The following is a 72089-nucleotide window of genomic DNA, read 5'->3' as shown; positions in this document are numbered from 1 at the left end:
AAGTATCATCGGGATAGTTGGTGATTTCGGAGCTCTCAAATTCATCAAAATTCGATGATATGAGATTTTCTTGCACAATACTCCTCAGATCAACAGGTGTGTAGTCTGATAGAGCTTTAGCTTGCCGGTTTACAAACTCTCTCATTTGTTCATTCTGAGCATTGAGTTCTTCGAGTTTGATTTTCATATTGTCTAATAAATTTTCAGACACGTAATTTTCCTCGTCTACTGGTTGTTGAGTTTGGAAATATTCTTGGGAATAATCCCAATTTAAATTGTATTCTTCGTAATCATTCCATTCAGGTTCCGTGGGTGCGTAATTTTCCATAGGAACGTAATAGTAACATTCCCATGTTGAGTGATAATCTCCACAGATTTCACAACCAGTTATTGTTTCGTCGTTCGTGATCCAAGATTGACTGATCGAATTGTCATCAACACTCGGTTGAGAGTATTGATTTTGTATTTCATAAAGAGTTTCCAAAATATCTTCGAGACTTTTCATAATGCGCTTATTACCAAATTTTAATTATCCTATTAGTTATAAAAATAGAAAAACTTATATAAGTTGTCCAATTAATAGACTTTTCTGCTTTTGCCCACGTTTCGAATAGCCAATAGATGCAGCAGGGAGCCAGAACCCTTTAAATCGGAAGCTCACAACTCAGCCACTAACAAATCCAACTATTACTACGAAGCAGAAAATTTGGATGTCTATCAATTTAACCGCTTAAAATAATTTTTCGTTTTGAAATTTTAGAGAACAAATAGAGAAAATTTCTAAGTCCTAAAAACTAGCGTGTCGAGAAATAAGAAAGAAAAAGAATGCGCGTCGAAAAACGTCGAAAAATAAAAATAAGAAAATAGCGCGTCGTAACTTAAAAGTCTAAAAATTAAATCTAAAAAGTTACGCCTAAGGTATTAAAGCTTAAAGGAATTCTATATCCAAAACGGCAATAACTTAATTAGGCACTAAAATCTAAAAACGGCGTCGCAAAATTCTAAAGCGCCTAAATCTTAATCTAAAGAAAAAGCAATTAAGGGATTTTACGGCAAAGCCTAAAAATCTAGAAATAAAAATAAGCTACGGCAAAAACTATGTCTTAAAACTAAATACGAGCGAAAAATACAAATATTACGCTAAAAACAAATAAAAATAAACAAAAAATAAACTTAAAGTTGTAAAAAGTACAATTTTTATAAAAATATTATTTTTATATTATTTATTTTATAAAACTATTAATTTTACAATTTAAATAAAACTAATTAAAATTAATTATTACAAATTAATTAAAACTTAAACTAAATAATAAATTAATTAACCCTAAATACTAAATAATTAATAATAATAATTAAAACTCCGTAATAAATGCAAATTTAGGGTTTCTGCAGGCGCGTCAGGGTGGCTCCGCGAGTCGTGGAGTTTTAAGCCTGCAAACTCCGCGAGACGTGGAGTTTGAAAAACGTTTTTTTTTTAATTTTATATTGTTTTTCTATAACTTACGGATGTAGGGCTCAGTAGGATACGGCACAAGCCGCTTTCGGGCGGTAATCCTACGACGCCGACCATGAGTGTCAACGAATGGTCGACCTCCATTAATCCCTGGAATGACGGTACCATCGAAACGGTACCGCTTCTTCGGCGAGGTGGAGGGTGGCTGTACAGGTGCATCATCAGGGTCCTCATCTGAATCCTCGTCACTAGAGTCATCAAAGGATGAGTCGTCGGATGAAGAATCGGCGGATGATGGGTCGTCTAAATCGACTGGGGTGGCTGCACGGGTGGCTCTCCTAGGGCGGCCATCATCTATCGGTATCTGTTGGGTCCGATCAGCACGAGACGTCCATCAGGAAGGCGTCGGCACCAATGGTTATGCTCATTATGGACCGGACCTTCCCCAAGTTCCGCGGGAATCACAGCACCACTGGGATGGTGCTGTGGCTCTGGAGGTCCTGGGGCAAGTGGAGCTGGAATCTCCGGTGGGTCCTCGGCTCCGTCTGAGGTAATCACTGGGCTGGGTGCATGGCTACTAGCTCCGGAGGATGAAGCGCCTGAGTCACTGGAGGGTGTCGACGATGACATCTGAGAATCGGCAACAATGGTCGGTGAGGTGGCTGATGAGTCTGTGTCGCTATCCAAAATGATGACAGGTGGAATATCCGACATCTAAACAAGGAAAAATAACTTTTTCCATGTCAGTAAGTCATAAAGCAAGCACGTATTAGGCAAAGTAACTACGACAGTCTAGATCATGTATAGCGGTAAGTAGCATGGCAATAACGACAAGTATCATGCAATCGAAAACTGATAATAGCATGCAGTAGTGAAGTTATGTAGTAGCATACGGCATATAGCAGTAAAAGTAAGCAGCAGCATGCAGTAAGTTTCGCAGAAACAAGTAAACTAGCAAGTTGTAGATTAGTCCTATTAGTGAATCCTACTCGGTCGGGTCTTGACTCACTAATGCAACCTAATTCCCTACAACCAATGCTCTGATACCAAATGTGATGCCCCATACAAAACCATCGTGTACGAATCATCAACAACAGGATCATTACAAGGTCAAATACTATATGTGGTTTCAAAAGAAGTTTGCATTCATGAATAAAAGTGATGTCTTAACCAACGTCAGTTGTCTTACAACAAAAGTGTGCTTCAATGAACAGAAGCAATTAGTAATAGTACGTGACCCAATGGTTGTTACAAATCATTGTTTCAAAAGTTAACATAGTTTGAATGCAAATAAAAACGTTTCATGCGGTGACAACTCTAGTAAGCACAGCGGAAGTCTACAAGGCATGACTAGTACAGCGGAAGCAAGCAAACCTTAAGCACCTGAGAAAAACATGCTTAAAAACATCAACACAAAGGTTGGTGAGCTATAGTTTAAGTATAACAGTAATGTAATGTAGGCCACGAGATTTCAGTGCTGCAAACAGCGTTTCAAAACAGTATGATAAAGTATATGTTTAACCGTGGGAACTTGGTAACTAACTTAACGTTTATCACCCCCTAAAAGTACACTTGGCGAGTGCGTATGTTTACGAAGTATTAAACACCCGTTAAATGCTAGCGCTACTAGCCCGAGTGGGGATGTCAAACTCTATGGATCCATATTTAAGATTCGCGTTCACCGGTTGAAAGAGCGATGACTAAACGTTACCGAGCTAAGGGGAAAGTTTATGCCGTTGTATAACCCACACATATATAAAGTTTAAGTACTCGTGCCTAGTATGTAAAACATAAAATGCACATGTATTCTCAGTTCCCAAAATAGTTAAAATAAAAAGGGATGCTATAACTCACAGTGGAAAAGTAGTAGTAAAGTTGACTCGGGAAAAGTAAGCAAGTACGTTTGTCCAAAAGGTCCTCAACCTAAGTCAAAAGTTACTAAGTCAGTAAATCGTCCCAATAGGTTTAAATGTATGTAAATTAGGTCTTAAGTATCATCATCATTCATCATCGAACAAAAAGTATAAAGTAAGTTTCATTCTAGAAAAGAGTTTTAAACAAAGGCTGACTTCGATCAGTCGCCATGGCCTCTATACAAACACAATTAAGGTGGGACCAGTGGCCATGGCTCCGTATATGAGTCCTATAATTGCGGTAAAAATTCCAGAACCAAACTCATCTTTATTTGACCGTGGCGATGGTTTAAGTGCGAGTAGGTCAGAATTTTCAGCACAACGTTAAAAGGACATAGTGACGTTCGGAGGGCCATAGATCCTAAACTGTAACTCGGATTAAGACGAGTCTTAAACAAAAAATTATCTACTCGAACAGAGATAACTGAAAATCAACTTTACAGTAGCCCAGGTATTATGATCAGACCTGAAAAACAGTAGGTTTAGTGTTCCAGTAGGTTCTTGGTGCTCGATGCTCATCAAGGTTCTCATCCTTGATGCATATAACTTCAAGTGTACAAATCGTTGATGTGTTTGCATCATCTTTACCAAGTTTTGACCATCATAACACAAGTGTAAGTCTAAGATAAGTAGTCCAACTCAATTAAGTATTCCAGGCAATTCTTCAGGAAATACATCGGAAAACTCGTTCACAATTCGTACGTCGTTCACACTCTTCACCTCGGTTTCTAATGTCTTCACGTGTGTGATGTGGTAGCGTGGGGGTACGTGATAGTACTATATTTTACAACGAAATACGTTACATATTACACAAGTTTTAATTATTTATTTACAAATGGGATATACCTAAACCTTGCTACAACACTATAGGCAGTGTACCTAATCGTAGAGTAGTATAGTTTTTAGTAAGTTCGGTTCGTTCCACAGGGAGCGGGCTTATTGCACACTATATTTTTAAACAACTATATTTGTACAAAATATATATAATTATATATAATAATATATAAAAGGGGGTTTACCGTTTAATGACCGGTTTGTCGATTTATATTTTAAGCGAAGCGTATAGTATATGACGATATTTAAATAACAATATAAAATAAATAACAATAATTAAAATGACAATAAATAAAAGTACGAGGAAAAATGAAATAAAATATATTATGCTTATTTAAACTTCCGTAACCATGATGTTTGACGTGTTGATTTTAGTTTTATGCCCATGGGTTAATTGTCCTTTGTCCTGGATTATTTAATATGTCCATACAGATTTGTCCATAATAGTCCATCAGTCATAAATATAAAGAGCGAAAGCCTTCGTCAAATTATTCTTATTCCCGAAGTCAAATATTCCAACTAATTGGGGATTCGAATTGTAACAAGATTTTAATACTTTGTTTAATGAATACACCAGGTTATCGAATGCGTGTAAACCAAGGTTTTACTACTTTGTTAACAATTACACCAATTACCCTTGAATGTAATTCACCCCTGTTTCAACAAGTCTATTAACTATTAATCCAGTTCCGTGTCCGGTAAAATGAATAATTATTGGTATTTATAGATATCCCGCCCACCGTACCCAGTCAAGCGTATGTGGTTATATATAAATACGTCAAATTATAAGTTTGTATATTAAATTAACAAGGTATTGTTTAGTTAATATAAAACCTATTAATAGCCCATAGTCTAATTTCCACAAGTGTCGTTCTTTTATCCAAACCCCAATTATGGTACAAAGCCCAATTACCCAATTTTAATATTTTTAGCCCAACATCATGATTACTTCGGTATTAAATAAGCATAATAATAACTTAAGTACGAGACATTAATTTAAAAAGGAGAACATAACTTACATTGAGTATTTATCGCGTAGTGTTACACGGACAGAATTTCGACTTCAAAAACCCGTAAAATAACCTTTACATAACCCGAACTAATCTAATATAAAACTACCCTATACTATATATATTATATATATATATATATTTATTTATTTATTACAGAGTATTATTATTTTTATTTATTATATTTTTACTCGGCAGAATGCATGGCCTTTTATAGGCGTTTTGATTTCTAACAGCTCCGCGACTCGTGGAGTTTTAAGCCTGCAAACTCCGCGAGTCGTGGAGTTTGAAAATCCAGCTCACATAATTTTAGAACCTTGCTTGTCAACATAATTTATATATAAATATAAAATATAAATAATTAATATAATTATTTATATATTATATTATAATCTTGTGCATAGTAGACTTGTAATTTTAAGTCCGTTGCGTCGGGCGTTGATAGTTGACTCATGTCCCGATTCCGGATTTTCGAACGTCCTTGCGTACAATTTTATATATCTTGTACTTTGCGTTTTGTAACTTGTACTCTTGTCTTTTTTTAGACGTTCTTCATCAATAATTTGAACCACTTGGATTGTATCTTGTACATTTGAGCTTTTTGAACGTTTGCGTCTTCAAATCTTCGTTTTCGCCTTTTGTCTTCGCACTTATTTAATATAAACGATTACAACTTAAAATAGTACAATTATAACTAAATAATTTACATATTGGGAGGATATTGCTACTAAATATATGTTCATTTGGAGCACTATCAAATATCCCCACACTTGAACGTTGCTTGTCCTCAAGCAATACATAACTTGAAATAATATAATACATCACACGAATCACTTCTTTATTCTTCACACTTTGTACATCAGTGATTTTGATATGGCGGTATAAATAATGATAGTAACGATAGAACCATGGTTAAAGGTGGGTGTGTCATCCACAGTTGCCTCGAGTTTAGGTCAACGACACTTGCAATCAAATAGCCGATTTACTTTCGGTTTCTAAAGCAAAGTGCACATTTGAAAGGCGGTTTACAGTCCCACATGACTATGAAAATGTAGATCCTTAAGGAAATTGGATCTTTATGAAAACATTTGATCTTTGAAAAGTCAATCTAGCTTTTACCCTAGATAAGTTTTCCGAAATAACCCTTCACCGGTGTTGCAAAATATTTTTGTGGGTTTTGTGGGTTTCAGATTTGAAAATTTTAGCTCAAAACTTATGGTTTTGTGTCACCCACTTGCTAACCTTGTAGGAAAGCAACACGTCCAGTTTACTTGTCCCGTATATTACCTTTCGGTAAACTACCGTCCGGTTGTAAAGGAAAGCGATGAACAAGCAACTGTTAAGGCAATGTCCCGTGACTTGCTTTTGATTATGGTCTATAAACGTGTCGGATGCTAGTACTATCCATTGTAGGAGCAATAGTAAGATCATCCTATAATTTTTTCGGTCTGGCACAAGGTCCTGTCTCCGACCATGCTATGCAACCACCGTTCTTACGGTTGACACCCGATTTGGTTCAGGTGACCTAATGAATTCTAGGTGAATTCCTAGGATTTTACGTTCAATGGTAATGAACGCATTGAAAATAGGTTTTCAGAAAACAAATCGGTTTTAATTTTGATCAAAATATTTTCTCGTTCAAGCTCGAGTTTAGATATCATTGAATTCCATGAGTTTGTAATTATCAATCTTTAAGGTCAATCTCAAGGATTGAGTAATATCAGGCTTAAAAGCTGATTTTTAATCTTTAAGGAGATTATCCTTTCTGGAGATCTGATTCATTAGTCTTATCAAGCTAATTTGCACGGTGCCCCCCCATTGTACGAGATAAATCCTTCTCATGGTTTGGATAAATCTGACCACTTGGCGACCCTGTTTGATGCTGAGGTCCGTGGATTTCCTGCTGATTTTAGAGATGACTTTTCTAGATTTTTCGTCAACCTACAGCTGGTCTGGACGACAACTTCTTGACCTAAATCAAGAAGCGCGTGTCTTTTTCGGAAGACTTTACTTCCTTTTAATGATGGAATTGATTCAACGTGTAGATCCATCTTTTCTTTTCTTTCATCGGGTAAAATAGTTAATTTAGTCCAAAACAAAAGCACCTGCAATAAACTTTACAGAAACATGTGCTAGATAGTTTTTAATTGAATAACTAGGTACATTCTCCCCACACTTAGTTTCTTTCTTTGCCTTTTTATTCTCCTTTATTCCATTTTAAATGAATTCAAGCGTTTTAGGGTGTTTCTCAATTTATGTCCTTTCTGAGGTAATGATAATTTCGGTATTAACACCTAGTTTTCATCGTTCATAAATATGTATAAACATGATTTTGAATTCATTTAGTTGAAAATTTTTCAAATTTTCACAAAATTTGGCAAATAAAACCAAGTGTAAACCCGAGAGAATTTATAACCCTTCCCCACACTTGAGATCATGCAATGCCCTCATTTGCATGAAATCAGACTCTAATTATAAATTCATGAGGGTGATTAGTGTAGAAAAGTGATTGAAAATACCCAGTTTGTAATTACAAAGCTCGTCAAATGATAGATGGCGCGCCTCATCGTTCATTCCTTCTTGTTTTATCACACATGCTTTTTTTCAAAAACGGCTGCTTTTTTGAACTGTTTACTAATATTTGAAAAAGCGTCTTTTACCCTAATCATGCATTTTTATTAACGAGTTATGCACTAACCCGAACCCCTAATTTAACGTTAAGTGGGGTTAGACTTCCCCATACTTAGCTGACGACATGTGAAGTCGGTAGAATAAGTTCCACGAATTAGAATAGTGAGCTAGTTATTTACATCTCGGGTGGTGTATAATATATCAATGGGTTTAAAGTTTAGACTCACCCGATCGTCACTACTTAATTCTTTTTTTAGTGTAGCTTTTAGTAAATGGATATGTCTCTTTTCTGGTTCTTGGTCAAATGGATCGATATACACCGACATACATATTATAGGGTGGACAATTCCTAACATTTCCTTCCTTTTATTCTCGGGATTAAAGGTTTCACCTCTATTACCCAATTGGGTAAAATCTGAGGTGTCATTATCTATTATAGCTCGTAGTTCATCTTCGATAGATGACTCATCTATTGAGAATATTGGGTTGGAAGATTGTGGAATGGTGAATTTCGGGATCAAAGTAGATTCTTCTTCATTAACGGTACTTATCGGTCCCACCACTTTGGTATTGGGGGTAAAATTTTCAACGTTATCGTTTTCCCAAGAGTACAAATTTGTCTTCCTTATTTCTTCTTCATCCATAGATGGATCGATGATTTCGTCGGTAGAGGTTAATGTGTCGATATGTTGTGAAATTGGTAAGACTGAATAAAAAGTATCATCGGGATAGTTGGTGATTTCGGAGCTCTCGAATTCATCAAAATTCGATGATATGAGATTTTCTTGCACAATACTCCTCAGATCAACAGGTGTGTAGTCTGATAGAGTTTCAGCTTGCCGGTTTACAAACTCTCTCATTTGTTCATTCTGAGCATTGAGTTCTTCGAGTTTGATTTTCATATTGTCTAATAAATTTTCAGACACGTAATTTTCCTCGTCTACTGGTTGTTGAGTTTGGAAATATTCTTGGGAATAATCCCAATTTAAATTGTATTCTTCGTAATCATTCCATTCAGGTTCCGTAGGTGCGTAATTTTCCATAGGAACGTAATAGTAACATTCCCATGTTGAGTGATAATCTCCACAGATTTCACAACCAGTTATTGTTTCGTCGTTCGTGATCCAAGATTGACTGATCGAATTGTCATCAACACTCGGTTGAGAGTATTGATTTTGTATTTCATAAAGAGTTTCCAAAATATCTTCGAGACTTTTCATAATGCGCTTATTACCAAATTTTAATTATCCTATTAGTTATAAAAATAGAAAAACTTATATAAGTTGTCCAATTAATAGACTTTTCTGCTTTTGCCCACGTTTCGAATAGCCAATAGATGCTGCAGGGAGCCAGAACCCTTTAAATCGGAAGCTCACAACTCAGCCACTAACAAATCCAACTATTACTACGAAGCAGAAAATTTGGATGTCTATCAATTTAACCGCTTAAAATAATTTTTCGTTTTGAAATTTTAGAGAACAAATAGAGAAAATTTCTAAGTCCTAAAAACTAGCGTGTCGAGAAATAAGAAAGAAAAAGAGTGCGCGTCGAAAAACGTCGAAAAATAAAAATAAGAAAATAGCGCGTCGTAACTTAAAAGTCTAAAAATTAAATCTAAAAAGTTACGCCTAAGGTATTAAAGCTTAAAGGAATTCTATATCCAAAACGGCAATAACTTAATTAGGCACTAAAATCTAAAAACGGCGTCGCAAAATTCTAAAGCGCCTAAATCTTAATCTAAAGAAAAAGCACTTAAGGGATTTTACGGCAAAGCCTAAAAATCTAGAAATAAAAATAAGCTACGGCAAAAACTATGTCTTAAAACTAAATACGAGCGAAAAATATAAATATTACGCTAAAAACAAATAAAAATAAACAAAAAATAAAAATAAACTTAAAGTTGTAAAAAGTACAATTTTTATAAAAATATTATTTTTATATTATTTATTTTATAAAACTATTAATTTTACAATTTAAATAAAACTAATTAAAATTAATTATTACAAATTAATTAAAACTTAAACTAAATAATAAATTAATTAACCCTAAATACTAAATAATTAATAATAATAATTAAAACTCCGTAATAAATGCAAATTTAGGGTTTCTGCAGGCGCGTCAGGGTGGCTCCGCGAGTCGTGGAGTTTTAAGCCTGCAAACTCCGCGAGACGTGGAGTTTGAAAAACGTTTTTTTTTTAAATTTTATATTGTTTTTCTAAAAATATATATAAATATATTTATACAAAAATAAATTAAAAATATAGCGTTTCGCCGAGTTCCCGGCAGCGGCGCCAAAAACTTGATGTGGTAGCATGGGGGTACGTGATAGTACTATATTTTACTACAAAATACGTTACAAATTACACAAGTTTTAATTATTTATTTACAAATGGGATATACCTAAACCTTGCTACAACACTATAGGCAGTGTACCTAATCGTAGAGTAGTATAGTTTTTAGTAAGTCCGGTTCATTCCACAGGGAGCGGGCTTATTGCACACTATATTTTTAAACAACTATATTTGTACAAAATATATATAATTATATATAATAATATATAAAAGGGGGTTTACCGTTTAATGACCGGTTTGTCGATTTATATTTTAAGCGAAGCGTATAGTAAATGACGATATTTAAATAACAATATAAAATAAATAACAATAATTGAAAGGACCCGTTCATATATATTATAAACGATTCACAATAGTTGATTACATCGCGGGGTATTTGACCTCTATATGATACATTTTACAAACATTGCATTCGTTTTTAAACGACAAACTTTCTTTACAACGAAAGTTGACGGCATGCACACCATTTGATAATACATCCAACTATAATTGACATAATAATAATCTTGATGAACTCAATGACTCGAATGCAACGTCTTTCAAAATATGCCACGAATGACTCCAAGTAATATCCTTAAAATGAGCTAATGCACAGCGGAAGATTTCTTTAATACCTGAGAATAAACATGCTTTAAAGTGTCAACCAAAAGGTTGGTGAGTTCATAGGTTTATCATAACAATCATTTCAATATATTAATAGACCACAAGATTTTCTTTTATAAATATATGTACACTCGCAAGTGTATAAATGTATTCTATAAGTTGTAGGCACCCGGTAACAAGCCTTAACGTTCATGTTTTACCCTCTGAAGTACACCAGACCAGGTGTGTTTAATATAACTTCGAAGTACTAAAGCATCCCATAGCCAGGATGGGGTTTGTCAGGCCCAATAGATCTATCTTTAGGATTCGCGCCTATCGTACATAGACAAGTAGTTTAATGTTACCAAGCTAAGGGTATATTTCTGGTTAAAACCCACATAGAATTTGTTTTAGTACTTGTGCCTATTTCGTAAAACATTTATAAAACAGCGCATGTATTCTCAGCCCAAAAATATATATTGCAAAAGCAATTAAAAAGGGAGCAAATGAAACTCACCATACTGTATTTCGTAGTAAAAATACATATAACGTCATTTAACAAGTGCAAGGTTGGCCTCGGATTCACGAACCTATATTAATTATATATATTTATATGTTGGTCAATATTTGTCTAACAATTTTTGGTCAAGTCATAGTGTACCACAATCCTAATGCTCGAGACTAATATGCAAAAGTCAACAAAAGTCAACTTGACCTAAAATGACTTCTAAAATTTATACGTGTTTATTATATAACTTAACTATAGTCGTTTTATATATTTAAATATATTTATTAGATTTTATAATAATAAAAGTCATTTATTAATAAAAATTTATATTAACGTTTATATATAATAAAATATACTTTTATATATCTTAAGTAGTAAAATTTATAAAGTTCACTTAATATCGTAAAACTATAGTGGTAAGTATTATTAATGTAATTATATTACGCGTGGTGAAAAATATCTTTGTATCCCCTATTTATTTGATAAAATAATATTGATCATAATAAGTAAAAGTTGTATTATTTTGTAATAATTATTATTATTATTCTATAACAATATTTATATTTACTAAAAATGGTATTATGATAAAATGATAATACTAACATAATAGTAATAATGATATTTTATAATAACAATGATATTTTTATTAAAATAATAACGACGATAGTAATAATAATCATTTTAACAATAATACTAAAATTCAGTTGACTATAACTTCTAATCCGTTCATCGAAACCATTCGATATCTAAATGAAAAGTTCTTAATTTTTCACTAGCTTTCCAATGACATGCATATCATATACCCTATCTCAGTAGCATATGTATCTAATTCAGGATTCAACAAACCTATCTAAGGACAAAATCGAATGTACAAGCATGCATAATCCTATATACTCGAGCACTAGTCAGGGATACACTATTGATATATAAAGTTAAGTTATGAGTGCTCACGTATCAATATTGAGATTCAATATTGCAGGAAAGTACGTAGACGCAACGGAGATGATAAACACTAGATTGACCTCACGAGCATACCCATGAACCATACCCATCACCTCCATAGCTATAACCCATAATTTCCTTAGCTTCGACTCATTCAAAAAAACTATTTTGAAATCACTCGGACATCACTCCGTCGTAATATTTTATGTATACTAATAATATCTTGAAATAATATAGAGCAAATATATATATATATATATATATATATATATATATATATATATATATATATATATATATATATGTGTGTGTAAATCGATTGAGAGAGTTTAGAGAAATATATTTTTAAATTTCTATGAAATAATGAAACCTATTGAATTCTATTTATAATAGATTTTTGAATTATTAAAGTGAATTATTAAAGTATGAATTATTAAAGTGAATTATTAAAGTATGAATTATTAAAGTGAATTATTAAAGTATGAATTATTAAAGTGAATTATTAAAGTATGAATTATTAAAGTGAATTATTAAAGTATGAATTATTAAAGTGAATATTAAAGTATGAATTATTAAAGTTAAAGTAAAGTAAAAGTAAAGTAAAGGTAAAGTTAAAGTATAGTAAAAGTATAAAAACTATGTATGTATAATACGCATATAAATATATATATTATTAATTTAAATCGTTATATATATTTAATGAAATAAAATATAAATATCGTTATATTTATTATACTGGTTAAGTAATGAGTTATCAAAAGTGATTCTAGATATTTATAAAAGTTATATACGTTTTAATAATAAAGTTCTTTTTAAACTGAAAATGTTTTTGTACGTTTGAAAATAGATTAATAGAATATTATGGAAACCAATTTTCTACTAGCTTTTGTCTAACTTTCGTAAATGACACTTTTTATTTTTATTTATAAATAGCTTTACAAATTATTTCGAATATCGTTAAGAGGAATAGATTTTCTCAAATCATAGTGGACCTCTCAACAGAGACTTGTAATCATAATTCAATGTTTCTGATAATTCAATCATTTAATATATATTTTTTTAATTTCGTCGATAATCATATTGAAACAAATACGTTCATATAAAGCATTATACATTTAAATACTTTGTTGACATTTTCAATTTATAACATATACACATATACATACATATTCATATATGTTCATTTAATGGTTCGTGAATCATTGGAATTTGGTCGAGGTTTAAATGAATGTATAAACATAGTTTAAAATCCTTGAGGTTTAACTTAACAAACATTGCTTATCGTGTCAAAATAATATAAAGATAAAGTTTAAATTTAGTCGAAAATTTCCGGGTCGTCACAATAATTAAAATGACAATAAATAAAAGTACGAGGAAAAATGAAATAAAATATATTATGCTTATTTAAACTTCCGTAACCATGATGTTTGACGTGTTGATTTTAGTTTTATGCCCATGGGTTAATTGTCCTTTGTCCTGGATTATTTAATAAGTCCATACGGATTTATCCATAATAGTCCATCAGTCATAAATATAAAGAGCGAAAGCCTTCATCAAATTATTCTTATTCCCGAAGTCAAATATTCCAACTAATTGGGGATTCGAATTGTAACAAGGTTTTAATTCTTTGTTTAATGAATACACCAGGTTATCGACTGCGTGTAAACCAAGGTTTTACTACTTTGTTAACAATTACACCAATTACCCTTGAATGTAATTCACCCCTGTTTCAACAAGTCTATTAACTATTAATCCAGTTCCGTGTCCGGTAAAATGAATAATTATTGGTATTTATAGATATCCCGCCCACCGTACCCAGTCAAGCGTATGTGGTTATATATAAATACGTCAAATTATAAGTTTGTATATTAAATTAACAAGGTATTGTTTAGTTAATATAAAACCCATTAATAGCCCATAGTCTAATTTCCACAAGTGTCGTTCTTTTATCCAAACCCCAATTATGGTACAAAGCCCAATTACCCAATTTTAATATTTTTAGCCCAACATCATGATTACTTTGGTATTAAATAAGCATAATAATAACTTAAGTACGAGACATTAATTTAAAAAGGAGAACATAACTTACATTGAGTATTTATCGCGTAGTGTTACACGGACAAAATTTCGACATCAAAAACCCGTTAAATAACCTTTACATAACCCGAACTAATCTAATATAAAACTACCCTATACTATATATATTATATATATATTTATTTATTTATTTATTACAGAGTATTATTATTATTATTTATTATATTTTTACTCGGCAGAATGCATGGCCTTTTATAGGTATTTTGATTTCTGACAGCTCCGCGAGTCGTGGAGTTTTAAGCCTGCAAACTCCGCGAGTCGTGGAGTTTGAAAATCCAGCTCACATAATTTTGGAACCTTGCTTGTCGACATAATTTATATATAAATATAAAATATAAATAATTAATATAATTATTCATATATTATATTATATTCTTGTGCATAGTAGACTTGTAATTTTTAGTCCGTTGCGTCGGGCATTGATAGTTGACTCATGTCCCGATTCCGGATTTTCGAACGTCCTTGCGTACAATTTAATATCTTGTACTTTGCGTTTTGTAACTTGTACTCTTGTCTTTTTTAGACGTTCTTCATCAATAATTTAAACCACTTAGATTGTATCTTGTACATTTGAGCTTTTTGGACGTTTGCGTCTTCAAATCTTCGTTTTCGCCTTTTGTCTTCGCACTTATTTAATATAAACGATTACAACTTAAAATAGGACAATTACAACTAAATAATTTACATATTGGGAGGATATTGCTACTAAATATATGTTCATTTGGAGCACTATTAGTGTGCTAGAACAGCAAGACGCCCCTTCTTCATAATCTTTTGCGCTTTCACGCAACTAATAAGATTCAGTTTCGAGCTACATCTCTCTCCATAAATAATCAGCGGCTCACCATTTCTGTGTGGTATACGAAGAGCTTTATCTCCATAGATAATGTCGGCCCTTATCTTGGCCAACCAGTCCATACCGACAATAACATCAAAGTTTCCCAACTTAATGGGTATCAAGTCAATCTCAAAATCCACACCAGCTATGTTGATAATGGCTCCTCGGCTAATATGGTCAACTTTTTCAAGTTTTCCATTGGCTACCTCTACAAGCATACTCTCTTTTAAAGGAACTAACGACCAATTTATCTTATCGCAAAAGTGTCTACATACATAACTTCTATCGGCACCAGTATCAAATAGGACAGAAGCTAATAGATTGTTGATAGTGAATATACCTATCACCAAGTCGGGGTTCTCACGAGCATCCCTTGCATTTACATTGAAAGCTCATCCACGCGGTGGTCCGCCATCCTTTCGCTTGTTGGGACACTCATTTCTGAAGTAGCCCGTCTGTCCGCATTCATAACACTTTCTCGGTCCATTGGGGTTCGGCTTCCCAGTCATTGTGGTGATCTTGCAGTCCCTGCCAATATGCCCGGTCTTTTTGAATTTTTCACAAACAACGTTACAGTACCCGGTATGGTGCTTGTAGCACCTCTTGCACTGTGGTAGAGTACCCTTGTAGTTGGGGTTTGAGCCAGTGTTCTGGTTGGGGTTCCCACCGTTGTTGTTTCCTTTGAAAACCTCATGTCGCTTCACCAGGTTTTGATCATAGGCTCTACCCTTGTTGTTATCCCACTTTCGCTTATCACTACCACCCGCTTCGAATTTTGCCTTTTCCGGTTCATCGATGATGATTTGGTTCATTAAGGTATGCTCCATGCGCATTGCTTCCGGGACATTGGGTGGCTTAGACGAGGTAACATTTCCCTTAATGGACTTAGGAAGTCCCCACAAGTACCTTTCCATGCGCTTAAACTCCGGGGTAACCATGGTAGGACACATCAGGGCTAATTCCAGATATCTATGGTTGTAACCATCAAGATCGTTTCCCACAAACTTCAACTGTATAAACTCAATCTCCATCTTCTAGATCTCTATCTTAGGGCAATATTCCTCAATCAGGGCCCCTTTGAATTCCTCCCATGGGGTAGCAAATGCCTCATCAATACCCTTTGATTGAGCCAATGTGTTCCACCAAGTTAGTGCGCCGTCAGACAGTGTACATGAAGCAAACTTGGTTTTGTTCACCTCTGAGCAGTTACTAACTCGAAACACAGATTCTAATTTCTCAAACCACCTCGTGAGACCAACTGGCCCCTCAGTTCCACTAAAGTTGTGGGGCTTGCAGCTTTGAAACTCTTTGTATGTGCACCCATTACGAATGGACTGGATAACCGGTGGCGGTGGAGCTTGGGGGTTCATTTCTGCTAAAGCTGCGGAGACTCGTTCATTGATCATTTCCTCGATTTGGGCTGTGGTGGGTGTTGATCTTCCGTTGGCCATTGATGTTCTAAACAAAATTTTTGACTTAAGTCAAAATCTAGTATTCAAAGAGTAATAATACAGCATATGGTAACCAACATGGAATCAACACATCACATGTTTATTAAGTAATGCAACCAGGTACAAATACCACAAAATCATCATACAGTAACGTAAATTGAACACCATGCAAGAATTAAATAACGCAAAGTTCCATCCATTAATAAAAAGTTGCATACATCCGCATAGGTTCGTACAATACATAAGTAAAACATAAAACTACAAATGAGATTACATAATGAAATCTACTACAAAAGTCCTAAGGTGATGGTGGGTGTAGGATGTCCATTACGTGAGACATCTGCTCCTCGAGCTCAGTGACCCGAGCACGGAGGATCTCCACTTCCCTTGTCAGTTCCTCGACAGAGGAAGATGGTGGGGCAGGCGGTGCAGTCAGTACAGGTGATGCTGGTGGTGCAGATGGTCCGGCTCCAGAAGTGGATGGTGCACAGCGGTAAGGCTTACGGATGAAGGGATCAGTAGGATACGGCACAAGCCGCTTTCGGGCGGTAATCCTACGACGCCGACCATGAGTGTCAACGGATGGTCGACCTCCATTAATCCCTGGAATGACGGTACCATCGAAACGGTACCGCTTCTTCGGCGAGGTGGAGGGTGGCTTTACAGGTGCATCATCAGGGTCCTCATCTGAATCCTCGTCACTAGAGTCATCAAAGGATGAGTCGTCGGATGAAGAATCGGCGGATGATGGGTCGTCTAAATCGACTGGGGTGGCTGCACGGGTGGCTCTCCTAGGGCGGCCATCATCTATCAGTATCTGTTGGGTCCGATCAGCACGAGACGTCCATCAGGAAGGCGTCGGCACCAATGGTTATGCTCATTACGGACCGGACCTTCCCCAAGTTCCGCGGGAATCACAGCACCACTGGGATGGTGCTGTGGCTCTGGAGGTCCTGGGGCAAGTGGAGCTGGAATCTCCGGTGGGTCCTCGGCTCCGTCTGAGGTAATCACTGGGCTGGGTGCATGGCTACTAGCTCCGGAGGACGAAGCGCCTGAGTCACTGGAGGGTGTCGACGATGACATCTGAGAATCGACAACAATGGTCGGTGAGGTGGCTGATGAGTCTGTGTCGCTATCCAAAATGATGACAGGTGGAATATCCGACATCTGAACAAGGAAAAATAACTTTTTCCATGTCAGTAAGTCATAAAGCAAGCACGTATTAGGCAAAGTAACTACGACAGTCTAGATCATGTATAGCGGTAAGTAGCATGGCAATAACGACAAGTATCATGCAATCGAAAACTGATAATAGCATGCAGTAGTGAAGTTATGTAGTAGCATACGGCATATAGCAGTAAAAGTAAGCAGCAGCATGCAGTAAGTTTCGCAGAAACAAGTAAACTAGCAAGTTGTAGATTAGTCCTATTAGTGAATCCTACTCGGTCGGGTCTTGACTCACTAATGCAACCTAATTCCCTACAACCAATGCTCTGATACCAAATGTGATGCCCCATACAAAACCATCGTGTACGAATCATCAACAACAGGATCATTACAAGGTCAAATACTATATGTGGTTTCAAAAGAAGTTTGCATTCATGAATAAAGGTGATGTCTTAACCAACGTCAGTTGTCTTACAACAAAAGTGTGCTTCAATGAACAGAAGCAATTAGTAATAGTACGTGACCCAATGGTTGTTACAAATCATTGTTTCAAAAGTTAACATAGTTTGAATGCAAATAAAAACGTTTCATGCGGTGACAACTCTAGTAAGCACAGCGGAAGTCTACAAGGCATGACTAGTACAGCGGAAGCAAGCAAACCTTAAGCACCTGAGAAAAACATGCTTAAAAACGTCAACACAAAGGTTGGTGAGCTATAGTTTAAGTATAACAGTAATGTAATGTAGGCCACGAGATTTCAGTGCTGCAAACAGCGTTTCAAAACAGTATGATAAAGTATATGTTTAACCGTGGGAACTTGGTAACTAACTTAACGTTTATCACCCCCTAAAAGTACACTTGGCGAGTGCGTATGTTTACGAAGTATTAACACCCGTTAAATGCTAGCGCTACTAGCCCGAGTGGGGATGTCAAACTCTATGGATCCATATTTAAGATTCGCGTTCACCGGTTGAAAGAGCGATGACTAAACGTTACCGAGCTAAGGGGAAAGTTTATGCCGTTGTATAACCCACACATATATAAAGTTTAAGTACTCGTGCCTAGTATGTAAAACATAAAATGCGCATGTATTCTCAGTTTCCAAAATAGTTAAAGTAAAAAGGGATGCTATAACTCACAGTGGAAAAGTAGTAGTAAAGTTGACTCGGGAAAAGTAAGCAAGTACGTTTGTCCAAAAGGTCCTCAACCTAAGTCAAAAGTTACTAAGTCAGTAAATCATCCCAATAGGTTTAAATGTATGTAAATTAGGTCTTAAGTATCATCATCATTCATCATCGAACAAAAAGTATAAAGTAAGTTTCATTCTAGAAAAGAGTTTAAAACAAAGGCTGACTTCGATCAGTCGCCATGGCCTCTATACAAACTCAATTAAGATGGGATCAGTGGCCATGGCTCCGTATATGAGTCCTCTAATTGCGGTAAAAATTCCAGAACAAAACTCATCTTTGTTTGACCGTGGCGACGGTTTAAGTGCGAGTAGGTCAGAATTTTCAGCACAACGTTAAAAGGACATAGTGACGTTCGGAGGGCCATAGATCCTAAACTGTAACTCGGATTAAGACGAGTCTTAAACAAAAAATTATCTACTCGAACAGAGATAACTGAAAATAAACTTTACAGTAGCCCAGGTATTATGATCAGACCTGAAAAACAGTAGGTTTAGTGTTCCAGTAGGTTCTTGGTGCTCGATGCTCATCACGGTTCTCATCCTTGATGCATATAACTTCAAGTGTACAAATCGTTGATGTGTTTGCATCATCTTTACCAAGTTTTGAACATCATAACACAAGTGTAACTCTAAGATAAGTAGTCCAACTCAATTAAGTATTGCAAGTAGTTTGATGAACCAAAGTTACATCAAGATCTTAGATCCGACACATACATGAACTCTAAAAGTAATATTAAGCTACCAACTTGAAAGTAAACTAAATAATCAAGATATTAAGTTGTAGAACATAGTTCTTAGTTAGATCTTGAAGATCCAAGACCCAAAAGTCTAGATCTAAAGTTACTAAGTTAAATCCTAAGTCATAACACTTGAATCTTTACTTTAATGAAACCATAAGTTATGAAACTTAGATTTTCAACTAGTAAAGTGTATGTAAGCTTGTAAGCTCTTGTTTATAACAAAATAAGTAGACCATAAGTTATATAAACTTAGATCCAACATAATTATATAAAGTTATAACTAGAAAGTTATACTTCTATGTTCTTGAACTTATAAAGTTAACTTTTAGTTTCAAGAAATATGAGATCAAGATTAACTAGTAATACTTGACCAAACTGACAACATCACAACTTTAAAGTACATAAAATGAAGAAATAAGTTAAATCTACAAGTAACAAGTTCATGGTTGTTCATACTTTAAAGATTCAAGCCAAGGCTTTGATCTTTAAGAAAGTAAACCTTAAGTTTACAAACATGAATACAAGTATGATTTTAACTCATGAACTTTCAATCTTTTTAAAACATTAAGTGTAGAACCATAAACTAGAAAGTTTAGATTCTTTGTTCTTGGTTCTTTACAACAAAAGAGGAAAGTAACCAAGATTAGATGAAGATACAAGTTATAGAACTTGATCTTTAACAAAGATAAACAACAAGTAAGTAATCAACAACAAAGAACAAGTAATCAAAACATGCAAATGATGATGATGTATATGTATATGTTTTGGTTTTTGGAAGAGAAAAAGAAGAGAGAAAAGCTCATGTTACTTACAATATTTGAGAGAGAATGAGAGAAAAAGGAGAAGTATGTTTGTGTGTGTGTAAAAGTGAGATGAATACATGTAATAAGTAATCAAAAAAAGATTTTGAATCCCTCCTTACACTACCCTAGGCCGAAGGTTTTTAGAAGAAAAGAGGAGAGGGAAAAGTCCACTAGTTACATGCATGTATTTAGCTCAAAATGGTATAAAGTTAAGTTGTTATGGGAAAGTGTTGTAATGATACTTGTAACTAGTCTTTCATTCACCAACTAAGCTAGTTTAAGACTAAATGAAATACTTGTAACAAAATGGGATCCTAATTAATCCATTAAGAGAGTAGGGTGGGCTTCTAAGTCCATTAATCATGAGTCCATTAATAAAAGACCAAGTATGTAACAAATTAAATAAATAAGCCCTTGTAATTAACTAGTAACCTTAGTTAATTAAAATGACTAATAATAATTAATCATGAATGTAAATAATATTCTAAAATATTATTCGCGAAAAGTACGTGCGTCACAAAGACAAGTCAGGCCATGAAAAGTTAAATACGGTAACAAGTAACACGTATAAGAACACGTTTATCAAAACGCAAGCATTAATAATAAAAATTATTAATTAAACGTTGGAAAATCCAGGGTCGTTACAAAATTAGTCAAACCCCAACAAGGATTGTGTGATTAGATTAATGCCTAGAGCTATTATTCACCTCATGAGTGATTTGGGTTGAGAGAGAATCGGATTAGGCTACCAGATCTGAGTGATGTGTGTGTAATGAGAGGCTTAACCTAAAATGAAGAACATAACACTTAAATACCCCTGCTATTGAGTCAATCGCGCGAGTCAGCTGTCACTTCTACGAGTGATCTGTCTCAGCCGTGCGGGTGATCACTCACTCGTGTATGTATATTCAGATTAGATTTGTGACTCAGCTCAGCTCAACCGTGCATATGAGCTTGTCAGCCGTAAGAGTGAGACTTCACTCGTACATGTGATAGAGTCTAATATAGTCAATTATCCTTTTTGCATTCCTGCAGTACCTGTAATCACATATAGACACATATAGGATAATAACGAGCGATCATGGTAGCCCATAAACTGAAGTACTAATCACAAACGTATGCAAGATGTCTAGGGACTTACAGAAAATGCATCAACAAAAGAATAGAGTTTATGGCCATCGATCATGGAAATCGGTCGGTAACCGAATATACTACAGAGTCCAATGATAAGTCGAAGTTTTGTCCGAAATAGGATTTCGATCCTACCCGACTTAAGCACCACTACATATGAAATCTAAATGTAAGATCCTGTTTTCCAATTGTTTGGGACGCCATCCAAAGGAGTGGGACGCCATCCAAATGTGAAGGACTGGACGTCATCCAGATTGCTGGACGCCGTCCAGATGAACTGACGGGCCAGTTGTCTTATTTTGAGTTACATTAAGGGGTAGTTTGGTCTTTTCACTTGTTGGACAACTTTAAGACCACAAGATCAGTTCTAGGGGTGCCATTTAATCCATCTTCAACTACCTCATCTTTTCTAAATCAATTTAGAGAGAGAAAGAGTTCTAGAATGAGAGAGCTCAAATCAAGGAGGAAGAAGGTTGATTCAGGTCAAAGCGCGAGTTTTAAAGTTGTTCATCTACTCCCTAGCTACATTTTAATTGTGGTGGTAAGTCCTAATCTTGACTTCCTTACTTTAAATTGGTTAAAGGGTTAGGGTTTGGGTTAGTGTTGAACATAAAACCCATTTGTTAGTGATTTGGGGTTTTTGGGTAAGATTGAGTCATGAGGACTCAAGAATGACTAACCTAGGGTTTCAAAGTAATAATTGAGGTTATTGAGTCTTAATTGGATAGTTAATTACTAGCACACCTAGATATTAAATGAATGGGTGTTATTTGGGTATGTTGGTGACCCAAATGGGTGTGTTGACTTTGAAATGGGTCAAATGAGTCTTGGGTGACCTAAGTTGTCTAATGAGTGTGAAAATGCGATAACCTTGTGTAAAAAGTGTATTAAGACCATAATTGAATTAATGTTAGGGTTTTGGCATAATATCGACCTAGTGATAGAGTTAATGGTGCAAATGGGTCACATTTGCACTACAGGTCAAAATGACACTGGGGTGGTGAGTGAGTTGGTTCGCCAACTTGAACGTATGATTGATATATGTGCATAATGTAATAGGTACGTTATTTTGTAGTTTGCGAGCTTGATTCATCATTTCACCTAAAGTGTTAAGGTGAGCGGAATAATTATGCACGTATGTATATAGTGTATTTACTTGTATGCTATGGCATGATCCATGTAGCCAGAAGTGCCATAGTATGTACGGGTGTCATGATGTGAACCGCGAGCCGGTAGCATCTTGGTATCTTGAATTGATGCGAGCACCATGAGTCGGTAGCATCAAAGTGTGAACCATGAGCCGGTAGCACTATAAAATGAGGTGTGAACCACTAGCCGGTAACACTAAAGTGTGAGCCACGAGCCGGTAGCACTATAAAATGAAGTGTGAACCAATAAGCTGGTAACACTATAAAGGAGTGTGACTTAAATGCGTCGTGGCGTGAACCAAGAATCCGGTAGCGTCATAGCATTTCTTATGGTGTGAACCATGAGCCGGTAGCACCATAGCGTTTATGATTAACCATATAATTTGTGTATGTATTTTAGTGTAGCATATTATATTGTTTGGCGTATATGTTATTGCGTATGCTAGTTGCGGTATTTGAGATTATTAGCTTTATACTTAGAGTTAGTATGCTAATTATTGCTAGCACGTATGCGGTATATGAGTAAGTGTTTGCAAGTAGGTATATTATATATGTATGTGTATAATTATTGCATTCACTAAGCGTTTTGCTCACCCTCTCGTTGTTTACCTTTTTAGGCTCCGGCTTGGATAAAGGCAAGGGCATACGGTTGGATTAGTGGCCTCCCACTTTGTTTGATAGGGGATGCTTTTGGGTGCTAGCTTTTGAAGTTTGACCAAGATGTGGGTAGTTTAACCCCAAACACCATGCTCTAGGTGTCGTTTGGAAATTAAACTCTTATGGTCGAAACTTGTCTTTTTTTTAGGAGATTCGTAAAACGGGTCGTTGTGGGCCCGGTATTGTAAAACTCGATTTTATTGTAGAAATCTCTTAGTTTTAATTGTACTAATGTGTTGTCAAAGTCATTTCGTTTAAAAGTATCGGGAAGCGGGTTTTTGCCGCTCGCGTATGTTGGACCCTGGGAACAGTAAGCTGCAATTCATTTGGACGCCATCCCAATTGATTGGACGTTGTCCTGATCTTCACTACTGGACACCGTCCAGATAACTAGACGCCGTCCAGATGCACTGAAACATAAAAAAAATTTTTGGATCGTATTTTTGTAAAACGATGTTGGGTCATTACACTAAATCCAGATATTAAGGATTTCATCGATCCTAAAGTGTATGATGAGCTCAACGACATTATGAATCGATCTTTAGAAAGAGAACGAGATTTAAAGTCTAGAGAAATAAGTAAACAACATATTGATGTACCGCAGACCGTGAGCCAAGGGTCACCCTTCAAGAAAGTGAACACCTTAGCTTCTTCACCGCAGAAATCTAAATCAACCCCTTCACTGACTAAGGTGCTCACAAAAGAGTTTCCTACATATTCTAAGTGTGGGAAGAAGCACCCATGTGATTGTTTGCTGGGGATGAATATTTTTTTTTTTTTAAATTTGGGGAACCAGGGTATAAAGCCTCGGAGTGTCATAGTACCACCAAACTTTGTTATACTTGCTATAAGAATGATCATGTTCAATATAATTGTCCCAAATATTTGGAGGATCAAGAAAAGGTACAAAAGAAATAGGTTAAGAGAGAACCGGATGTAGGATGTGCTAGAGCAAGACCTCGTGCGTATTAGATTACCACAGAGGAGGATAAGGAATCTCATGATGTTGTGTCAGGTACCTTTACCATAAATTCCATAAATGTACACGTACTTTTTGACTCCGGTGCCACGAAGTCATTTGTCTCTTTATTTATTTGTAGCAGGTTAAATTTACCACTTTGTAAGTGATATGCATAAAACACACCTAATCTTATTGTAATATATTTTACGAATTCGTTCACAGGGAGCAGAGTTTAGGATCAAAAAGACTAACAATTATTCTAGAGATTTAAGTTGTAAAATGTGGTTTTGATTTAAAACTAATTAAAACAAAGAGAAAAAAATACGAATTCAATAGAAAAAGGGGTAAAAACTTAGATTCATTTTCCTAGGTTTCGGATTGCTTTTATTAAGAACAATGTAATTAAATCCGTAAGTATAAATATCATTAACTAAATTCATTAATCAATTAGTAAGGTAAGATTGTGTCCCTTACTGTTGGTCCCTTGATAAACAACAGGAGTATTGTAGAGGGGGGAGGGGGGTGGGGTGAATACAATTCTTTTTAATTAACTTAACAGTTAAACACAATTTAGTATTCAAGCATGTAATTTAAATAGAGTCAAAGGTAATTTTCAATGGTTTATTCTTTATTGATTAAATCACAAAGAATTACAACTATCTTTGGCAGAATGATAGTTGGTTGATTCAGATTTTACCTAAGTATAGCTATAGAGGATATCTTAAGCTTTTACACGTATTGGACTCTAAATAAATAAACCCACACCACTAGTTGTTACAATAGTGAATACAACAATTTATAGTAGTCCTATTAACTGTATAATTGTTCTATTGTCCACTGGTACATAGGATGTATGTACTTTTGGGGACAACTGCATCAGAGAGCGTGCTCTCCTCTTTCCTCTTTGGTAGCTATTTGCAGGAACACCCCAATTCGGTTTGGCACCACTATTTGTTTAAACAAATAGAATGTTGTGTTCCCTAGGCGTTGACAAAGTATAACACATGTCTGCACATGCATTAAACTTATGCATTCCCACGTGGTCTTGTAAGGTCACTTGTCAGCCACCGACGCGTGTCTTTTTCTGTTCAACTTTGTGTTTGACTTCTGTTGAATAGTACGATTGATGTAGACCACTCAGGAAACCACTATGCTTGTAATGGAGCATAGCTGTCTTGTGTAGTAAGCTGCATTCCAGCTATGCTGGTTCTTTATTGCTGAGTCACTTTATATTCTTAAATTACTAAGTAAACATCCTGTGCTAACTGAAGAATACTGTCTACCTTGTGCTGGTAGACTAAGCAGCAAACTAAACACTCGACACAGCAATAGTTGCTGTCTATACATAAACAAACTTGTGCTGGCTGCACATAACATTTTAGTGCAAATAAATTACAGTTTTGTCATAATTAAATCCTTAATTATTTTTGGGACTCAACACTCACTTAGTCACTTAGATACTAATTCTATCATGAAAGTGTCGGTTTTTCACATTGGTCTCCCATACACTTCTAAAGAACACAATCAATCAATATTAACTACTCAAGATTATGATTCAGTTGAAGGGTAAATCGGTGTCCCAATTTAGGCTTCGCAATTACCTACTCAATTGATGGGATTAATTACTAATCTAATTACACTGGTCTCCCGTATGTAATTCAACTTATCTATTTATTTCTCAATAACCTAGATAAATTAATTGATCTAGTAACTCTCATTACATCAACCAACAAACTAGTAATTAATGGGAGCAATTAAGAATCACAATCTAAAATAATTATCAATACATATAAAAGATCAAGCAATCCTACACCTAGTTCAATCATCTAAGCAAATACTAAGAATTTAGCTACTTATAATGATAATCAAAGCACAAAATCAAAGAGATAAACAATAAGGGCTTTTCCTTAGGGGCTGATTGTCCCTAGGGGCAGATTTTACCCTTTGTTTATCGATTGGTATGGGTTCAGCTGATGGTTCTTGTGTTGATACTGGTTCTTGTGGAGGCAGATAGGGAGTAATAGCAAGATACTCCCCCTGAACATCATCATCATCATCATCAAGGTTGATGGTTTCTGTTGGCTGTTGTGGTGCAGCTGGCTGAGCAGAAGATGCTGGTCGAGAGGATTGGCTGGTTTCTAACATAGCGTCCAGCCATTTCATAAATACATCAGCTCTAACTCCTCATGACTCAGTAGATTGCAAATAATCTTGCATCTCTTCAGGTGTCATTCTTTTAATCCTATCTGCTCGCTCAGCATACAGCTTTACCTTCTTTTTATCATATTTCACCATGAACTTAGCATTTTGTTTTCGAGCATCTCTCTTGTATTTGTTTATGCTGAGCAGTTCATCATGAATATCCATCTTTTTAGTTTCTAGGCTTCTTCTATGCTCAATTCTATGTCATTTATGAGCAGCATAGGCCTCTCATTTAGCATTAAAGGCATCATTTAATTCTTGTTGTCTCTTCTGATGTCTCTCCATTCTTTTTTTCATTTTTCTTTCAATAGTTTGAGAAACAATAAAAGATTCAGCAACAGCCAGTTCAGAAACATCACTGTGCTTACTGCCAGAACCAATATCATCCACAGATGTGGCAGACACACTGGATTGAGATTCACCAGCAGTCTTTACACTTGCTTCAGTATGAGCGTTGTTTGGCTTAGTGCCAGTACCTTGATCAGTACCATCACCACCATCATCACCATCTCTCCTTTGCTGCTTTGGAGATTTTTCATGATCATGCTCCTCCTCAATTTGTTTTCTCTTTTTGTGCTTCTTAGATTTCTTCTCCCCCTTTTTGTCATCAGCAGGGGCAGAAGGATGGTCTGGGGAAACATGTGCATCAAGGTCACTATCTGACTCTGGAACAAAAAAAGCAAAGTTGTTTCAGTCAGCATCAGCAGGAGAAAGATGGGCACCAGGATCCACGCCATATTGTCTGAGGCATAGGTTTGAAGAACGAACTTCATTCCTTGAAACACCCATGGCCATCTGATTTATGCTGGCTCTTACATCAGCTTGAAGAGCAGCCATGCGTTGCATTACCTCCACTATTTGAACATAAGCAGAGGCAGGAATCATTGTATCCATTTGCTGTTCCTGCGAATCCAACCTCTCTTCTAATACCCTATTCTCCTCATTAAGAAACAGAAGCCTGCGATTAGCAGCATCAAGTTCAGCTTGAAGATGGGCAATATGATCAGCATATTAATTATGAGAGATGATTCGCTTTTTAAGATCCTCATCTTCTTCATGGTGTTGAACAATGGCATCAACCGCTAGATAAGCACATACTTGTTTGAGCTGGGCTTCAATAGTGGATGTTGTAATGTCCCTAGCTCTGCGAATGGCTTCAGTCATGCGATCAGTAATAGTTTCGCAGATGGATCGCTGGATGTCTGGTGTGATTCTGGCTACAGTACGATAAACAGCCAGAGTAGAAATGGAAGCCACCTCAGTAGGATCAAAACTACTTGTAACATCCTGAATTTTATACATCAGAAGTGCCATCAGAAAGTGTCAGTAAATGTGTGCATCAGAAAACGTCACTAAAAGTGAACCTAACACTTATGCATTTTCAGAATTTACATCAGAATCAGAATTTGTCAATTTCAGTCCCTGAACTTCTAAAAGCTGGTAACATCGCGTTTTGAGTGTGTTTATCGCGTCCCAGCACGTCGCGGAACGCGACAGGTATGTTTGAAATGCGACAACATGAAAACCCCATGACCTGAGCTATCCGTCGCGTATTAGGTGTATGTGTCGCATACTGGGCGTCGCAAAACGCGACAGGAGGTCGCGAAACGCGACATTTACGCAGAACTGACCAAATTGACCCGTTTTTAAGGGTATCTTTTGGGGTGTTTTAGTCTTTTCACATTGTGGACGGTTTGAGGCCTTAAGAACTGATCCAAAACTCAACCCTATCTCATTTCTCACTCTCTCTACTACACACATTCAATTTAGAGAGAGAAAAAGAGTTCTAGAGAGAGAGAGCTTGGTTTGAGGAAGAATAAGGGTGAATCGGGTCAAGTCGCGAGCATTAAAGTTGTTCATCTCATTCTTGGCTACGTTTTGGTAGTATTGGTAAGCTCTAACTCCGAATTTCATTATTTGATTTTGATATTCAAATTAGGGTTTGAGCTTGATTTTGTTAGAAACACTTTAATGGTTGTGAAATGGGTTTGTTGTGGTTAGTAGATGGGTTTTGACCCGTTATTGGTGGGTTAGGGTTTGGTGACAAATTTTGTCATGATTTTGGGTGTAATCACTAGATTATAAATGTGTTTGTGTATAGATGTTCATAAAAACATGTTAGTTGGTCAAAAATGGGTGTTGACTTTGGTTTAGTGTCAAACTAAGATTTGAGTCAAGTTTTGGTAAATCAAGTAGGTAAATGCTTGATTTAAGTGTTAGTGTTTGTCTTGGAAATATAATCACTAGTCGTTAGTGATTTTGGGGCGTTTTATGACTTTGGTCAAAATGAGAAATTTGAATTGGGTCAAAATTGAGGATGATACTAATTTGGATTAATTGGATGTTAAACGCATTTGTTAAGTGTTAAATGATGCTTTTGATGTAATTACTCGCGAGAAGTGATTTTAGGTTAAAATTTGGTGTTTTAGCAATAAAGTCAAACTTTGTCAACCATGGAATGGGTTTTGTGTAAAATATGAGCTAGTATGCGTTTAGAGGTTAAAGTTGACATATTTGGGTATTTCGGGAACGCGGGAACTAGTCTCGTTAGTTTTGGACCTTCGGGTAGCGTTAAAAGTGCAAAAGAGTGTATTTTGCACTTGTTGTTCATTTGGGCGGGTCGAGAGTCTAAATGGGGTTGTATGTTGATTATGTGGATACCTATATGCGTATTATAGGTAAAATCTTGCTCGGTTGCGTGTGGTGAAGATTTCGCGCATGGTTTGTAATGCTCGAGTTCACGAGGTGAGTGGAATGATTATACATGTGTGTATATAATGTATCTATTTGTAGGGCGGGGGTTGGGGCCGGGTATACGTGTCTATACCATCGAGAGTTAGTGATATATTTCGTTGTACACTAACGATGGACATTTCGTTGTCCAAATTGCCCAAGAGTTAGTGGTATATTTCGTTGTACACTAACGATTGCTTGAACGGATATTTCGTTGTCCGTGTCGCCTAGGGGTTAGTGATATATGTCGTTGTACACTAACGGTTGTTACGAACATCGATGGGAAATCCGAAGTACCATTCTCTTTGTACGATTGGTTAACCATGGTTGTGTGTTGTAGTGTAGCATATCATATTTTTCGAGTTATATATGCTACTGTTGTGCTAGCTCGTGGTCTTGAAGACTTAGCATTATACTTTGCATTGGTGTGCTATATATATATATATATATATATATATATATATATATATATATATATATATTGCTAGCATGTATGCGGTAATTGAGTAAGTGTTTGCAAGTAGGTATATTATATATGTATATGTATAATTATTGCATTCACTAAGCCTAGGCTTACCCCTCTCGTTGTTTATCTTTTTACAGGTATTGTGGCTGAAGCTAGCTAGTTTGTTAAGCTAGATGCTTAGGAGCGCTTGGGCTCGATGTGGTAGCTTTTGGATGTTTGGACGGGATTGGGGATTTGGTAGTCCCCGGGATTATGCTCTTGGTATTGGGTTGGGTTATAGAGTCCTAATCCTTCTAAAGAGTTAAATGGGTCGAAATTGCCATATTATTTGTAAAACGGGTCATTGTGGGCCCGGTGTTGTAAAACTTATTTTTATTGTGGAAATCTCTTAGTTTTACTTAATATGATGTGCTGTGAAAGTAGTTTCGTTTTAAAAGTGTCGGGAAGCGGGTTTTCCGCTTGCGTAAAATTGAAATACTGATCAGTCCACTTTAGTTTATTTGGACGCCGTCCAAATGACTGGGACGCCGTCCTTGTCTTCGATACTGGACGCCATCCAGATTATGGGACGCCGTCCAGGTACGTTGTCTGACAAATTTTTTTTAAGGCTTGTTTTTGGTAAAACGATGTCGGGTTGTTACACTACTAGTTGAGGGGCAATCACTGGCAGCTACATCAGGAGTACCTCCGTGGGGTGGTGGAGTTGAAAGATCAGAATCTGACTCATCACCTTGATCACCATCATTTTTACCTTCACCCGGAGGTTTAGAACCACTTGTATCCTTTGCAGCATCATTATCAGCATCATCAGTAAGATCCACTTATTTGTCTTTGAAACCAGTCACATTATCATGACTGACTGGTTCGTCCTTACCAGCACCTTTATCAGCATCATCATCAGATGAAGAAGATGATGAGGAAGAAGCTGATGAATCTGAAGGTACTGGCGAATCAGGAACATCTTGCATGACACATTTACCAGTAGCAGGATCGATGATGAACTTGAGAGGCCTCCAAGTACCAGGCCATGGAGAAGCAGCTGGAGCCATACCAATGTAATGGTAGTATGGCTGCTCATTGACTGGTTGTAGAGTGGCCAGACTCTCATATACATCTTCTCTTACATGTCGATCAAGCTGAGACAGTAGTTCAATCAGCTCTTCCTGTGGTAGCTTGGTGGCTGAGACTAAAGCACTTTGAGGATCAATTATCAGCTGATCCACCAGCAAGGCAATCTTGGGAGTGATAGAGGCTCCCCTATATATGAAGTTGGGCACAACTTCATCTGGATCTGGTACCTGACACACATACTTGGGCTTTTCAACAGAAACATAAGCCTGAGTAATGTTAGTAGTAGTAGTAGCAATGGAGGTACCACTGAAACAAAAGAACATTTTATGTTAACAACTGTAGAACCAAATAAATTTGACTCAACAATTGCATCTGTTGTTGGTCTCTGGGGACAGACTGGTGATTTAGTCAGCCCTTTGATTGATACAGAGTAAGGTTTCTGTAAGTGCATCTATGACTCTGCTGACTCATTGGCAACACATGTTGAGACAGATTGTGTAAGAGTTCTGGCTGGTAATGATGTAGGAGTGAGACTCTTATCATGATCCAAGTAACATTTGGGTTGTGCAATAGCCTGAGCTGATTCAACATGATGAGGAGCCAGCTCAAGTATGCTTTGGGGGTCAGTTATGTTCTCTGCTGGTTGTACTGTCAGCAGAGGATATTTCTTGAAGTATATTTTTGAAAAATGTGGAAGTTCCTGGTTAGAAGAGTATGGGTTGCTACTCTTCTTAACACTAGTTTTAAAACCAGTCAGCTTGGGAGCCAAGGTTGTACCTTTAACTCCACTTTCGTATTTCAAGTCAGCAGTTAAAATATTTTTAATTAAGTTAGAAATTTCTGCTGTTTGGTCTAGAGACGCACCAGATTTCATAGCAGCCTTCTTTTCAGAAGCAGCAGTTGAGACTGGGGCAATCTCCCATGTGGTTTGCGTGGAGCCAACTTTAGCTCGTTTGGATTTTCCTGTTACCAAGAAATAGATAAGCAACGGATTCCAATACTAGAAGTGGGTAGTCAGTATATAAGACTAGGGCTGTTCTTTATTATCAGAGAGTACTAGATTCTAATATAACTACTGCTTTACTAGTATGTGAGACGGTGGCCATTCTAGTTGAGGTAGCTGGCTTCTTCCTTTTAACAGCTAACTTGCGCTGAGGTCCCTCCCCCTCAGCTGGTGCAACACCAGAGGCAGTCGATTCAAATCCACCTTGAGCAGCTAGATACTTAAGCATTGCTGGCGTCAAGGCAGCATATGGAGCAGTTGGTTTATCTTTCGGCATCCCCCCTTGCTTTAAGGCCAGGTCAAATGATTCATCAGCAATTTGCTGGTAAGCATCACCCAGCTCGTTTTCAAACACAAGGGTCAAGAACCTTGGAAAGGGGATTAAATGTGTTCTTTTAGGTGCAAGCACCATTTCCCTTAACCTGAGGTAGATCTCAGCTGCATAATCAATGTTCCTGTTGAACAGCAATCCATGACCAATCTTAAGCTCAAAGTCTGAGCATTGATCGAAGCTACTGGATTTCCGGCTGATGCACTGGGTCAGCAGTCTAAAGAAATAGTACCACAACGGTGGCATATGCTTCCTTAAAGGCGTATGACCAATTGGACCAGTATATCCAATTGTTTCCAGCACTTCCCTCCTAAATGCATCACTGGTTGGTGAATTGACAAATGGACCACCGGGTAATTGAAGGGCCCGTCGAATAGTATCAGCGGTGATGGAGAAGGTTAGGGTTTCAGTAACCATGCCACGAATACATGGAGCATTCTGTTGAGTGGTGGTCATGGTGGCGGAGTACCAGAATCTTGCCAAACAGGCTGGATAAAGACGAGAAGGAACACTGGTAATAGATCTTGCCAAAGGGCACCGCTTGATGTAGTCAATCAAAGTCTCATAGCCTATGTTGGCTTTGGACTTGAGAATTGAGAGAGCGTGTGCTGTATTGCCTCTGGATAGGCGAATGAGTGCATGATCTGGTGCATTAGCAGCCTTGACAAGGCTTGAATGAAGATTGAACAGTGGTCCTTGTTCAACCTGTTCCTCCAGGATCGGTGGAGGTTGTTGTTCTGGTTGTTGTTGTTGCTGTTCCTCTGGTTGGTTCTCGATGGGTTATGATTGTTGTCGGTCTGCCATTGATAATTTTGTTGAAGATGAATGTATGAAAGATTTGAAGATTTGGGGATTTAGAGAGAAGAATGTGTTTTTGAAAGGTAAATTGAAAAGTTAATAACCGAAGGTTATTATGAGAGATGAATCGCCTTATTTAACCTTTCGAATTGGTGGAAAAAGTGCAGGAGAGAGAAAAATGGCAACTGTCATCTGCAGGCGCGTGGCCAGATGTGACAGACTGGCATGTTTTCGAGGGGACACAGACTGTTGACATGACGTATAATCGGCTTGAACACTCATACCTCTCATTATGCATTAAATGCAGCAGTTTTTAATTCAAAATGAAGTTAAAGACCATAAAATAAAATTTGTATTAAATTCAAAAATTCTTTGTTACATTTAATATGTTATGAATTTAATTTTAAATCATTGGGAGTAAGTGAGTTTCTGTTTTAAGGTATCATTTAATGTTGTGAGATATTTATTATTTCAGTTTAGACATTGAATAACTATGATATAAAAGACCTTGTTGTGCTGATTGTTTGACATGTAGGCAGTACGCAAAGAATTTGTGACTTACTGGTTTGTCCTACACGTGGTAAAACCAGCACACCAATAAAATTGCCTTTTATTTTAAAGTTTAAGCATACCCAGCTTAGAGATGAGATAATTAAAACGTTTCTCATCTAAGGGCTTTGTGAAGAGATCTGCTAACTGCTGGTCTGTTGAAATAAAATGTAGCTCCACATCTTCTTTTTGAACATGATCCCTTATGAAGTGATAACGAACGTCAATGTGCTTTGTCCTTGAATGCATCACACGATTGTTGGTAATAGCAATTGTACTTGCGTTGTCACAGTAGATTGGAGTTTTTGTAACATGAACACCATAGTCCTTCAGCTGGCTTTTCATCCATAGTACTTGAGCAGTACAACTACCAGCAGAAACATATTCTACCTCAGCAGTAGACGTGGACACAGTATTTTGCTTTTTGCTCGTCCAGCTGACTAGCCTACCACCCAGTAACTGGCAACCACCAGTAGTACTTTTCCTGTCTATTTTACACCCTGCAAAATCAGCATCTGAATACCCTATTAGCTTAAAATCCTGGTCTTTGGGATACCAAAGACCACGTTTAGCAGTACCTTTCAGATACCTAAATATCCTTTTTACTGCTAGCAAATGTGACTCTTTAGGATCAGCTTGATATCTGGCACAGAGACAAGTGGCAAACATAATATCTGGTCTGGTGGCTGTGAGATAAAGTAAGGACCCAATCATACCTCTATATTCAGTGATATTGACTGGTTCACCATTGGGATCAGCATCGATTTTGATAGATGCTACCATTGGAGTCCCTATATCTTTTAAACAGGTCAGACCAAATTTATTTAACAAATCTTTGATATATTTATCTTGACTTATAAAAATTCCATCATCAAGTTGTTTAATTTGCAATCCTAAAAAGTATTGCAAATCTCTTTGTAAGCTCATTTCATATGTCTTTGACATAAGTTTTGAAAAATCTTGACATTGTTTCTCATTTTTAGATCTATAAATAATATCATCCACATATATCTGTACCAGTAAGAGATCACCATCTATCTCTTTTGAGAATAGAGTGGTATCAATTGTTCCAACTTTAAAACCTATACCAGTGAGATACACATGAAGTGTCTCATACCATGCTCTTGGTGCCTGTTTGAGGCCATAAAGAGCTTTGTCTAGCTTGTAGACATGGTCTGGATATTTACTGCTTACAAAACCAGGAGGCTGTTTAACATAAACTTCTTCTTGCAGCTTCTCATTTAAAAATGCAGACTTAACATCCATCTGGAATACCCTAAAGTTCATCTTAGTAGCATATGCGAAGAACAATCTGATAGCTTCCATCCTAGCCACTGGTGCATATCTCTCTCCATAATCCAATCCTTCTTCCTGTTTGAAAGCTTGAGCTACCAATCTAGCTTTATTTCTGATCACAATTCCATTTTCATCCATCTTATTTTTGAAAACCCACTTGGTACCAATGATCTTCTTAGTTTCATCATCAGGTTAAGGTACCAATGTCCAAACCTTATTTCTATCAAACTGGGAGATTTCTTCTTGCATAGCTCCTGCCCAGCTTGGATCTTTGATTGCTTCTTTAGGACATGTAGGTTCAATGGTAGATACAAAGTTTACATGCATACAAAAATTGATGGTTGCATGTCTTATTGTTTTAACACCACTAGCCAGATTACCAATAACTTGTTCAATTGGATGCTCCTTTGTCCATCTAGTGTTATGAATAGGTGAGCTTGTTGTGGAATACACAGCATCGTGATCATCAGCTGGCTCAGAGGAATGAGCAGCAGTGGGAGACATCTGTTCATTATGAGTGTAACCAGTACCAGCTTGAGATCCTTCAGAACCAGTAGACCTATGCTCAAGTTGTAAAACTTCAGTAGAGCTAGCAGGTCCACCTGGTTTAGACACGGATGAAACAGAGTGTTCCATCTCATCATCAGAGAACCCAGCAACATGGATAGATGAGGGATTTGCTGTTGGTTCTTCTTCATCATCTAGAGCTTGCTGAGTTGGCTCTTCAAACAGTAACTCCTCATCTTCTTGACCAGAAGATGAAGTAGGGGCAGTTTTATCAAATGTAACGTTGATAGATTCTTCATAACAACCCCTTCTTTTATTGAAAACCCTATATGCCTTTGACATGTTGGAATATCCAAGAAATGTACCTTCATCAGCCTTAGCATCAAACTTGCCTAGCTGATCCCTATTGTTTAGAATGAAACAGGGAGTAGCAAATACATGAAGAAATAAAATTGAGGGTCTTCTGCCTTTGAGAACTTCATAAGCAGTTTTCTGATGTCTTTTCACTATTAAAGATCTATTCTGGGTAAAACAAGCAGTGTTCACAGCTTCTGCCCAGTATGAATTTTTCAGCCCAGACTCATCCAACATAGATCTTGCAGCTTCAATGAGAGCTATGTTTCTTCTTTCTGTAACACCATTCTCTTGAGGTGTTCTCACAGCAGAAAAGTTCTGGGAAATACCTTTGTCTATACAAAATTCTTCCAATGCAGCATTTCTGAATTCTGTACCATGATCACTTCTAAGCTGCTTCACCAGTTGCCCATTCAGTAGTTCCATTCTTTTAATAAAATTGATAATTTCATCAGCAGCTTCACTCTTTTGCTTCAAAAAGAATACCCAAGTATATCTGGAATATTCATCAACAATCACCAGTGTATACTTCTTCCCACTACAGCTGGCTATATTAACAGGACCAAAAAGATTCATATGAAGTAGGTGAAATGATTTCTCAACAGATGAAATCTGCTTTGACTTGAATGAGGGATGGTGATGCTTCCCTTTTTCACATCCAGGACACAATCTGTCCTTCACATAAGACATTATGGGTAGCCCGGACACCATACTTTTACTAGATAATTTGTGAATATCTTTAAAGTTGAGATGTGAGAGTCTCTTGTGCTATAACCATTTGAGGTTGTCTCCTGCCTTTGAATAAAAACAAGTATCAGTTGTTGTGACTGCTGTGTTCATGTCAATTTGATACATGTTAATTTTCCTTCTGAATTGAACTATCTTATTTTTGCTTGTCAGTTAGCTTATGCTGAGTAAGTTATGTTTAAGCCCAACGACATATGCTACATTTGAAAATGTAACATTCCCATTTGTTAAAGTACCAAAACCCTTTGTGTAACCCAACAAATTATCTCCATATGAAACAACTGGACCATCCTTTTCTTGACAGTCCATTAGCAGGGACTTACTTCTGGTCATATGTCTCGAACATCAACTATCGAGATATCAGATTTGCTTGTTTTGAATGACCTGCACAGTAGCTAAGAGATTAGTTCTTTTTGGGAACCCATCCAAGGATGGGTTCTGGAAGGGTCATCTTTGATGATCTCTTCGTGTTTGCTGGTTTGCTTGAAGAGGCAGCAGCAGATGGGGTTAGGGTTAGAGTACACCGGTTAGCTAAGTGAAACTTGCTGCCACACTTGTAGCATTTTTTCACATTTGGTATCGGTGACTGGTCATACACTGAGTAAATGGGTGCAGTAAGATCAGGTCTACTTTCAGATATGGCAGCTATGAGCTAGTCAAGCTTGACAGTCATTATCTCTGTGATAGATGACTCAGCACATGATTCCACAATTTGATTCACTTTAGCTTTTCCCTTAAGGGCAGCTTTCTTTTTAGAACCAGTACCATACTCATGGTATACTGCTTTGCCTTTGTTATTCGACGAGCCAGTGTGGGAAGTTACTGACCCATCAGCTGATACCGGTCGATTCATGTGAATCTTGATTGCTGTCTTTGACTTGCCATTATATTGTTTTGCTGGCTTGTCAGCAGCTACTGGTTGACCAGTACAATTTTAATCAGCTGGCTCAGCATTGGTGGAATTTGAACATGAAGGGGAATCAATTGTTCTAGACTTTCTTTGATTGTTTTCAGTGATTTCCCTTTTAATGCGTCTTTCTTTTGGAGTCATATAGTAAATGATTGAGGGATCAGTAGTTTCATCAATTGAAGTACTGCTTTACTTGGCTTTTACTTCATTCTCCAAAATTTCTTTCATGGACGGTGGTGGGGTCTCTGTAGGTCTGAAAAACTTATTTGTTAAGATCTTTTTACCCTTAACTATCTTAGCAAAAGTATTTGGCAAGACAGCTTCAGGATCAGTTTCAAGAATGGGGTCTATAAAAGTAACTTCTGCAAGAGCAGCAGCAGCAGCATAGTCACCAGCAAAGAAGGCTTCAACTTGGGCAGGCACCTGCTCATTTACACATTTAGCTGTGCGTTGAGAGTATGTACACCATGAAGCAACAACCTTTTTGAGGTCGTTTAGCTGGTTCTTAACATCTGCTGCCTCAACGTGAAGGGACTTTAGAGCAAAATTTTATTTTTCAAGTTTTGAAATTTCATCCTTCAAGATTTTAATTTCATCAGTTTTTCTTTAAAGTTTATCATATAAAGATTTGTTATCATTTTTCAAAACTTCTTCACGTTTACTGCCTCTACATAGATCAACTCTTAGGTAGTCAAACATTTCAGCTTTTTCATCATCAGTATAAGTTCGAAAATTATCAACCTTATACAGCATTTCAGTTTTCCATTGAGGTAAATCCTTTTTCAGGTCAGCTTCCCTCATATCAGACACAAATGTACTACCATTATCATCCTCATCAGACTCCTCGACCTCCTTGGCCATTAAACACAGCTTTTTACCAGAAGCATAACCAGCATCATCATCATTAGTATCACTGTCAGAAGATGAAGAAGAGCTGGTTTCATCCCAGTCATGATGCTCGGCAACTAGAACCTTTTCTGGCTTCTTTCCCTTCTTATCAGTCTTTGCATTCTCCTTCATATGAGCTTTCATAGCTTTGTACTTGTTCTTGTACTTATCATCTTTTGAGAAAGAGTTAGCATGTGAGATTGAAAGTTTCCTAGACATGCATTCAGTAGCAAAATGTTCAACCTTCCCACAATTGTAACACTCAGATTTAGGACCTTTGACTGATTTGCTATTATACCTAGCACTCGACTTCTTACTCCCTTTGTATGACTTGCTGGTTCTATTACGAGTGAACTTTTTAAACTGCCTAGCCAGCAAAGCCATACCTTCAGCAAACCCTTCCACATCATTTTCATCATCACTGCTCTCTTCCGACCCAGTACCACTCTCCACATTATCTTCAGCTGACTCTTCTTCTGCTGTCAACTTTTGAACCAGTAAAGCCTTTTGAGTTTTCTTTCTAGCAGCAGCAATAAGAGCGGTATCATCTGTTTTAGAAGATTTTGAAGTGGTGGGGGCAGACTTAAAGTTTTCTTTCAAGTTTAGTTCAAGTTTAGCTTCTTCCTTCTCATGGTTCCAAAGTGTACCATAGAGAGAAGACATGTTAAAGTTCTTTAAGGTCTGGGTGGTTCTTAGAGGGTCAGTCACAGGTTTCTATTTAGCAAACAGTGAGTCAATGAATTTGTTTACTTGTTCAAAATTAGTATATGTGATTTTCAAAGTAAGCAGTTCAGCAACTAAGGAGTTAAACCTAATGAAGGTTTGCATAAGGGTCTCATTCTTATAGGCAAAGAACATTTCATACTCTCGTTTTAAAGCAATAATCTTGTTCTGCCTAACCTCATCCATGCCTTCATAAGTAACATCTAGATAGTCTAACATAAGCTTAGCATTAAGTTTTCCCTTAATCAGTTTGAACAGGTGGTTAGGTAAAGTTATAGCTAATAGAGTTCTGATTTTAGGGTCAAGTCCAACACGACGTTTGTCCTCAGCATCCCATTTAGCTGGAGTGAGAACAACCTCTCTGCTAGGAATGGCAGGAGTGTCAGCAGTAGCTGGAATACTCTGAATAGTCTCAGTTAGGAAAAATGGACCATCTGTGGCAATACCAGGCATGAGTGGGTCAATAGACTTCAGGTGAAGCATGAACCTTGCCTTCCAAGTTTCATACTCATCTTCATCAAATTTGGGTGGTCTATTGGATGAGCCATTTTCAAGGTAAGCTGTATTTGAATATGCAGCCATGAGAGAATTCAGATTCAAGATATTAAATTATCAAGACTGAAGCTCTGATACCAGTTGTTGGTCTCTTGATAAGCAACAGGAGTATTGTAGAGGGGGGGGGGGGGGGGGGGTGAATACAATTCTTTTTAATTAACTTAACAGTTAAACACAATATAGTATTCAAGCATGTAATTTAAATAGAGTCAAAGGTAATTTTCAACGATTTATTCTTTATTGATTAAATCACAAAGAATTATAACTATCCTTGACGGAATGATAGTTGGTTGATACAGATTTTACCTAAGTATAGCTATAAAGGATATCTTAAGCTTTTACACGTATTGGACTCTAAATATATAAACCCACACCACTAGTTGTTACAATAGTGTATACAACAATTTATAGTAGTCCTATTAACTGTGTAATTGTTCTATTGTCCACTAGTACATATGATGTCTGTACTTGTGGGGACAACTGCATCAGAGAGCGTGCTCTCCTCTTTCCTCTTTGGTAGCTATTTGCAGGAACACCCCAATTCGGTTTGGCACCACTATTTCTTTAAACAAATAGAATGTTGTGTTCCCTAGACGTTGACAAAGTATAACACATGTCTGCACATGCGTTAAACTTCTGCATTCCCACGTGTTCTTGTAAGGTCACTTGTCAGCCGCCGACGCGTGTCCTTTTCTGTTCAACTTTGTCTTTGACTTCTGTTGAATAGTACGATTGATATAGATCACTCAGGAAACCACTATGCTTGTAATGGAGCATAGCTGTCTTGTGTAGTAAGCTGCATTCCAGCTATGCTGATTCTTCATTGATGAGTCACTTGATATTCTTGAATTGCTGAGTACACATCCTGTGCTAACTGAAGAATGCTGTCTACCTTGTACTGGTAGACTAAGCAGCAAACTAAACCCTCGACACAGCAATATTTGCTATCTATACATAAACAAACTTGTGCTGGCTGCACATAACATTTTAGTGCAAATAAATTACAGATTTGTCATAATTAAATCCTTAATTATTTTGGGGACTCAACACTCACTTGGTCACTTAGATACTAATTCTATCATGAAAGTGTCGGTTTTTCACGTTGGTCTCCCATACGCTTCTGAAGAACACAATCAATCAATATTAACTACTCAAGATTATGATTCAGTTGAAGGGTAAATCGGTGTCCCTATTTAGGCTTCGCAATTACCTACTCAATTGATGGGATTAATTACTAATCTAATTACACTGGTCTCCCGTATGTAATTCAACTTATCTATTTATTTCTTAATAACCTAGATAAATTAATTGATCTAGTAACTCTCGTTACGTCAACCAACAAACTAGTAATCAATGGGATCAATTAATGGAAGTAATTAAGAATCACAATCCAAAATAATTATCAATACATATAAAAGATCAAGCAATCATTCACCTAGGTTCAATCATCTAAGCAAATACTAAGAATTTAGCTACTCATAATGATAATAAAAGCACAAAAGCAAAGAGATAAACAATAATCAACCATTGTAAAGATTAAAATAAAAGACAAGAGTTTACCAATGATTAACAATTGAAATCCTAGTGTTTAGATGCTCCAAAATACCTTAGAAAGCTCAAAAATTCGTAACGCTAGCTAAAATATACGTAAAACAAAAACTGCATACCCCAAAAAGGGTCTAAAAATGAGTATTTATACTAATCTAAAAATCTGATTCGGCTGCTAAATCTCCAGACCGCATTAGAGGAATCACGGTCGCGAGCCTTCATCTCAATCGCAGCCGCATCACACTAAATCGCGACCTCGAGATTGCGTTGTTCGTGTTTCCGAAGTTCTGTTAACGTATTGCAAACGCGAGACTTTTATCACGAGCAAAGGTCAAACTCACGACCGCATTAAAGTGAATCGCGGCCGCGAGATGCACTTATTCGACTAGTATTTTTCTCTGTTTTAAGTCTTCACTTGGTACTCCGTTTCAGCTCACGATTTCTTCTTCAAAACAGTAGAACTTTTAACCAAATAACTTCAAAAACCATATAACTCTTCTAACCATTTCATAGGAACGTTCCAACTCAAACATTAACATTTCCTTCACCATTTCCTCAATTATTAACCAAAACTCAATAGAAACTAACCGATATTGCGAGTAAATATATGTATGTATGGAGCAATATCAGTAAGATTGTATGTCCTTTTGAAGTTGAGGTAGCTGATAACAAGACTATTGTTGTTAGTGATGTGCACAAAGAATGTAAACCTGTAATAGGTGATGAATCCTTTTAAATAGATTTAATTCCCATGGAATTGAAAGAATTCCATGTTGTTGTAGCTATGGATGGGCTCGGGAGCAATCAAGGGCTAATTATTTGTTGAAAAATGAATTTTTCAAATTCATGCGCCTAGCAGACGGATTATCACGGTGTATGGCGATCGGAAGGGGTTGACTTTTCTATTATGTACTTTCATGAAAACCAAGATGTATTTGTCTCGTAGGTTCGAAATCCTTTCTCGTTCATGTCGTTGATAAAGTTAAAAGAAGTTACAGAGTTGAAGGGCATTCCCGAAGTGAAAGACTTTTCAGATGTTTTTCTCGACAAATTGTCGGGTATCCCTCCGGACTGTAAAGTGGAGTTTAGAATTGATTTAGTTCCTGGAGTTGCTCCAATTGCAAAGACACCATATCTCCTAGACCCAACTGAAATGCAAGAAATGATGAAGCAATTGCAAGAACTATTAGATAAGTGTTTCATCCACCATAATAGTTCACCGTGGGGCACTCCAGTTCTCTTTGTTAAAATGAAGGATGGTACCATGTGTATGTGCATATATTATCGAGAACTTAATAAGGTAACAATCAATAATAGGTGTCCTCTGCCTAGGATTAACGACCTCTTTGATCAACTGCATAGGGCAAGTTTGTTTTCTAAAAAAAAATTAAGGTCAGGTTACCATCAGTTGAAGGTAAAAGAAGATGATATCCCCAAAATAGCGTTTCGCACTCGTTATAGGCATTTTGTGTTTGTAGTAATGCCTTTCAGGTTAACTAACGCTCTGGCGGTCTTTATGGATTTAATGAACAGGGTGTGTCAAACCGATGGTGGACAAGTCGGTCATCGTTTTTATTGATGACCTACTTATTTATTCCAGAAGTGAAGAAGACCATTGGAATTATTTAAGTAAAGTGTTAGAAATATTACGTAGCCAGAAGCTTTATGCCAAGTTCTCAAAATGCGAGTTTTGGTTAGGTGAGGTACATATCCTGGGTCATGTGATTAATTTCGATGGAATTCACGTTGATCCATCGAATGTTGAAGTGGTTTTAAGATGGGATTCACCTACGAATCCATCCGAGGTTAGGAGTTTCTTGGGATAGCAGGTTATCATCGGAGATTTATTCAAGATTTCTCCAACATAGCCACACCTTTAACAAAGTTGACTAAGAAAACTGTACAGTGGAAAAGGAAAGAAAAATAGAAACAAGAGTTTTAGCTATTGAAAGAAAAATTTATTCAAGCACCCATTTTGGTTCTACCTGAAGGAACCAATGATTTAGTGGTATATTGCGACGCCTCCAAGAAAGGTTTAGGATGTGTATTGATGCAGAGGGGTAAAGTCATCGCTTATGCTTCCCAACATTTGAAGGGGGCATGAGAAACGATATCCTACCCAGGACTTAATATTAGCCGCTGTCGTCTTCGCATTGAAAATATGGCAACATTACTTATACGGAGTTCAGTTTACCATTCACACTGCTCATAAGAGTCTTAAATATTTCTTCGACCAGCGAGACTTAAATAATCAGCAGAGGAGGTAATTAGATTTAGTAAAAGACTACAATTGTGACATCCTCAACCGTCATGGAAAGGAGAATTTTGTTGTGGATGCTCTAATCAGAAATACTTTTCATCCACCTATTTGGGTGAAATGTCTTACTTTGTTCGTGACCCCTGTTATTCATGAGGAGATAATGACTGCTCAAATTTCGGCTCTTGAGTCTGGGAGTGATGTGTGTAAAAGTGTGTGCTTGTGCTTACTTTATATTCAACTTTTAAATTTATATTATCTAATTTTATTTTCACTTTTAACACCCTAATGAGCAACAAAACTCGATCAATGTAGTATCGTAATTGGTAAGTTAGGTATCATCCCAAGAGACGCAGATCTTTAAGAGTTATTTATATTTATTCTATCTCTTAGGAAAGAAATAGAAGTATTTATAATTATTATAGGTTGTAATTAACTTTTGGTAAGACTATCTTAGGAAACAATAGAATATGAGAGTTGGATTTGATTCAAATATATTAAAAGAGTAGTTATTCGGAATTTTGAGTGAGTAGTTTCATAACTTATATTGATAATAAAAAAATAACAATTATAAACCGATTGCTATCCCTTAAAAAGGTTAAACTTAATTATCACGTAAAGATCACATATTAGGACTTGAACACATATTAACTAAGTTGTTGTGCAAAGTTAATATCCTAACTTATAACATTCATATAATCACATGATAAACATCATCTAAATCTTGTGGTGAGAATACACACAACATTCAATTAGACTGACAAATAAATAATCTAATAAATCTAATCGGATCGACTCAAGTTACTAGCTGAAAGTCAAACTTAATCAGATTCTCATGAAATTGGACATATGAATTCACATAAACTAAGGTTCATTGAATAAGCCTAACAAAGTGATTTTACTATATAAGCACAATTAATGTTCATTCATCCATTACTACTATTGATTCCTAGCTAAATTTCATGCAATTCAAAGACTGTCCAATATGGTTAATCTTAAAAGTTAGATGAATCGAGGAAAAGAAGACTTAGAATTAATTAATAGTTAATCCTAGTTTATATTCACCTAATCAATAAGCATGCAAATAAAGATCCAAATCATAGCTTCAATAGACATAATTAACATAATTACACAGTTCTAGTCACAGACCAGACGCTGTGTAAATTCAAGTGCAAAGTCGGCGGCTGTAAACCCAGAAGCCGGCGGCTTCATCTGAAATCTGAGATTAAACTCTGTTTTTGTCCAATTAACCACTATGAACTTTTAGTTCATAGCTGGAGACGAATAAAAATAGTTAAACATTAATACAAACATAATTAAAAGAGATACAACAATTTAAAAGTAAAAATACCTTAAAAGATGAAAAAGAACTTGAATTGAATTGAATAATGTTGAATAACAACTTAAAAGTAACCCTAAAAGCTAAAGAATTTGTAACTTGAATTAAACTAGTAACTTAACCCTAAAAACTAGAATTTAAATTGCACATTGAAAACTGAGAAATTCGGCTTCTATTTATAATTTTTGAAAACCGACATCATAGTCGGCGGCTCTAATAGGTTTAGCTGGCGGCTTTAGTTGGTTGAAGAAGAATAAAACTTTCGGAACAGGAAATTTCCAAAAATAGGTCATAGACGGAGGCTATAATGACCATAGTCGGCGGCTCTAGAGCAGATCTTGACTTGGGGGTGAAGGAAAACTTGAACGGCAAACTTTTGACTTTTTGGTCCACAACATCCGGATTTAATAGCTATAGCCAGCATCTATAAATTTCCAAAGCCGGCGGCTATCCTCATTTTAGTGTAGCCCTCTGTCTCGCGGTCATATTGATATATGTATCGCCTTAAACAGAGTCCGGACGATCGAGATATGCCCAAAACTGTGATAGCGCGTAGATTTTCCAAATTTCTTTAGAATTTCTTCAATATTAAGCTCATTTTGAATTAACTTCTCGCGTACGATCATATAATCAACATTAACATAATAAAGCATCAAAAGTGCATAATATTGACCATAAATATATAAATTATGCAAGATGATGCTAAAATAAATAATGTAAAATATGTATAATTTAGGCGTTATCAGGGAGTCTAAAAAAAAGATAGAGTGGCGGGACAGGTGGGATTGTTAAAAGAAGATAGTCGAGATTTACGTACACGACATGGTAGAATTTGGATTCAAAAATCCTCTGATGTAATGGAGAAGTTGTTAGAAGGGGCTCATAAGTCTAAGTATTCGATACATCCCGGGGCTACCAAGATGTATAAGGAATTGAATAGAGACTAATGGCCTACGTTCAGAGGTGCCTAACTTGTTTATAGGTAAAAGCAAACCACCAAATGTCATACGCTATACTCCAGCCTTTGGAGATACCCGTGTGGAAATGGGAGAACATTACTATGGATTTAATTACAAAGTTGCCGAAGACGCTGTATCATTGTGATTTGATATGGGTTATCGTGGATAGATTAACGAAGAGTTCTCTTTTTCAACCCATAAAGGAGACATCCTCCTCAAATTTTTTGTCAGAAATCTTTATCAAATAAGTTGTAGCTAGGAACAGTGTACCGCTTTATATTATTTAAGATCTTTACAAGCATTATACTTCGCGATATTAGAGAAATTTTTATGAGAAATTAGGTACTAAATTGCATATTAGTACCACCTTTCATCCTCAGATAGATGATCAGAGCGAGAGAACTTTTCAAACTTTGGAAGATATGTTGCGAGCGTGTGTCATTGATTTTGGAGGAAGTTGGGACACTCATTTACCATTATGAGAGTTTTCCTATTATAATATTTATCATTCTTCGATAGATATGTCTCACTATGAGATGCTCTATGGAAGAAAATGTAGAATCCCAGTCTGTTGGGGAGAAGTAGGTCAAAGAGAATTAGGTAGCACAAATATTGTATTACAAACCACCGAAAAGATCGATCAAATTCGAGAAAGGTTGAAAACTGCGCAGAATAGACAAAAATATTATGCCGACAAACGAAGAAGACCGGTAGAATTTCGAGATGGGGACAGAGTGATGTTGAAAGTCTCCCCGTGTAAGGGAATTATTCGTTTCCGTAAAGGAGAGAAGTTAGGTCCAAGACGCATAGAACCATTCGAAATAATTGCACGTGTCAGAGAAATAGCTTATCGATTGCTATTACCAGAAGAGTTGAATTCTACTCATGACATTTTCCATGTGTCACAGCTTAGGAAATGCTTAGCCGATGAAAAGATGTATGCACCTCTGTTGGAAGTTGTTGTAAATGATAAGTTAAGATATTTTGAAGAACCGGTCAAGGTCTTAGATTCTAAAGTGAAGGAGTTAACAAATAAATCTTTGATATTATTGTAAGTTTAATGGAAGTTTCGGAAGGGATCAGAATGTACATCGGAACCCAAAGGTTGGTTGATGGTTTACTGTCGTTCTGTGTATCAGGAATGGTTTGTGCGGACATGAACGGCTCAACGGGGGGATAGTTGTGATAGCCCAGTTTCACCATAACGGAACGCCGCGCAGTCATTCTGCGCACCACGCGGTAAATGGGGCTGCTTTTGTAACTTTTAAAAAATGAAGGGCATTTTGTGTGATACTGTGAATAGACCCAAATATCTTGAAAGTTCCAGCACTTTTTTTTCATTTCACTTTTCATTTTCACAATATAGAGAAAGAAAAACGAGTTTTCACTTGAAGCTAGGGTTGGTGATTTTGAGCAAATTGGAAGAATCATCTTGTAATTGAAAGTATTAACAAGCAAGAAAGAATGCTGTTTTACTTGTAGAGATGTTATTTCTTCTCCATCAATTAACTTGGTAAGAAACTTTAACTTCGTTATTTTTTTTATTTAGAGTTTGTTTAGTTAATGATAATTATGGGTGGGATTATGAACATTAGATGTTGTTATAGTCTTGTAAGTGAAGATTTTGTCACTTAAAGTTTTTTAAACAAATTTGGTCTTGAAACCCTAGCTTCATTAGACGGCAAGATTTAGTTGGATCAAGATTTTACAAGTGCAAAGATTGTAGTCTATTGAAAATATAACTTAATTATTAGTTTGATTTTGTAAAGACTTTGTGATTCTCATATGCTTGAAGGTGTCAATTTGGGTTGTAATGGGTTATGTATGTGTATGTTCTAGGAAGCTAAGGAGATTTTCTTATCTCTGTGCCTAGCTTGTGGAAGCATTTTACAATGTGAGTACTTATGTCCTATATGGGTCACATGTTATTGGCTTTCAATTGACCAAGTAATGACATGCGATTTGGATGGGGATATTATCTCAAATTTTGCTTAATTAACTAGCATGAGCTAGTATGTTTAGGTGGAAATAAGCCTTGTGCACTTGACACAATTTACTTAGACTTCGGATCCGTTAGCAATGTATGAAGTAAGTGTTACTACTTTTGTATGTTATGACATTCTTAGTTGTATTACTTATTTACACAGCTTTACTCACTAAGGTTTTTGATTACTTGTTTAGTTGTATGAATTTTGTAGGTGAAATCGGCTCTAGCGATAAAGCCAGGGGAAAATTCTAGCGTGTTTAGTTGACGAAATCATTGGGAAGTGGACTCTCCGGTTCTAGACTCCATGAAGATACATGAATTGAAAGTAAAATGCTCCTTTTATGTTCTTTAATACCCTATGAATTGTTGAATCCTTTTGATCTTATGTATGTTAAATATCTAGTACTATGAAATTGAAGTTTTTGAAAAGTCATGAACTATGATTATAAGCTTTTGTAATGTGGAGGATAAGTTTTAAAATTGAATGTGATTATGGCTTGGCAACGTGTTTAGAATATTGAAGAATAAAACTGTGGTTATTTTAAAGTTTTGTGTAGGTGTCTAAATGGGTTTTTTGCAAACTGCAGCACTGATCAATTTTATTGCGCGCCACATAGAATCCTGGCATGCCGCGCAGTACAACGTCCTATGGGATCAGTTTTTGAACTTTATCTCGAGTGTCTATTTCAGTTATACTGCGCGCCGTGCAGGTTCCTTGCCCGCCAGATAGTTCAACAGGGTCCAGTGACAGTTATAAAATTTAAAACAAAAGAAAAAATTATGAGTAAAGGGCGTTTCAATAAATTTGTAATTCATACATATAATTGTAAGATTTTTTTAACGACACTCTTTAAAGTTGTCATTATGTCCATACATATATTGTACATTTGAAAGATTAACAATAAGAAGTCAACATTAACCAATATACTTCCTCCGTTCCAAAAAACTGTTCCAGTTTTAATTGTATTTTTCATTGGTATAAATTTTATTAAGTATTTTATAACACATATGAAAACAATTTAAAGTCAAAGTTGAAGGAGAAAGACTTTGAAAAGTCAAATGAAACAATTTTTGTGGGACGGGGGGAGCATGTGACACATTTACGCACGTTAATGTTGAATTGATAGCCTAAACAAAATGTCATACACATACGCCCAAAAGTCTCTACATATAAGTCTAGAGAGAGTTCCCCCTACACTTATATGCATACATTTTTTTTGTTTCTGTGGTCAATGTGGGACTTTGTTTTACATCCCAACAAACCTCCCACAAACCTAAGTCCCTCTTAGGTCACCCCTCGAACGATAGCTAGGTCCACTCATCGTTAACGTGAAAACAAAGGATGTGATACGCCAATGTGTGCACTCGGGGTTGCGCCGACTTCGCTGTCCACAACATTCAGGCTTTAGCCAGGCTCTGATACCACTTGTTGAATCGATAGCCGAAACAACATGCTCTACACTTAAGCTCGAGAGTCCCTTCATACTCTAAAACTGATCGATAGTAGAGGGAGTTCCTCATAGATGTATATGCATACATGTTTTTCTTCACATCGCTAATTTAAGACTTTGGTTTGCACTCCAACAGTTAATGACATTTGTTAAGACTCAAAAATATGTAATAGTGATGTAGGTTTTATAAGTAAAATAGATGATATATTTGGTGATTAGATGAGGTATAAATTCCCTCGCCACTCTTAGCTCACTAACCTATTCCCTCACATTTAAACCAACTCTCTCACCATCCTTCTCACACACATAACCAAATGATCGCATCCTCATGTAACCTTTATTTTTATGAATTGTGACTCTTTGTTGTGATATAATATGTTGTTACTGATATTCATCTCAATCCAGATCTATCTTCAACGTCATACAACTACACACATACATAACATACAAATTCATACTTACATATATACAACATGCATACTAAAACACGAATCAAATTTCAGTTGGTATCAGAGCATAAGTGTATCATACACATCGATCCACTAGATTATAATTTATCTTTAGAATCGATTTATCAGCGTTCATCATACAGTTTTAATTTTCGCAAAAACTCAAACTGATTCAATCGTCATAGTGATATAGAGCTTTAGAGATTATATTGATCATAACTTCGTGTTAAAAACCATTCGTTTAAGCTACAACAAGCCTAGGTTTGCATTAACAACTGATTCTAAATCATCAAACAAAATTCGAATGACGTTTGACATAATTTTCAAATGGAACAATTTAGGTGTTTTCAGTAAAAGAAAGTGATCATCTAGCATTCATATTGTGATTTCAAACAACATTCATTTGGAACTCATCATCTGAAACGTATTATTTATGAATATCAAATCCTTAGTTTAAGTTTTAACGCCATAACTGATTTAGGTAAATTTGATCATGTTATTGTTGCTGAAATCAATCACAAAAGCTTCTAGCAAGGTGCATAAAGCATGTTGAATCGTTTTCTGGTTCAAATTCAGCTGGAATCTTAAAATCACAGTCTCGATGGAATCTTCATTGGAAAATGGTTTTTGTCAGAAAATTCTGTCAATATCTGAGAATTCGATTACAGAATCACTTGTATATCTGAACTGATAGTCCATGACTGAATCACGCAGTTCAAAACCTTCAAATACTATCAAACACGCACATTTGATCTATACCCCATTACAAAGATTCCGAGTCCTTAAGCCAAATTTCAAAAAAAAATTAACAAAAGAAAGCCTTTCTGAAAAAGTACTTTCAAAAACCTAAAACGTTTGTAAATAAAATTAAGGCTTAAGTAAGGTATAAATCTTGTTGGGACGAACCGAATCTCTAATAGAGCATTTCATGACTGACCTAAATTGATTATGGTGAGGCACCCAAATAAGACCACATAAGCATTCATCTTTAATGCTTCACTATTTTTCGTTGAGAGTGTCGATGTCTGTACTCAGAATCAGAACTTGCTTTAGGCCTATATTTCCAAGTAAAGAAATGTGACTCGTGTATAATTAGAAGAGCTAGCCATTTGTCAAAATAAACCTCCCACACTTTCACCACTTCTACCACATCAAATCATCCGCATCATCTTTACGATCACTTGAAAAATCCAGAAAATGAGATTCCTTCCGAAAACCTGATGCTATATACTTCTCAATTATCACGGCAAAGGTCTTTCAAAAAGTTTATCGGCAGAAAGTTTCTCGAGATAAAATCTCCAAAAAATGTGTTTTTAAAGTTCTGAGAAAAGGAGCAGAACTTATAAAGAGAAATGCAAAGAAAGAACTTGACCGAAAATGCCTATCACTCCAAAAGGAGAAAAGTTCGAAAGTGCTTCTCAAAAATATCATCACTCCTACCTATATCTTTCACATTCCACAATTCAGGATAAAAGACTTTAAAAAGACTATATTACCTTTGTAAGTAACTATAGGGGGGTGAATAGTTACTTAATGGTTTCTTAAAACTTTTTCGAAATCTTTAGCTATTAAAAGATAAGTTTCACGTGTGGAAGCGTTCATGTTTTTTAATGCAAGTAAGTATAGAATGTAAGTGCACAAGCACGAGGATTTATAGTAGTTCGGGAGGATGTTAACTAATCCTCCTTAATCCACTCCCCAATTCTAAGAATTGAGACTTTTCTTCACTATGATACCCTAAACCTGGTAGAGTGTCCGGATACAACACTAGCTCCTTCGATACGCCGCTACTTATGAACCCTTACGTCCCTTTGAAGAATTCACAAACACCAAATGCTCTTACCTCAAGATCCTAATGCTCTAGCCTAGTAAAATCACAACCACCTTCTAGATCCCTTTAAGAAGATAGCTCATAAGTAAACTTATAGCTAAGCTTACAATCACTCATAGTTCTTCAATAGATCACACCAACTTAATTTCTAATGAAATTGATCAACTTCCTATATCCTTTTAAGGATGTTGAATCATTAAGCAAGATGGTGTTTCCTATCATATGAACTATCTAACTTTCTTGACCCCCTAAGGAAGTGTCTTACAAAGTAAACTTAAAGATATAAATGATAAGTACAAAGTTTACATTTCAATTCTACTTAGTATAAGTAGAATCTCTCTTTCTCTCTTATAATCTCTCCATTGATATGTGCTTGAGGCTTGGGAGATTAGTTGATATGACTCTGAAAGAATGTTGAAAAGAGGTGGTCTTCTAGTTTGGCAAAAAGGTATATTTATATTCCAAGAAAAACTTGACAGACAAAACAGCGGTCGAACCACGGTCGACCTTGCGCCTGACTATACAACTTCTGTCAGCATTTCAACATATCCGTTGTAGCTCCTTTTTCTTTGAATTTTTGGCTTCTTTACCCAATATAGAGCCTTTAAATATGCTTAATACACCTAGAAGTTAACTCCATTACCCCTTTAATCTTGAACATATACATGGAGGTTAACATGTGCTAGCTAAAGAGGAAAGTTCAATGTCCTTAACCATTGTCATTGATTTCCTAATAAGGTAAATGCAGATTTTTGTCCCTTGACAAACCACTAGCATCCAAACTTCATTACCCAAATCTTTAAACCCTTGTCTTCATCTTTGATGGAAGTATCTTGTCCATTGGAACCTTATTACAACTCCATTGAACTAGTTTAAGAACACTTTGACTAGTTGCACTAATCACAAAGATACATCACTACATTTCAAACCTCATACACATGTCTTCACCAACTTGTCTTTTCTTTGATGGAAGTATCTTGCTCTTTAGAACATTACATCTCAAATGAACTAGTTTGAATCTAGTTGGAACTTAATGATCCTTGTTACAACCTTGACTAGCTTTAACTAATTACATTTACATACATACAATGGTACTTAAAACTAATGGGAGAGCACCTCTTTAATTGGGGCTTTAATGACCATTATTAGTATGTTTAAATGACATTATGTAATAGTATAAAATGATACAACACTTGTATATTTAATCTTATTTCAAGTTAAATTGTCATTAAGGTGTCATTAGGTGTGATTAATCAAGATTAACATCTTTTGGTTCAAAACTCTTTTCAAAACAAAGAAGGCAACTATTCTAAGTATATTTAGAAAGGTTTTGTAAATTATAGATACCTCAAAGTGGTCTAACTCAAAGTGAATGGATTTGGTAACATGAAGAACTGCGGTTAATCCACGCTCAGCCGTGAGGTCGACCGTGGATCATATTTTCAAAAATCGTTTGAAAATGTTTGTATAGGGCATCCACGGTCCCTACGGTCGACCGTGGATCATTCGTGTTTTATTTTTGCCAATTTTATTATTGTGAATTGGTCTTTTGCTAGAGGTAGTGTATGCTTGTGAACTTGTGTTGTTCTATACGTTGTTTAGCACACAAGACTTGGTGTCATCATCAAAACAAAGTGGTTAACATTTGAATATTAATATTGGACCACTAACCAACATTCTCCCCCTTTTTGATGATGACAAACCTATGTAAGTGTGCTTAAGTGTATAATACAACACATGTATTAACATCACTTACCATACACTTTCTCCCCCTTTTGTTGAAGCAAAAAGGTTAGCTCCCCCTGGAACTAAGCACGCCCTAGAGTAATGCTCCCCCTTGAACCGTATCGCTCCCCCTTGAAACATAAGTAAGGAATCATATGAACTCAACGAGCTAGATAAACCTTCAATCAAGGGTTAGTGCAAACATAAAATAATATATAGCAAGTATAAGAATCATTTTGAGTCATACATAACTAAGATAGTGGAGCGAGCACTTTGACCAATATATGTGATCGTTAGAGAGCATGTAAGATCAAAAGTGTGTATAAACCACCACATATCAGAGTTAATGAATAGTATAGCATGAATGTGTGATATAACATGTAGTGAGCAAAAGACTTAATATATCATGCAACACTATCATAAAGAACCAGCATTACTCTACTAGTTCTACCAATTTTATGCATGTATAGAAGCAAGTAGGTTTAAACAAGCATGTAGAACCATATAGCATAGCATGGTATACATATTGCATATGGCACAATGTGGAAACATAAGTAAGAGTAGCATGCAAAAGCTAATATACATGAGATCAATTGTTAAGCAAATAATCATGCATAACAATCATATGTATAAGCTTAGATGCTATAGCATATATGAAACAAGGTAGGTTCAAACACGCATGTTAAAACACAAGAATAACATAGCATGGAAAACAAGTAAGAGTAGCACACGTAATCTTATCATGCAACACTATAGATACTATCATAGTAGTTTTAAACAAGCATGTAAGGACACAAGCATGGCATAGATATGGCACATATCATAAGCATAGCATGTTAAGCATATTGCATATAACATAAGCATAGCATGTTGAATACATATTGTAAGAATGCAAGTAAGATTGGCATGCTGAAACAAATATACGTAATCATGCATAAAGATCTAATTTATATATAATCTTAAAACATGCACGAGGCACATCTATTAAACAATATGAGTATACTAGTCGAAGCATGTCAAGTAATAGTGATCAATAAAACATATATGATAAGTCTAAATGTTCTCATTGAAAAATCATAAACTAAGTTTCAGGTTATTCAACTAAGAGCATATCTATTTGTATTCTTAGTAATGATCATATGTATAACCTAACATGCTAATATTTCACTTATCATGCAATGATCAAGGCTAAATTGGTGTTCAAATAATCACTTATTAGGTTGACTAGTCCAATTTTAGCAAGAGAATCCACACATATATGAGTTTCGGAAGAAGTGGTACCTTAATCGAGAAAAGTTTTTTTCTTCCATAAGCCGTGAGCACATGATCTTCCTATCGCTACATACTTGAATTTAGTAGTAGAGAGAGAGCTACATGATTTTGTTCCTTTGAGAGCCAAGAGCTTATGCATAAACCAACTAATGCACATACACCACTCTTCTAAATAGTAGCGATCCACCATGATCCGAATCTCCAAGGCACATGATATTCGTGATGCATATAGCCCTTTAGATTTTTCTAAAGATCCTTTTAACAGTTCGAAAGTGTGACATATTGGAACTTTCCTTTGCATGAGTGATGAGCATAACAGTGCGTTTGAAGTCTCACAAGCATTGTTAGAAATATATGCATACATAGAAAAAAAGAATAATTATAGTAAGCATATATCACATCAAAACAAGCAATCATGCATAATAAGCTCGATTAGAATTCAAACTACAAGTAACAATCATGCATAGCAAGCAAGTAATCATGATAATCAAATAAAGACATGTTCCATAGCATGAATTTTGATGAGCATATTCATAACTAAATAACTAGATCGAGTAGGCATTTAACTCGCAATTCATATCAATATAAGATATACGTCAAATCACTACTTATTTAGTTATCTTTTCAAATATATCCCCAAAGTGCACTTAAATGTTATAACATAACAATCAATCATAGAATTCTTGGCAAACAAGCTAATATCCAATTACTTATCAGACACTCAACAATTATGATCTAAGATAATTATCATCATGTCAACATATGTTATTAATTTGACTATGAATAATGTTAATCGGTTAACATTGTCCATGTATTTTAGTTAACAATTTGAAGTGTTCTATTAGATCATGAGCACAAAAATATCCAAGCATAATTTTTCAACATGTTAATAAATCATAAGCATGTAAGCACATAAGCATGATGAAAAATATATAGCATGTTGGATGTGGCAAATATTAAGCACAATGCCCTCACAAATAAAATTCAATTTAAAATGTTAATGATCTTTAAGTGTGTAGGGTAACATCTTTCAAGGTGGTTTCAAGCAACATAAGTTCAAAAGAGATAACTCAAGCTATCAAGCATGAAGATTATATGAGCATGTGAGTATGACAAGTAGATTTTCACATATACGAACACATAAGCATACAAATATGGCATGTAGATGTTGCACACACACTTATACAAGCAATGAACACATATATGGCACATATAAGAGATAAAGATTATGCAGTTTACAACTAGTGTATAATGAACGGAAGCCTAGAGTTAATCCTAGAGTGTAAAACATACAATAAAGCATACAATAAAGCATTCAAGTTTCTCTATCAAGTATATTTCAAACTTATCATCCGAGAGTTCAAAGAACTTTTCACAAGGAAAATTGTTAATTAGATCAATAACAAGTCATGAACATTCATTTGCATAATTAAGATTTCATTCTAATACTTCTTAGCAAATAATGTATTGCAAACTTTTTACCATTTCTCATGTATGACCAAGTAAGAATGCCCTAAGTCTATCAAAACTTTCAATGTGCAAAGATATAGCCTTTTTATATATGTTCGATTATTCCTTAAGGCTACTCGAACGTCTATTTAGACCTAGTTAGGTTTTGCATTATAAACAGTGTCCTAGAGACGTACCTACCTTTAAAGTCACACCTACACCTTTGAGTGATAATCTAGCATTGATTTTCATAGGTGTGTCTAATGCCTTAGCACTTATCTAAAAGGTTAGTGAAACTTTTCATTTTACTTGTTTGTTCTAGATGTTCGTTTGATGCAAACCTAATCCTAGTTTAGAAATTAAGGAAATTAATTATTCTTAAAGTTTTCTAACCTCAAAGATTAACAATTATCCGTCCTAATATGTTTAAGTGTGTTTTAGACATTTTAACAACTCAACAAATGCTTATGCGTTTAACTAACAATTTTTATTGATGACTACTACTCTAGCAATTTAGACAAGAATAATATCATTTTCTTTTTGCAATTTAGGTATGAGCCTAGAATAAGTTCTATCATCACAAATGTATCTCACTAAGCATAGATGATAGAAATCATATACAACCCATTTAGTAAGACTACAAAGTTGAACTTTAGAAATCTATACTATACCTAGAAAACAGAGAACTTATACTATACACTTAAGATCTAATTTGTCTCCTACTGATGTCTCCTAAGATTTGTCATTTATCATTTCTTAGTTATCATCATTTCTCAAATATTTACTTTGTTAAGGATGATCTTTTTAACACGTTAGCTCACTTAATGATCAGCATATATTACTTTTAGGTAGATCTCTAATGATTAGTTTCATGGTCATGTGATCTAATCTTTTATGCCACCAAATTGAAAGAAAAAAAAACATATGTTGACATGTTTTTATCTTTTCACCAATTTCACTTGTAAGCATATAAGACGTTCTACCTAATTTTAACATGTTTTCTTAAATGAAATATGACTTTAACTAGCATGTTATGAGATTTGCATATTAAACACTTATAGAGATCAAGTAGCACACTTTTAAGACTATTTCATTTATAAGTGAAGTTACCTCCACCGATGATTATTCCTCAAATATGTCCATCCAATATTACGTCACCATCATCATGTTCTTTGTGCTTGGTGTGACATATTTATCATGGACATGTGTTTTGAGTACTTGTGATTACATCATCTTCCATCACACTTGTTAACAAACCTACAACTTGTTAAAGACACAAAACATGGTACCGACTGTTTGTTGGGTCCGAGATTGTTAGCATCAAATATTCTCACGATAACTCATCTTTGTACCTTTCTCAAAGAGTAGACTATTGTTCTTTTAGATATGTTTATATTTTAAATTTTGACAGATACAATTTCATGTCTTGATTGAGAATAATTGATCTTGTACGTTTATAGTTGTTTGAAAGTCACTAACACTTACGGGTTAAAAACTTGACCTTTTAAACGAGTGTCGTTTAATGATGATAATTAGCTTCACATTAGCAAATATTTAAATCTTACCAATAAACAATGTAAAACTAATATTGTAATCATTTTAAAACGATTCAAAAAGTTTCAAACCACGACCGATCTTAAAATTGCGAAAGCACATTTTGATCAGAGCCTATGCGGTCGATCCACGGTCGACCGTAGGTTCGACCGCCTACATGTATGGCACTATGTTGAATTTTATAAAGTGTATTTTTCAAAAGCTTCTGATAGGTTTACTTGAGGCGTCTTTCATTTGGTATCTTTAAAAATCACTTTTACTATATCACCACTTTTTGTCATTTTTGAAGAAAGGTAATTATTTTTCTTGTTCAAAATAGTCACAAGCTAGTGATTTTAATTTCAAATTATTATTACCCCTAAGTAACTTTTTGTTTGACTATATGTGTTTTGAGAATACTTATTGAGATGCTTAAAGTCTAATCTTAGATATTATGTCTATCACTTAAGGCTCTAAGATGTGTGACAACCTACGCATTCTATCATGTAAGATCAATTTATCAAGCACGTATTAAGCAATAACCCGTGTCATTTTTCATGTAAGGATTCAAGGCACAAATAATTTCAATTATCACATACATTGCATAGACCTAAGTTTCGAGGTGCTTCTATTATGTACACTATAGTTGTGATTACAACTCAACCCCACATTTTTCTTTACATACTTTAATTTTCAAAAATTAACTTTGTTTATTAAAAAAATGTTTTTCTTTATTAAAGCTTTTCTTTTTCAATCATAGTTTTGTTAATTATCACAATATTTAGAGTACACAAATATTAAAAAGACTAAAAACAAGCAAACTTACCTCACCATGTGAATGGTGGTATTTTTCCTCAAAGTAATAGATGTAAGTTTGAGCATTCGGGTTTGAACCTTGACTCCACATCACACTAGTGTCTTAAAGTTGCTTCTCATATGAAAATTTTCATCACGATTCAAGACTAACTCATCCAAAATCTCTTTTGCGTTCTCCAAATAATAGAGCTTAGTTCCAAGATCTTTGACTCGGGTTTTTGCACAAAACAGTTTTTTTTTTTTACATGACAAAAACATTTTTTGAGCAAAGATTAGAGCAACCGCTCTGATACCAATTGTAAGTAACTAGATGGGGGGTGAATAGTTACTTAATGGTTTCTTAAAACTTTTTTGAAATCTTTAGCTATTAAAAGATAAGTTTCAAGTGTGGAAGCGTTCATGTTTGTTAATGCAAGTATGTATAGAATGTAAGTGCACATACATGAGGATTTATAGTGGTTCAGGAGGATGTTAACTAATCCTCCTTAATCCACTCCCCAATTCTAAGAATTGAGACTTTTCTTCACTATGATACCCCAAACCCGGTGGAGTGTCCGGATACAACACTAGCTCCTCGATAAGCTGCTACTTATGAACCCTTACGTCCCTTTGAAGAATTCACAAACACCAAATGCTCTTACCACAAGATCCTAATGCTCTATCCTAGTTGTAACAACCCGAGTTCGTTATCTCAAAAACACGCCTTAAAAAAAACTTTTCTGAATCAACACATCTGGACGGCGTCCAGTTATCTGGACAGCGTCCAGCAAAGAAGGCTTGGACGGCGTCCAAAAGATCTGAACGGCGTCCAAATGAACTGAAGCTTGCTGTCTCCGGGGTCCAACTTACATGAGCGGAAAACCGCTTCCCGATACTTTTAAACAAAAACCTTTTAACAACGTGTCATAATAAGTTAAACTAAGAGATTTCCATCATCAAAACAAGTTTTACATCGCCGGGCCCACATCGGCCCGAATTACACGTTTCATACAAAAATACAAGTTTCGACCGTTCTAGTTTAATTTTCAAACGACACTAGAGCATGGTGTTTAGGGTTAAACTACCCAAATCTTGGCCGAACTTCCAAAAGCTAAAACCCTCGAGAGCCACTACTATTCCAAACGAATACCTTTGCCCTTGTCCATGTCGGAGCCTAAAAAGGTAAACAACGAGAGGGTAAGCTAAAGCTTAGTGAATGCAATAATTATACACATACATATATAATATACCTACTTGCATACACTTACACACACCGTAATATCACTAGTATATAACAATTAGCATACAAACTCCGAGTATAAGCTAATAACCTCCAAATACCGCAACTAGCATAATCAATAGCATATTCACTGAAATAATATAATATGCTACACAACAACACATACACAAATTATATGGTTAACCATACTCGCGTCATGGTGCTACCGGCTCCGTGGTTCACATCATACGCAATGCTATGACGCTACTGGCTCCGTGGTTCACGTCACTATGCATTTAAGTCATACTCTTTTATAGTGCTACCGGCTCCGTGGTTCACACTTCATTTTATAGTGCTACCAGCTCCGTGGTTCACACTTTGATGCTACCGGCTCCGTGGTTCACATCTCATTTTATAGGGCTACCGGCTCCGTGGTTCACACTTTAACGACTCGTGCTATAGTGCTACCGGCTCCGTGGTTCACACTACAACACACGTATCATGATGCTACCGGCTCCGTAGTTCACATCATAATACACTCACACATACTATGGTACTACCGGCTCCGTGGTTCATACCATAGCAAACAAATAAATACACTATATACATACATGCATAATTATTCCACTCACCTTAACGCCATCGATGAACGTTAAACCAAGCTCGCAACCTTCAATGTAACGCACCTATTACAATAAGTACTCAATCAACACACAAACTAGTTGGACTAAACACCAACCATACACTCATGTGCGTTTAATGACTTAAATGTATTAAACGCCCCATTTTCACCAACCGTCCATTTAAGGTCAAGACCATCACATATCACTAAAAGCTAGTGACTAAGGTCCACAACACTAACTAATACACAATTCGGGTATTTCATACCCATCTTTCCCAACTAGGTCAATTTTTACCCATTTGACCATTTTAAAGTCACACACCCATTTCGGGTTATCCACTAACCCAATTAACACCTATTTGCTTAATAACTAGGTGTGCTAGTAATTAACTAATCAATTAAGACTCATAAGTCCATTTAACTTTTCCAAAACCCTAGGTTAGTCATCCTTGGGTCCTCATGACCCAATCTTACCCAAGAACACCCAAAATCACCAAATATGGGTTTTGAGTTCATCACTAACCCAAACCATAACCCTTAAACAAATTAAAATAAGGAAATCAAGACTAGAGCATACCACCGCAATCATAACGAAGCTACTGATTAGATGAACAACTTTAACACACGCGCTTTAGCCCGAAATCAACTTCTTCTTTCTCGATATGAGCTTTCTCACACAAGAATCACTCTCTCTCTAGAATTGAACTGGAAGGAGGAGGTAGTTGAAAGTGGAGTGAATGAGGCTCCTAGAACTGATTTTGTGGCCTTAGATTCGTTCAACAAGTAAAAAGACCAAACTACCCCCATTTAATATCTAAAAGAACACAGCTGGCCCGCCAGTTCAACTGGACGGCATCCAGTATTCTGGATGGCATCCAGTATTCTGGATGGCGTCTAACCCTTTACAATTGGACGGCGTCCCATATTTTTGGACGGCGTCCCAAACACCTGAGAGAACAGGATCTTACAACTCTCCCCCACTTGAACCGGATTGCGTCCTCACGATCCAAGCCGCATGAAAAGCAGGAAGATACACCAACACAAACTCTTCGGATTCCCACATAAACTCGGAACCTATACTTCGATGACATTGAACCTTAAAAGTTCTCACCTCTTTATTTCTCAACGTTTTCACTTTTTCATCGAGTATAGCAACTGGCTCCCCAACATACTCTAACTTGTTGTTTAGTTCAATTTCGTCTAATGGCATCCATGAAGAATCATCCGCAAGACACTTACGGAGATGGAAAACATGAAATGTATTATGGATCCCCGCAAGCTCTTCGGGTAATTCTAAACGATACGCAACTTCACCAACACTAGCTAAAATTTTAAATGGCCCAATAAACCGAGGAGCTAACTTTCCCCGTTTTCGAAATCGAATGACACCTTTCCATGGCGAAACTTTAAGCATCACCATGTCACCTTCTTGAAACTCAATCGGTTGCCTTCGTTTGTCAGCATACGCCTTTTGTCTATCTTGAGCCTTCTTCAAATGAGCCCGAATCATATCAATCTTACTATTCATCTCTAAAACCAAATCGGTACTCCCGATTTCTCTTTGACCCACTTCACCTCAACAAATCGGGGTTCGAAACCTACGCCCATAAAGCATCTCGTAAGGTGGCATCCCGATACTAGTATGATAACTATTATTGTACGAGAATTCCACCAATGGTAAGTACTCATCCCAACTACCACCGAAATCAATAATACACGCCCGTAACATATCCTCCAATGTTTGATTCGTACGTTCAGTTTGACCGTCCATTTGAGGATGGTACGCCGTGCTCAATTTCAATTGTGTACCCATATCTTCATGAAACTTTTCTCAAAAACGAGATGTGAAACGATTATCTCGATCCGAAATAATAGATATAGGAACTCCGTGTCTCGATATCACCTCCTTGATAAACAACTTAGCCAAGGTCTCCGACGATATTGCTTCCCGAATGGGAAGAAACAAGTCACTTTTCGTCAATCGATCAACTATTACCCAAATCGAATCAAAGTGGGTTCTCGCCGTCTTTGGTAACTTTGTGATGAAATCCATGGTAATGTGCTCCCATTTCCATTTCGGGATTTCTAACGGTTGTAACATAACATACGGCTTTTGATGTTCGGCTTTAACTTGCAAACACGTGATGCATTGTTCAACATACTTAACAACATCGCGTTTCATGTCCGGCCACCAATACTCTTTCTTCAAATCAAGATACATTTTTGTCGCGCCCGGGTGAATGGAATACTTTGACTTATGTGCTTCATCAAGCAGCACTCGTCGATTACCACCCATCTTAGGCACCCATACTCGTCCCTGAAAGGACAACAAACCATGCGGGCCTAAGGTAATAGACTCCGTTTGCCCCACGATTCGTTCCTCATGCTTGTTGTTAAGAAAAGCTTCAATTTGAATCTCACCAAGCTTCACAAGAAAATCGTTAGTAATAATCATGCGTAACGATCCTACTCGTATTGCCGGATGTTGACTCTTTCGACTCAACGCATCCGCGACCACATTCGCCTTGCCCGGATGATAAAGTATCTCACAATCGTAGTCTTTCACCATGTCCATCCACCGACGTTGACGATAATTCAAATCTCGTTGATCAAAAAGATGTTTCAAACTCTTATGATCCGAATAAATTGTACACTTGACACCACCGCCGCCAATTCAAGATCATGAGTCAGATATCTCGTTTCGTGTTCCTTTAATAGTCGAGAGGCGTAAGCGATGACTTTACCTCTTTGCATTAAAACACACCCGAGCCTATTTAAAGACGCATCACAATAAACCGTCATGTCTTCTACCCCTTATGGTAACACTAACACCGGAGCTTGACATAATTTCTCTTTTAACAATTGAAAGGCAATTTCTTGCTCGTTCTCCCAATTAAATCTTGCGTTCTTTCTCGTCAACTTCATCAAAGGAGAAGCGATTTTAGAAAAGTCTTGGATAAACCGACGGTAATAACCGGCCAATCCGAGGAAACTTCGGATTTTCGTAGGCGTAGGCGTAGTCGATCCTCCCCAACTCTTCACCGTCTCAATCTTCCCCGGATCTACTTGAATACCATCCTTGTTCACAGTATGACCAAGGAATTGAACTTCCCTTAGCCAAAATTCACATTTGGAGAATTTAGCATACAACTTCTCCTTCTGCAACGTCTTCAACACACCACGCAAATGATGTTCATGTTCCTTCATACTCTTCGAATAGACAAGTATGTCGTCAATGAACACAATCACCGACTTGTCCAACATAGGTTAGCACACTCGGTTCATAAGATCCATGAATGCCTCCGGTTCATTCGTAAGACTGAAAGGCATAACTACAAACTCATAATGCCCGTAACGCGTTCGAAAAGCCGTTTTCTCAATATATTCCTCACGGACCCGCATTTGGTGATAGCCGGACTGTAGGTCAATCTTAGAGAAACACGTTGCACCTTGGAGTTGGTCAAACAAATCGTCAATCCGAGGCAATGGATAATGATTCTTTATCGTCACTTTATTTAACTCCCGATCATCGATGCACATCCGCATACTACCATCTTTCTTCTTCACGAATAAAACCGGAGCACCCCATGGAGAAGCACCCGGTCGAATAAAACCCTTTTCAAGTAATTCTTGGGTTTGATTTAACAACTCTTGCATTTCCGTTGGTGCTAAACGATAAGGAGTTTTAGCAATGAGAGTAGCCCCCGGAACCAAGTCAATGCGAAATTCATCTTGTCTTTCTACCGGAACACCCGGCAATTCATCCGGAAAAACGTCTTCAAATTCACTAACCACCGGAATTTCACGAATGGGTGGTGGCTCTTCACGAGTATCAAGTACATGAGCAAGAAAAGTCATGTCACCACTAAGAAGAAAACGACGTGCCCGTGCATAAGTGCATAATGGCACAAGTCTTCTCCGTCTCTCGCCATGAATAATTAACTCTCCCTCACTTGGGGTCTTCACACGAATAGATTTCTCATGGTATGCAATATCGGCTCTATAACGATCGAGCCAATCCATACCAACGACAATATCAAAGTCACCCAAGGTCATCGGGATAAGATCAATTTTAAATATTTCAGAACCAAACACAATATCACAATCATTACACACATCAACCCCTAGCACCGTCTTACCATCCGCTATTTCAACTTCTACCGGATAACTCAACTTAGCTAGCGGCTTATTTAGTTTATGCACGAATCTTGGAAAAACAAACGACAAATTAGCACCGCTATCAAATAGGATCCTTGCCGGATTAGAATTAACCATGAAAGTTGTGACCACTCGGAAATTTCTGACCAAATTTAAACTTAACCTTTATATGTTTCCGACACGATAAGCAGAATTTGTAATGTTGAATCTCAAAAAGTTTGGAACTACATTCATGTAATCAATTACCCTTTGACCGTGTTCGAAGATTCACGAACAATTATGTGTATATAGATATGTATATATAATATATAATATTAACTGAAAACATTAACAAAGTATTAGATATATGATACTTTACATGAACATATTTGTTTCGATATATTTATCGACAGAATTAAGAGAAAATATCAAATGATTGAATTATCAGATACATTATGATATGATTACAGGCCTATGTTATGAAGTCCACTGTGATTTAAGAAATCTATTCTTTTTGACAACTCATTACTTAACCAGTATGATAAAGATAACGATATTTATATTTTATTTTATTAAATATATATAACAATTTAAATTAATATTATATATATTTTTATACGCGTATTATACGTACATAGTTTTATACTTTTACTATACTTTAACTTTACCTTTACTTTACTTTTACTTTACTTTAACTTTAATAATTCATACTTTAATAATTCATATTAATAATTCATACTTTAATAATTTACTTTAATAATTCATACTTTAATAATTCACTTTAATAATTCATACTTTAATAATTCATACTTTAATAATTCACTTTAATAATTCATACTTTAATAATTCACTTTAATAATTCATACTTTAATAATTCATACTTTAATAATTTACTTTAATAATTCATACTTTAATAATTTACTTTAATAATTCAAAAATCTATTATAAATAGAATTCAATAGGTTTCATTATTTCATAGAAACTTGAAAATATATTTCTCTAAACTCTCTCAATCGAATTACATATATATATATATATATATATATATATATATATATATATATATATATATATATATATATATATATATATATATATATATATATATATATATATATATATATATATATATATATATATATATATATATATATATATATATATATATATATATATTTACTTAGTATTATTTCAAGATATTATTAGTATACATAAAATACTACGACGGAGTTATATTCAGACGATTTCAAAATAAGTTTTCAAATGGGATATAGCTAAGGAAATTATGGGTTATAGCTATGAAGGTTTTGGGTATTGATCGAGGTTATTGCTCGTGAGGTTAACCTAACGTTTATAATTTTCGTTGCGTCTACGTACTTTCCTGCAATATTGAATCACAATATTGATACGTGAGCATTCATATCTTATCTTTTATATATTAATAGTGTATCCTGACTAGTGCTCGAGTATATATGATTATGCATGTTTGTATGCTTAGTTTCGTCGTTAAATAGTTTATGATAAATCACGAATTTGATACATATGCTACTGAGATAAGTTATATGATATGCATGTCATTGAAAAGCTAAAGAAAAAAAATTAATAACTTTTCATTTAGAAATCGTGTGGTTTCGATAAACGGATTAAAAGATATGGTCAACTGAATTATCATTAACTTTAATATTATAATTAAAACGATTTTTATAACTGTTATCAGTTGATGTTATTACTAAAATTATCTTTATTACTAAAAATTAATATTTTTATTGAAACTATCATTTTATTATTTTTATCATTATTATTATTATTAATATTATTTTATCAAATAAATATGCGTACAAAGATATTTTTACCACACGTAATGTAATTACATTAATAATACATACCACTATATTTTTATGATATTAAGTGAATTTTATAAATTTTATTACTTGAGATATATAAAAGTATATTTTTATCATATATGAATTTTAATATAAATTTTTATTTATTAATAAATGACTTGTATTATTTAGTATAATAAGATCTGATAAATATATTTAAATATATAAAACTACTATATATAAGTTATATAATAAACAAGTATAGATTTTGGAAGACATCTTGGGTCAAGTTGACTTTTGTTGACTTTTGCATGTCGGTCTCGAGCATTAGGATTGTGATACACTACGAATTGACCTAAATTGTTAGACAGATATTGACCAACATATAAATATATATACTTAATATAGGTTCGTGAATCCGAGACAAACCCTGCACTTGTTCAGTGCCGTCATATACATAATTGCTACGAAATACAGTATTGTGAGTTTCATTTGCTCCCTTTTTATATATATTTTTGGGCTGAGAATACATGCACTGATTTATAAATGTTTTACGAAATAGGCACAAGTACTAAAACTAATTCTATGTGGGTTTAAACCAGAAATATACCCTTAGCTTGGTAACATTAAACTACTTGTATATGTACGGTAGGCGCGAATCCTAAAGATAGATCTATTGGGTCTGACAAACCCCATCCTGACTATGGGATGCTTTAGCACTTCGAGGTAATTTTAAACACACCTGATCTGGTGTACTTCAGAGGGTAAAACATGAACGTTAAGGCTTGTTACCGGGTGCCTACAACTTATAGAATACTTTTATACACTTGCGAGTGTACGAATATTTATAGAAACTGAAATCTTGTGGTCTATTACTATTACGGAAATGATGGATTATGATAAACTAATGAACTCACCAACCTTTTGGTTGACACTTTAAAGCATGTTTATTCTCAGGTATTAAAGAAATCTTCCGCTGTGCATTAGCTTATTTTAAGGATATTACTTGGAGTCATTCAAGACATACTTTGAAAGACGTTGCATTCGAGTCGTTGAGTTCATCAAGATTAATATTAAGTCAATTATAGTTGGATGAAATATGAAATGGTATGCATGCCGTCAATTTTTGATGTAAAGAAAGTTTGTCTTTTAAAAACGAATGCAATATTTGTAAAACGTATCATATAGAGGTCAAATACATCGCGATGTAATCAACTATTGTGAATCGTTTATAATGTATATGAACGGGTCCTTTCAGTTGGTATCAGAGCGGTGGTCTTAGCGAACCAGGTCTTGCATTAGTGTGTCTAACTGATAGTTGTTAAGATGCATTAGTGAGTCTGGACTTCGACCGTGTTTGCATGTCAAAAGTTTTGCTTATCATTTTTAGTCGGAAATCATCTACTTACCATCCTTAGGAAATTACCTGCTTATCATTCTTAAGTCTAGACGCGTTTTCCTACATTTATTGCATAATAGTGTATAGACGAATTCTTATCTTAGCATATCTGTTACTGTGAACTTTGACTGACATCTTTCAAAGATTCCTCCGTAATTTATGGGATTTTGGTATTATATATACATATGTAAATTATGTATTGAAGAATACCAAATCTAAATTCTACAATCTATTTCATACCAAAAAATTCTTTCCCTGATCATACAAGATGGATCCCTCAACCAGTTCGAGTTCCTCGGATTCCGACAGCTATGCAGATATGGATTTCCACATGAGCTCCGAAAGCAGCGTGACCGGAATGGATCAACCAATTAGCCATCATCTATTCTGGATGAATTGGGGATGGGTTCGTAATTTACTTAACCATTGGAGACAAGAAGTAGGCGATCACTTTCATCCACCACATTGCCCTCTTGGCAATGAACCTGAAGCACTTACCAGCGAACCTGTCCAAAACACCATTTTCTCTCTCATTTCCAGAGTATCTCGTCATGATTGTATACTACACCAAATCCTAGATCTTATTTATCCGCTCGTCCGAACCGACAATCACCCCGGTGTAATAGAAGAAGTCAACCAGCTTCGCGCTCGAGTAGTGGCTTTGGAGAATATGGTGCAAAGGTTACAAACACCAGTAGCAACACCAGCAGCATAACCAGTACCACCATCAACAACATCAGCAGTACCATTACCACCACCAACAACAACCGCATCGCAAACCTCAACTTCACAATCTGTCCCACGAGCATCGACGTCATACGCCATGTAGATACCAAGGAATACCACAACGATGAAGTATTGATTCATAACTTCATTGGGGAAACATTCTACGGCGATTATGTAATTTCTAAAGTTTAGAAATTATCTATCCTAGCCTTAACCATAAATCAAATGAGTTTAATTTAATATTAACTCATTAAATCAATATTACATCTGAAGAAATATACACATATATATTTCCATAAATACTGTAATAAAATTCTTTTGTACAAAATATTAATTGTGAATTTTTTTTTAACGGGTAGGTAATACCCGAGAGATATATAAATTTGCAATTAATATGTTACATTCTTCGAATCTGATTCAGCAAATCATCCATTATACTCTCTACTTTCACAACAATATACATTCTTTTATAGAAATCAAAACAACCATACTCATTCAAAATCTAATTACATATTCTGATTTTGAAATCTCAGAATTCGATTCAAGATATAACCGAAATCATCACTCTTAGATTCCTGCATCTTTCAAAACTATACTTTGACTTCAAAACTGTCCTAGAACCTCATTTCTATTCATGGAACTCACAAAAATATTTGTATCATTCAAAATCTTAGAACATCATATGTATATTAACAATTACAATATGTGTTCAAACACTTCGAAATTCCTAAAGACATGCGAGATGATGATCCAACCACATATTACCCACTGTCATGCATCTGAAAAGCTCTCGAAACCAAAGTTATAGTTTAACACGTATCCGTGTCAGATCCTTTGATATTTATTGCCAAATATAATTTTTCAATCTCTTTCCAAAATAGACAGTTTTGTCACAGCTCCAGCAAATCACCTTCATTTGTTTATACGAATAAACCTTATTATAACAATTACCCCTTCATCATTGTTACCGGGGAACCTTTCATATCTTGCCACATTAGCAGTAAACTTATCAACAACTTCATTAACCTTCGACTTAAGCCTCTCCGAAAAGCCACTATACTTATTCATTAAAACCCCATCATGTACTCACCTACATCCTGTAATAATAATTGTCACACCAACTACTGGGAATTAACAATCAGTATTATGAATTTCGCGACAATTTTACGTCAAAAGTTATACATATAACATCTATCTCCTAGACTTACATACTTTGAATGTGAATTTTCTGAAAAACATCCCAAACTATGAACTAGTTCTCCGAAATTGGAAAAATGCTGATGAAGCAGCAAAAACTGTAAACGACTTTAACAGTCAAATGTTTGATGATAAAGAATAGTATGGTGGTAAAGCTGAGAAAAAGAGAAGGTTTGAAACTGGAAAACGGATTGAGCAGACCATGAAGGAGGCTGTGGACAAATCACAAAGACTAAACCTGCCTTCAAAGGATCCAAATGATTCAGTGTCTACTGAAATCGTTAGCAAACAACTTACTTCTTATTCTAAACCTTCAAAGACAAATCTTCTTCATCATCCATATTATCGTATCTTTTATTATAATATCTTCGATATTCCTGGAGATATTTTCACAACTATTTTTATCCGAAATCTTTTATCTCTTCGCAATATCTGCGTTACAACATAAAAAGAAACTGTGTTAGTTTCTAAATTCTAAAAAAAAATTAAAAAATTTTGAATTTAAAATAGGAATGTTTTTGAAGTAGTGTTGGGAAATGAAGCATGAGTTAGTATAATATAATGACACTTGATCAACGTGATTATATTACAGTAAGTCATGCTGAGGTTCTAATGGAACGTGATGATTCACAGAACATACCGTCCTCATGTACTGTTTACACGACTCTTACATTCTACCCAATTTCCAAACTTATTAAGAACATATCATCTTGATAGCTCTATATTTTGGAATATTCTAGTAATTTGCCAAATCAAGATCGTGCCATTACGATTTTCTTCTTGGAACATTAACTATGTTCATCCAAAAATTCATATCTACGAATTCTGGACCATTATCCCCTTGACTTAAGGTCGGGAAGAGAAAACGAAAGCATGAAGCTCCGAAATATAATGGAAAATATAAAGCCCGATAACAACCCCAAAATTACAAACCGTGTATGTGACGTCCCGTACTAAATCATCATGTACGGATCATCAACAACAGGATCATTACAAGGTTAAGTACTATATGCGATTTCAAAAGAGTTTGCATTCATTAATAAAAGTGACGTCATAACAACGTCAAATGTTTTACAATCCAAAAGCATGCTTCGCTAAGTAGAAGCAATAAATAAGTGTACGTGACCCCAAAGGTCGTTACATAACATAGTTTCAAAAGAAAATAAGTTTGAATGCAAGATAAGTAGTCATGCGATAACAACTCTAAGCAGCGGGTTCTACAGCATGACTAGTACACAGCGGAAGCAACCTCAAGCACCTGAGAAATACATGCTTAAAAACGTCAACACAACGGTTGGTGAGCTATAGTTTAAGTATAACATTATGTAAGGTAGGCCACGAGATTTCAGTGCTACAAAGAGCGTTTCAAAACAGTATGATAAAGTATATGTTAACTGTGGGCACTTGGTAACTAACTTAACGTTTATACCCCCTGAAAGTACACTTGGCAAGTGCGTATGTTTACGAAGTATTAAACACTCGTTAAATGCTAGCGCTACTAGCCCGAGTGGGGATGTCAAACCCTATGGATCCATATCTAAGATTCGCATTCACGGTTCAAAAACCAATGATTAAACGTTACCGAGCTAAAGGGAATGTTTATGCCGTTGTATAACCCACACATATATAAGTTTAAGTACTCGTGCCTAGTATGTAAAACATAAAATCCGCATGTATTCTCAGTTCCCAAAATAAGTTAAAGTAAAAAGGGAATGCTATAACTCACAATGATATGCAGCGGTAAAGTAGTAGTCGGGAAAGGTGTGCAAGTAAATGGTCCGAAGTCCTCAACCTAAGTCAAATAGTACTAAGTCAGTAAATCGTCTTAATAGGTTTAAAAGTATGTATTTAAGATCTTAAGGTTCATCATCAATCATCATTAAACAAAAGGCGTAAAGTAGGTTTCGTTTATGAAAGTAGCTTAAAACAAAGTCTGATTTCAGTCAGTCACCACGGCCTCTACCCTTACTGAATTAAGGTGAGACCAGTGGTCATGGCTCTGTCTATGAGTCCCTTAAGTGTGGTAAAATTTACAGAAGCAAACTCGTCTTGGTTTGACCGTGGCGACGGTCTAAGTGCGAGTAGGTCAGAAATTTCTGCACAACGTTAAAGGACATAGTAACAATCGGAAGGCCATAAATCCTAAACCGTAACTCGGATTAAGACGAGTCCTATATGAAAAGTTATCTACTCGAAAAGTTCTATCTAAAGCTCAAGGTTAGAACATCCCAGGTCTACTGGTATGTTCCAGAAGAATCAGGTCAGTAGGTTTTGGACAGAACAGTGAGTTTAAAAGGGTTCCGGTGGTCTTGGTGCTTGATGTTCATCATGGTTCTCATCCTTGATGCATATAGCTTCAAGTGTACAACTCATTGATGTATCTACATCATCTTAACCAAGTCTTGACCATCATAACCCATGTGCAAGTCTAAGACATGAAGCACAACTCACTTAAGAGTTGCATGAAGTTTGATGAACCAAAGTTACATCAAAGTCTTAGGTTTGACACTTACATGAACTATAAACTTGGAAGTTAACTAACTAATCAAGATCATAAGTAGTAGAACATAGTTCTTAGTTTGATCTTGAAGATCCAAGACTCAAAAGTCTAGATCCAAAGTTATATTTAAAGAAAACTTATTTGTGTGTTCTTGAACTTTCAAAGTTAACTTAATTTGTTCAAGAGATATGAGATCAAGACTAACTTGTAGTACTTGACCATATAAACTAACTACATGAAATTAAAGTGCATAATAATGAAGAAGTAACTAAGTAAACAAGAAAAGGTTCATGGTTGTTCATACTTTAAAGATTCAACCAAAGTTGATCTTT

This window comes from Rutidosis leptorrhynchoides, chromosome 4, assembly GCF_046630445.1.
Source record: "Rutidosis leptorrhynchoides isolate AG116_Rl617_1_P2 chromosome 4, CSIRO_AGI_Rlap_v1, whole genome shotgun sequence".
Lineage (NCBI taxonomy): Eukaryota > Viridiplantae > Streptophyta > Magnoliopsida > Asterales > Asteraceae > Rutidosis > Rutidosis leptorrhynchoides.
This window is presented reverse-complemented; position numbering follows the sequence as displayed.